The sequence below is a fragment of the Lolium perenne genome, chromosome 1, assembly GCF_019359855.2.
Source record: "Lolium perenne isolate Kyuss_39 chromosome 1, Kyuss_2.0, whole genome shotgun sequence".
In the NCBI taxonomy this organism is placed as follows: domain Eukaryota; kingdom Viridiplantae; phylum Streptophyta; class Magnoliopsida; order Poales; family Poaceae; genus Lolium; species Lolium perenne.
In genome coordinates this window covers 44,054,797-44,126,520 of record NC_067244.2, presented here as the reverse complement: position 1 = coordinate 44,126,520, position 71,724 = coordinate 44,054,797, and the positions used below count along the sequence as shown (strand labels likewise).

Sequence of the window (71,724 nt, the reverse complement as noted above, 5' to 3'; positions counted from 1 at the left end):
GCAAGAGATGGAGGAGGAATCCATGAGTATGAAGTGAAAGGCCTCGGTGAAGGAAAGATAAGAACATCACAGTAAAGCCAGCAGGGGGATCAGGCCGAGAAATCGCACCTGGAAGGATCACGTCTCCCACATCGGAAGATATCAATCCTAGGCTTCGGGATCTCTTCTCATCACGCTTGGTGACGGTTGATGCTACCCAGTCTCCGGGCTTGACCATTGAGCTCGACGGCGCTGGCGGCGCCGGAGCTGGGGGAGGAGCGCTCGGAGCGCTCCCCTTCGAAAGAGAAGACACTACAAGAAATCTGCCATAATATGACGTTTTTTTTATGACTGGAAATCAAAATGTCATAGTTTTATGACGTTCCTAGCTTTGACCGTCGTTGGCCACTGAGAGGGGGCAAAACCCTAGAAAATCCTGACGTTATTGGGGAAAAACGTCATTGGCAATTTAGGTCAAAACGTCATTAGCAAAATTAAGTGGTCTACGACGTTTTTCCACTGCCGATTGCGACAAATCAATAACGTCATTGGAATTCGGCTCAATACAATGGTATGTGTTTGGCTGCCATGTCATCCAAATTTTGGAGTGAATCTGTGCGCGTTGTGAAATTGGTGTTGGCGCCACAGGCTTTCGATTTTGGGCCGCGGGAGACCAAAATTTGGTCCGAAAGTTTTTCTAGGTCGCCCATATCCAAACCCACTTACTCCTCTCACAAACCCCTCCCTCGTCTCCTCCACACACCCTCGTGCGCCGCCTCCACCTCGTCTCCCCGGCGCCACATCGCCGGCCACCGCAGACCTCCTCTCACCGCCTCTCCCCTTCCGGCGGCGATAGCGGCGAGGCTCGCGCAGCTGCGGACCAAGGTGGCGCAGGCGGCGGACTTCGCGTCCAAGCACGGCGGTGCATACTACAAGGAGGCCATGGTCCCCAAACGCCCCTCACCCGACCCTGCCGCTCGCTTCCTTCCCCTCGCCGCCACCGCACTCCCACGGTGCTCCGTCCAGCCGGATTTCGCCACTCGTAAGTTTTCTCAGCCGCTTCCTCGCATTTATTTCCGGTGAATCCGTCTGATCTGTTGCTTGGCGATTTTGGGTCTGGGCTGCGTGGATCTGATAGTTTGGTTAGGCGCTCGAGCTTCTGTTGGGTGGATTGGAGCTTAAAGCAGCAGATCTGAGGCGCGCTTTTAGGGATCTGGCGGATGTGCCGCGTCTAGGTCTGGAGCAGATTTATTACTGGTTCATGTCGTGATTTGCCCACGCTTCACAATCTGGTAGCCTAATTTCTCTATATTACTTCCAGTTCCCCGGGTTAGTTCATCTGTGACAGTTATCGTCTTCAGCTAAGGTTTGAAACACTGTCATTAGGCACGGACCTATTCGTTTGGTCGCAGGGATCTAATTTTGAAGTTACTTTTCAGCTGCACCTTGTCGTTGCAAAATCCTAGCTTAGGTGCTTTGTGAATCTTCCTACTTTGTTACCCAGTAGTAGTGTCGTAGAGACTGGTTCGTTCGTATGAACTGCAGCTAGGTTGCACCCTGTACACGTACTTCATGCTTTGATTCAGAAAGCCAAGCAAGGCAGTTCTTAATTTGTACTGAGTATATATCTAGCTGCACCATTCGTTTTCTCAAGTGTGTACTACTGCACTATGCGAACCTAGCCTCACTCTGCATTTTTCTGAATTCCAGACAAGATGAGGGAGATCCTCCACATTCAGGGCGGGCAATGTAGCAACCAGATCGGCTCCAAGTTCTGGGAGGTGGTGTGCGACGAGCATGGCATCGACCCCACGGGGCGGTATGTGGGCACCTCTGACCTGCAGCTGGAGCGCGTCAATGTCTACTACAAGGAGGCTTCCTCGTTTTGTTCTAGCTAGGATTTATTGAATCCATTCATGCTATATTGTTGCTGCCTAGTCTTTCCTTCATTGCATATTTATTGCAGTAGAGTAACTTCCTTATGGCAATGGTTGTATATCACAGAGTAAAGTCAATGGCTGCTTTACACCATCTTGGAGTACTAATTTTTCTTCAACTAGACTTAATTTTCTTGCAGTAGAGTAACTTCCTGATAGCAATGGTTGCATATCACAGAGATACGCTGCTGCTAGCGCAGGCGAGGTGTGCTTCTTGGAACTGGCTAGGTGCGAGCTGGTGAGTTGCTGTCGATCCTGAAGCAATGATGCCTTCTCTAGATTAGGTAAGTCTTTGGTCTATCTCATTCTCCTCTTTGTTACTTGGTTGATGGGCCATGATGATGTGCATTATTTTGAGTCAAGTACCTATGTGATATGGAATATATGGTCTGAATAGCTTTGTATTAGGGTCTGATCAAGTCTCTATGATGTTACTTTATGGTTAATTATATACGTGTTGCTTTCTTTTCAGTTTATGATGTAAGTGATAAGTCATAGTCATAATTATCTCCGTAAAATGGAAAATATTATACTCCAGTTCTCTATTTTCGAATTTATTGGCTGCATGATGTTCCAGGGGTAGCATTTACATGACTAGCACTCTTTTATTTCACTTTAGGCCATGCTCTCATTTCTCTTGCAGTACAGTCTGATGCATATTTTTCTTTGGAAGCATGAATATTTTGTGAATCGTGAAACTCTTATTTTGTCCAGTCCCTGATTCTTGAATGGTTTTCATTATTGGCTTGACCAGTTAAGTATGTACTTGTGGACTAATTTTCCTTTGTATTGTTGTTGTCATGCAAAATAGTCCAGTCCCTGATTCTTGAATGGTTTTCATTATTGGCTTGACCAGTTAAATATGTACTTGTGGACTAATTTTCCTTTGCATTGTTGTTGTCATGCAAAATAGATGGATGAGCATACGGTGGAGTCTTGCTCTTGGGCCGGTGGTGGTTGGTAGCCGGACGCTGTGACGCGTTGCTAGAGAGAGCGGTGCACACAGGGACAAGTTGGTAGGTTGCCATAGTGTTGGTGGACAGGAGAGGTCCTGATCATGCAGGTGCAAGAAGAGGATGTGTAGGCATATATGCCTGGAGGTTGGGGCGTAATCGGCCGGAATTTGATAATGGATGTTCTTCTTTGTAGGGTGGGTTTACATTATGGGCTAGCTTTATGTGCATCATTGTGTCTTTCTTGTATTTGTGGTTTGATCCGTGGATTACTTGTCTCCTTTCAAAGAATTTCATGTCTTCGTTGTTTCTGATTGAATTATATGTTGTTTAATTTTGTCAAACTGTTTGAAAACAAAAACTGAAAAATGGGATGAAATAATTGATCGCAAAAAGACCAAGGCCCTAAAAAATGTAAAGGCTGTTAAGTGATCAAGGCCTGAAAGGTAAATTGGCTAACAAATATGAGGCCCAAAAGATAAATGGGCCGAACAATGGCTGCAAAATAAGCTCAAAATTTAAATGGATCAGAAAAGACCAAGGCCTAGAAGAAAAAGGCTGATATTAATGGGCTCGGCCCATGCAAACCAGCGAAATGGATCGGGCTGATTTTGGATTACGATGATTTAATTTCGTCATAATTTTGCCACGTCAGACTAGGCACGTAGGATCTAATTCATCACAATTTTGCCACGTTGGATTGCCACGTTGGACTCGGGGGCAGGTGCCCATGACGTTTTGGGAACGTCATGTCGTCAGTGACATTTTAAAACGTCACAAAGCTCTACGACGTTTTGAAGTGGAACATCTTAAGCAGTCACTGCTGACTCCCAGCTTTCGACGTTTTGAAAAGCGTCACCGTAACGTCACAAGTAGCCATTATTGACGTTTCAGTGACACCTTTATTTTGTCAACTTATGGCAGATTTCTTGTAGTGAGAGGAGGACTTGACGGCGGCACCTCCGCTGGTGGAACTGGCGGTGGCGGCAGGATTCTTCTTCTTCACCATTGTGAGATCTGATGAAGATTGGAAAAGCTGCGGTGGCGGCGCAGCAACGGCAAAGGAAGGAAGAAGGGGAAGAATGAGGAGATGCTGCGGGGACCGTGGAGGAGATTAGGGATTTTTCGCCCTTTGGAGATTTTGAGGAGAAGTTAAGAGCTGAGTAAGCAAGTGGCGCTTGAAGGAGGGGATGAACCGGCGGCCCACTATTTCAACATTGTGCGAAAATCGAGGAGGCACCTCGGTCATCACGCGTGCAATGATCAAGCCCTAAAAATTGCCTGCGCAGAGCTAGGGTGGGCCCGTCAGGTCAAGTCCTGTCAATCAGCCCACAGCAGTTACACGTCAACAGTGACGTCATATAAAAAAAACACTTTGAGGTATTCGAAGGAAAAATGAAAAGTTATCGGATGAAGGACTTGAGTCTACGCCCGGCTGCAGACATCCGTACCTAGACTCGGGGGCTACTCCCATCGGGAGCGCTGACGCGCACCCGATAAAACGAAGACTCGACAGAATGAGCAGTCGAAGGAAGAAGGCTTGAGTCTGCACTCGGTTACAAGCGCTTGCACCCAGACACTCGGGGGGCTACACTCCCATCGGGAGCGCGTGATGCACACCCGATAGAAGTTTTTTGCACTCCAGGATCATGCCCGGGGACTTGATTCTGTGTAGGGTAACGCTGTTTTGCCATCGGCAGTTAACCAACAAAAGTTGGGCACGTTACTCATTATCCTTTGCACAAAGGAAATATATCGGATGACCTATGAAGAACTGTGGAAAACATCGGCAGCGGAGAATATTCGAGTGGAACAACTTGAGTCTACGCACGGATTGCAAGCATCCGTACCTAGACTCGGGGGCTACTCCCATCGGGAGCGCTGACGCGCACCCGATAAAATGAAGACGAAGCAGATTCAAGGTGAATAAGGGCAATAAAGGAGAAGAACATCAGGAAAAGACATGTTTTAGTCTCTACCCGAACTATCTTCGGCTAGACACTCGGGGGCTACTGACGTGGGCACTACCCTTCGGGTAACCCACATTACCCTATCCTGTATTGACTAATTGGAGGCCCATGAAGACACTTGAAGGCGAGATGGGCCACTAGGACGGTGCACCAGAAGGTTCCTTGACGGGCAAGACAAGGAAACGATCGAACAAGGAAAGATCGGATCTAAAACTACTGTAAACCTAGTCGTGCTCGGTTAGACCTCTTGAGACCTGGCCTCCTATATAATGGCCAGGAGAGGGGCTGCCGAGGGACACAATCAATCTTAGCGACCTTAGCCAGCAAAAGCTTAAAACTAGGTCACCCTAGCAATTAGCCAACTCGGCGAGATCTCAGCCGAACTATTCGGCACTCCATTGTAATCCATTATCATCATAATCAAGAACAGACAGGCAGGACGTAAGGGTTTTACCTCATTGAGGGCCCCGAACCTGGGTAAATCGCTCTCCCCGCTTGTCTGTGAACCGATGTCTCGTGTCAGCTTGCAGGATTCCATCAACCCTAAGCCCCTATCGGAGGGCATTGGCGAGGAGTACCCTCGACAGCGTCGGCATGAAGTTGGTCAAAGCTTCTCGTCGATTGGACCTATATTCCTCTTTGGTCATTTTGAACAATTGTAGTACTCTCTTTGGTCCAAGCTTCAACAGATATGAACATACAATCACGCTTGATAGGATGGTTAGTGAAGTATCAACCTTCTAAGAAGATTTATCGTACTAGAAAAAGTACCATGTTAGAACTTTAGCACCCCACTTTCCAATTTGTACCTGTTTAGTCAAATTTCGTTTGAATTTCAGTTCTGTATGAAACGCGAAAATACACTCGTTCAATGTTTTTTAGGGTCCGTTCAAATTGAGAAAAGGCAAGCCATTTCACTCTCAATCCAACACAGTTCATCTCTTCACAGCTGCGTCCAAATTTTAGACAATTCATCTCTTCACACAGCCCGCCAATTTGCCAAACAGTGAAATTTGAAAAAATAATTTTTCCTACACAGCAACTTTCTCCACACAATAGTTTTCCCTACACAGCTAGCCAGCCAGCCAGCCACAACTCAAACAAACAGGCCGTCAATCCCACAGCATCTTCCGCCCGGCCTAATTACCATCCAACTCCATCCCTCTCAATCTGCCTAAAAAAAAAAAAGATCCCTCTCAATCTGCCCTCAACAAAAAAAAAGATCCTTCTCAATCCCTCTTGTTTGTCTCAGCTCTAGCACAGGAACAGACTGCCCCCGCCGTCAACGACCTCGAGCTCAACCCCAAACCCTAAAGAGCGTCGCCACAATGATCTCCCCTTCCCCCCGAACCAGGCCGCATCTCAAGCCCATTCCGGCACAGCAAACCATGCATTCTCCGTCTCGGTCCCGTTCCGCTTGCCTTGTTCGCCGCTTCCGGCGAGAATGGCCGCCGTGGCCGAAATCATTCCCGCCCCCGTCAGCCGTGATCGCCTGGCCGGCGAGCCGGCTAAGAACTCGTTTACCGATCCATTTTGGGCCAAGCCGAACTAGGCCAGTGCTGTTACTTAGCTGGGCCGCCATCGAGGGCCTAGCTTGGCAGGCGACCCGGCTAGTGGCATCCCTACACGCTTCCAATCCCCAACAACCTTCCCAGTGATCTCCGCCCCTCTGGATTACATACATCGATTAGCTTTCCCGTTGGGCATCGCCATCGGCTGCCACGTCGCATTCGCATTCGCATTCATTCCCTGCTGCGTCCGACGGAACTCGTGTCTCCAAGGTACGACATTCTCTCCTGTCCTACCATGAAGGAAGTATATGATGTTCCCGTAGTTTTTTTGTTTTGTTTTGTTTTTGCGATCAAATGTTTGAACTTCTTTTCCGATGATCTTATTATTATCATCAATGCGAGGCTCGTCAGTAGTGGTGCTGCTATACCAATGACCATGTGATGATAATGCCTTTAAAATCTTTCTAATTATATTAATTTCTGGTATGAGAAATGACTGAAATAGTTAGAGGATCAGAAGTAATGAAGAACAACAAAAGTTGGCTTCCAGGGCGTGTAAATAAATCAAAATAATTTGTTTGTGCTGATGGTGTAGACGGTTTGACCTTTTTTGTAGGCCATTTTTTTCCTTAAACTACTTGCTCCAGAAATTTACATAATACTAGCGATTTCACTGTAACCTTTCAATTAAGAGAACAAAAATGTTGGTAGATTAACAGGATACTACACTATTGATTTTACTAATCTACACACTCTTTTTTCTCCCACATAACGGATGTTCTTTGTCTTTTGCACCAGACCTAAGAAATGACTGAAGTGGAAGACATTATGTCTGATATCGAGATACACGAACTGGGCAATTCAATGAAGGATGAACTGACAAACTGCATTTCATCCGACACTATCTACGACAGTGGATCTGAATTCTGCTTGATACCAAGAATACACGAGCACATCCGTGCAATCGATAGATATTCATATGAACCAATTATATTGTCAATTGGTCCTTATCACAGTTCATCCCACGAGTTTTCTTCTATGGACAGGGAAAAATGGAACCGTGTGGACTACATCCTTAAATTAAACTGTGATAAGGGTTTGAAAGATTACTTGACCATCATAAATGGACTAGAGAAACGAGCAAGGATGTGCTATTCTGCAGATATTAAAATGGACAAGAGGAAGTTCTTGCAGACTCTTTTGCTTGATGGTTGTTTCGTACTTGTTTCTCTAGGGGAGTTCAATGAATTTATAATGGCTGGACCTCAAAGAGGTATGGCCAGTACATCAATTGGCAAAATACTTGAGGAAAATTTGACTTCTGAGCATCCAGAAGTAAGAGGAAAATATGGATCTGAACAAAGAAACATGGGGAAGCATGATGCTATGAAGAGTACTATAGTGGAACAAGACAATGTGAATTCCAAGCATTCTAAGGAAGAAAGTTCAGTGGTTGAGATTGAGTTATGCTCAGAAATTAGTGGCCATGAAGCACCACTTGGTGTATACCAGGACAACGCTCAGCAGATTGGACAGTGGTATGATATGTTCGTTACACATGACTTATTACTGCTGGAGAACCAAATTCCGTTTTTTGTAGTTGAGGCAATATATGAGGTAGTAATTTCGAATAAGGTGGCACCAACTACATGTAAATCAAGTATTGTTCGATATATAGAAATGTATGCATCATTCTATCCAACAGCAATACGCGAGTCCAGTCGCCCAAAAGATTTTGATCATTTGCTGCACTTGTTTCATATGTACTTCAGACCCAGTTCTAACCAGGACGAACACCATGACCATACAGTGCAGCACTCTATTCATCACTTCCTTCAGCTCGGACGAGATTACCTCAACCATTTAGGTTCATCGAAGTATCACCATTTCCCAAACCGATGGCGCCGAGCAACACAATATCATGAAGCTGGGATCGAGTTTAGGATCAGAATGTATTCTGAGCATACCCCACATTCCCTCTTGGATATAAAGCTCAGAGATGGTATCCTGGAAATCCCATTCCTGCTTGTAGATGAAGAAACCAATGTTCTTTTTAGGAACTTCATAGCACTGGAACAAACATGTCCGAGGGTCGGAAATGATGTCACTGCTTACATTATTTTCATGGCCAAGCTGATGAGCATGCCTGATGATGTAGCGCTGTTGGCTCGAAAGGGGGTCATCGCACACCATATGCGCACCGACAAGGATGTATCACAGCTCTTTACCAGGCTGACGAAAGGTGTTGTCTTTGATTTCTATGGGAACTATTACCTCAATCATCTGTGTTTAGCCTTGGAGGCATATTATCAAAACCGTCTGCACAGGTGGGTTGCGTGGCTGAGGCACAACCATTTGAGCAATCCATGGCTGGTCGTCGCTGCGGTGGCTGGTGTTATTGTGCTTTTCTGCACGATTGCACAGACTGTCCTTACTGTTGAGTCTTATGCTAATCCTTAGTAAGCATCTGGTGGGGATTCAGATTTGTTTTCCACTTCAGTCTCAAAGAAAATAAACTACTACACTCTACTCCATCTCTTTGTAGCATCTTCCATTTGTGTATGCACTTTGATAACGTCATCAAGAACTGGTCATATGGGCGTGTCATCTATGACGCAGGCATCGGCGTCGGTAATATGGTCTTTTGCAATTAGATCGTTGATCTGATTTTTTCCAGGGTATTTATGGTTATTTATTACATTTGTTGATATCATATATGATGCTATTTTACTTTTAATATACTGATCATAAATCTTCCTAGTCATATGGTCATGTAGTATTCCTCCGCAGTGTCTTTCACAAGACTCAGGCTCACGTGAATGGTGGATAGCTATTTTTATTCTGCTAAATTGTTGTGTGAATACTTTTGTTATTTTTATTCCCTAGATACCAAGGAATTTCTAATTTATTTTCACCTTGGGTTATGAGCGCCTGTTAGATCAGTGTGCTCTGACGGCTGGAAGGTATCACTCTATGTAAATATAAGATTAGCCTCTTCTGAATAATTTAGACTACATTACAGTGGAAGTTCATTATAATTTATGTCGCCATTTTTTTTCTTTTTGAGAAGAAAATGATGTGCATTTCACTTTTCTTCTTACAATAGACGGTGAATCTTTACAATATTATTTGCACTGCAAGTTTCCTACCTGCAGATTATTTGTTGCAAATTGTAGGATTACAGAATGGCAGTCTGGCAAACCTGCAGGCCTCATCCAGGTTTCTCCATTTTCTATTTTGAGGCGTTCAATTGATGCCTAACTAACCTCTGTGTGTTTACCTGTAAACCTTATCCATTTGAGATGCCGCGCTAACTGCTTTTGAGAGTCTCAAAATACCCTGGCGAGCAATTATACCAGTATTGCACACTATGAAATTTGAGTATCATATTTAGTTTACTGGAGTTCAAAACCTTAACATCATATTTTTCTTGTTAATTAGTTTATTTTGTTTGGCCGAAGCAACTTCAGCCTTGCAGGATCATTGCAATTTGTTCTGCTCATTTTTTCTGAAGATGTGCAAAAATAGTATTAGTTTTAGTTTCTTTCCAGCTTATCCAAGATATCACAGTTATGTGCATGCCTGAACTTCTGAAGGATATGCGAAAGATCACAACCATTTTACCATTTCACAGTCCTCTGCAAGTGGAACCTTGGAAAGGTTTTCATATAAACCTTTCTCCTATGGTTAATCATAGTGAAACTAGGTAACATGATCTGAGGGAAAACTGTGTTCTGAACGTGTATTTCCTATGCATATGTATTCTGAACGTGTCATTTTATAGATGCATCATTTTCATTTTGAATCACACACTACAAAATGTTTCTAACAATTACATGTTTTGAATGTGTTTGTTAAAGATTAGCAGGCTGGTGGTACCTTATGTTAGCACCGTTCTATTCTAGATACGCGTCTTTGGTCCATTGGATATATTGTGGTTTATCTTTTTCAGATAATGATATGTTGTGGTTGTTGAATTGCCAAATATCTTAGCAGAAATTTTGGGCGCCAGAAAAAATGTCGGTTCTTTGGGCGGTTGCCGGTTACTCGTCCAGGATCGAATTCATGCAGCCGTTGTTCTAAAGAAGATTCAAAACGACAAGCGGTGACCTTTCTGCACGGATGCGCCTGCTGGACGAAGCTGGGATGTTTCAATCCGGTGGCCTTGCAGGTTAACCCTTCGGTTTGATGTCCTGTTGCCTTGAGCACAGCTACCAGGCAAAGGTTTGAAGTCATCATTCGGCCATAGCTGCTCTACTGGGTCGATGTTCCTCTCAACCCTTTGGAAGATTTTGGAGGAGATTAATCGTAGGAGTAGAATTTTTCAGAACATGCGGCGATCGGCAGGCTTGCAACTTATCCGTCATCAGAGGCGGCTGGGCAACACTGGTCTTGGTGGCAGGATCTGACGATGTGCCTCGATTCTTTGGAGCGTCTCTAGCTGCCATGTGATTTGTTTCTTTTCCAGCCTGTTCCTCTCGTTCCAACTTTCAGTATTTTCTGTACTACTTAAAAAGCAGCAAGACGTTCCGTCGTCAATCGATCTGATGGTACGTCGTCAGCTTCGTCCCACTCCTCTCCGCTTCGCCCCGCACACCAAGTCAATCCCGAAATTGTCGCGGTATTATCTTCACGCACACCAAGTCAAAACCGACGACGAAGAGTGCAATGCCTAATACCGACCTAGGCGCTCTGGCGACTAGGGTTTCTGACCTAGGTGACTAGGGTTTGCTGTTTTCGCCGTCGCTTCTCGCCGGTGAAGTCCCCTCTCCCGTCCCCTCCCCCGCCTGCACTTGTCCCGGATCTCTTTCCTCGGCGCGTCCCCTGTGTCCGGTCCCTGGGGGACTGTTCTCGCGGGATTCTGGATGGCATCTCCCGCGTCGAGTTCTGCCAGCCAAACTGGGGAGGGATCGGGGACGAAGAAAGACGAACGTCTCGGCGATCTCCTCCAGCGGCTGGGTATTGATGATGATGAGATAGATGACTTGATCTTTGAGGATCAGTTGGATGCTCCGAAGGAGGGCATCAAGTGGATGGCTCTGGCTCGTGTCCATACAGTGAACTTCTTCAGTCCCCAGACATTTGAGCAACATATGCGTACGGCATGGAGCCCTGCTAAAGAGGTAAAGTTTAGAATCCTAGAGGACAATATGTTCACAATTCAGTGTTCTTGCTTAGGGGATTGGCTAAAAGTAACTAAAGGAGGTCCCTGGCTCTTTAGACAAAATGCAGTTACGATAGAGGAATATGATGGCCTGTCAGATCCTATGGAAATAAATATGAATTTATTAGCTGTTTGGGTTCAGATACACAAACTCCCAGATGGCTACAGAGGTGACTCTCTAGTTCGAAACCTAGCTGCGAAGAAATTTGATTCTGTCATTGAAGTAGATTCAGCTTGTCATGGTTTGGGTGATTTCATTAGGGTGAGAGTGAAGTTGGATCTACGTAAACCTATTGCTCGGTTTGTTTCAATATCCAGAGAGGGTCGAAGAGAATTCTTCAAAATTCAGTTTGAGAAAATTCCAAGATTTTGTGGTGCGTGTGGTATGGTTGGCCACTCCTACCTCGAATGCGGCACCGGTGAGCATGATGAAAGCAAACTGAAATGGGGGGATTTTCTCAAAGCTGAACGAGAAACATGGTATGGCAGATTTTCCTTTGGAGGAAATAGGGGAGGTCCTCGAGGTGCTAGAGGCCGTAATTTCCCTGGAAGAGGGATGCCTGAGCAAGGTGGTCGTGGCCGTGGAGATATACCACCACCAGGCCGGGGCTTTGGTGCAACATCTCATATTGCATGGAGACACAATGCCTTAGCAGTGACCAATGATGCACAGGTCCTTGGGTCGGCTAATAAGGGTGGGACAGATGTCTCTTCGTCAAAAGAATCCCTAACCAAAGAGGATGAAGATCTCAAAGATACTAGATCTAGCCCGTTGAAAAATAATCTGATGGATGTTGATAAGCAAAATATGAGCACTGACGCAGGAGCTAAACGAAGCCTGGAACTGTCGATAGAAGAAGAAACGGCAAAGGATATACCTGTAGAAATTGATGGAAACCTTACTGAAGCTGCTAGGGGTTTGTCGAACCAAGGAGGGAGTCAGGATACTGGTGCTGCTGAAACCGACCGAAATAAAAGGTCAAAGAAGGATGGAGCAATCTCCCCTTCACTAGGATCGGCGGGGTCCCTGGAGGGCCCTGTCCGGTCGCAATGAAGATCCTGGCCTGGAACTGCCGCGGTTTGGGGAATACTGCGGCGGTCTTAGCGCTTCTTGATGTCATCAGGCGCTTTAACCCCGATGTGGTGTTTCTGTCGGAGACCCACCTTGATAAACATCCGGCTGAATGTCTGCGAAGGAGGATGAAATTAGATGTTAATATTATTCAACCAAGTGATGGTAGACGTGGAGGGCTTGTGATGATGTGGAAGAAAGAAGTTAAGCTTTATCAGATATATGCATGTCCGAATTATATTGATGTGAGGATAGAGGAGGAGAATAACAAGATCTGGAGATTCACAGGTATGTATGGGGAGTTTAGATGGGCGGACAAATATAAGACCTGGGATAGGTTGAGATCTATACACCAACAAAACAACCTGCCTTGGCTTATCATGGGTGACCTAAATGAGATCCTCTATGTCCATGAGAAGGAAGGAGGAAATGTTAGACCAGAAAGGTTCCGGGAAGCTTTTCATAATGCCCTTGATGATTGCAATTTAGTGGACTTTGGTTATATTGGAGATCCTTTTACTTGGCATCGTGGTACTATGCGAGAAAGATTGGATAGGGGTCTGGTTAACACTGAATGGCTGGCTATGCAGGATCACGCAGCAATTCAACATCTTGAATACAACCATTCTGATCATAGGCCCCTGCTGCTTGACACTGAGTTCTATGCTCCCCAGACTAGTTCTGTTACTAAACAATTTCACTTTGAAGCTAAATGGTTAAAAGAAGAGAAGTTCAGACAAGTTGTGGAGGAACAGTGGATGGCTGCGGCTAATGAGCCTGGCGTGATCGACGTACTGGGGAGGCTGAAGGCCATGCATGCAGGTCTGCATGCATGGGATTACCGAGTTTTGAAGAAGCCTAAACAACAATTGAGAAAGGCTCAAAGGGAATTGGACATGATCATGCGGGGGCCAATTAATGATATGAACCAAGATAAAAAATTTGAACTCGGTAAACAGATAGAGAAGCTGCTTGAGCAGGAGGAGATACAGTGGAGTCAGCGTTCTCGCGCCAACTGGCTTCAAAATGGTGACAAAAACACCAAATACTTTCACAGTTTTGCTTCTAATCGGAAAAAACGTAACCATATCAAAAAAATCAAGGATCCTGCGGGGCAGTTTGTGGAAGGTACAGATAACTTAAATCCGATTATTCTTCAATATTTTACTAACTTGTTTGCTTCGGATAATAACGAGGTACAACAGGATTTCCTTGATAAGATTACTCCGAAGGTTTCTAATGAGATGAATGAAATGCTTACTGCCCAATTTTCTGCTGAAGATGTCCGGAAAGCAGTTTTTAGCATAGGAGATTTAAAAGCTCCAGGGCCGGATGGCTTGCATGCGCTGTTTTATAAAAAGTTTTGGCATCTGGTGGGCGAGGACATTACAGCGGCAGTGTTGCAGGCCATCAATGAAAAAAGTATTCCTGAAGGTTGGAATGAGACTATTGTAGTGCTTATTCCAAAAGTTGATAGCCCTGAAGAAGTATCTCAATTCAGACCTATATCTCTTTGCAATGTGGTATATAAAATTATCTCCAAAATGATGACGGCAAGGCTGAAAGTTATCCTTCCAGACATTATCTCCCCAACACAGAGTGCCTTTGTCCCGGGTAGAATCATTACTGATAATGTGTTGGTGGCCTATGAATGTGTACACAAAATCAAAAATAAGAGGAAAGGTAAATCAGGCCTGTGTGCGGTTAAATTGGATATGCATAAAGCTTATGATAGAGTAGAATGGGATTTCCTGAAGAAGATGATGATCAGATTGGGATTCCATGATGAGTGGGTTGATTTGGTAATGGCTTGTGTTACTTCGGTCTCTTACTCAATCAGATTTAACTCCCAGGTTACAGATAGTTTTACTCCGACTAGAGGTATTCGACAAGGGGATCCCCTTTCCCCATACCTGTTCCTATTATGTGCGGAAGGTTTGTCAAGTCTTTTGATGCACGCTGAGGAGATTGGTGGCATTGAAGGGATTAAGGTGTGCAGAAATGCACCATCAGTTTCACACCTGCTTTTTGCTGATGACTCCTTAATTCTCTTGAAGGCAGATTTGAATAATGCAATCTCGTTGCAGCAAACTCTTGATACCTATTGCGCAAACTCGGGACAATTGGTAAGTGTGGCGAAATCTAGTATCTTCTTCAGTCCAAATACTCATGTTGATGTGAAGGTTGAGATGTGCGATGTTCTCAATATTAACATTGAAGCTCTTTCTGATAAGTACTTGGGACTGCCGGCAATTGTTGGAGCTGATAGGAGTGATTGTTTTTTGCACTTTGTGGAGAGAGTTTTAGAAAGGATCAAAGGTTGGAAAGAAAAATTGCTATCTATTGGGGGGAAAGAGATTTTAATCAAAGCTATTCTCCAGGCCATTCCAGTTTATGCTATGTCAGTATTTCTATTACCAAAGAATATTTGCAAGAAAATCACTAATGTTATTTCCCAGTTCTGGTGGGGTGATGATGATCAAGGTCAGAAAATGCATTGGTATGCTTGGTGGAAGATGTGCTTCCCTAAGAAGGAGGGTGGTATGGGTTTTCGTGATTTACACTCTTTTAATTTGGCCGTGCTTGCTAAGCAGGTTTGGAGACTCATCGATGCACCTGATTCTTTATGTGCCCGGGTGTTAAAAGCAAAGTACTATCCTCATATTGATATTCTCAAGGCTGGCCCGAAAGCAGGATCATCCTTTACTTGGCAAAGTATTGTGGCTGGAATTCGGACTTTTAATAGAGGATGTATCTGGAGAGTAGGTAATGGTGATTCTATAAACATATGGCAAGACCCATGGATTCCGAACAGCCCAAATCGTAAGATTATTACCCCCCGTGGTGCCTGTCTCCTCACTAAGGTCTCGGAACTTATTGATCCCTTATCAGGGGGATGGGACCATGATTTAATTCACCAAAATCTCCATCCTATTGACGCCACCAGAATCCTACAAATTCCTCTTCATTATGATGCTTTTGAGGATTTTATTTCTTGGCATGGAACTCGGTCGGGGCTTTTCTCTGTTTGTTCAGCGTACCATGTTGAGTGGAGACATCAATTTAATGGGGTCGCCTGCAGGTCCCTTATCTCTGGTACTTCTCTTAATAACCCAACCTGGAAAATTCTTTGGAAATTAGATGTCCCAGCTAAAGTCAAGATTTATTGTTGGAGGATTATGCATGGAGTTCTACCTCTAAAAGCCATTCTGTTTGGGAGGCATATTGGTACGTCTGGAGTTTGTCCTATTTGCAATCAGAAGGAGGAAAATGTCTTGCATATGGTCTTTAAATGTCAAGGGGCTGTTAATATCTGGAGAGCTTTGGGCTTTGAGCACATGATATCTGATGCTATGGAGCCAGGTCGGTCGGGATCCCAAGTGCTTGAGGTACTTCTGAAAACACCAAGTAGTACTATAGCAGGCTATGATTCTATTAAAGTTCAAGAAACTATTGCTACGGCTGCCTGGTATATATGGTGGCTCCGCCGCCGACAAACGCATGGTGAACTGGTTCCCCCGGTTAATGTTTGCTCAAACTCGATCAGATCAATTGTTGCAAATGCCGCAAGAACAAAGACCCAAGGCAGTGTGCACAAGAAGATGTGGATTAAACCCCGAGCGGGTTTTTTGAAACTAAATGTGGATGCTTCTTTTTCTGCAGAGAGTCACAGTGGTGCAACGGGGGCTATCATCAGAGACGGCCGAGGTGATTTCATTGCAGCCTCGTCGACCTTCCTCCCCCATGTTGGCTCGGCCCAGATGGCTGAAGCCATAGCGATGCTCCAAGGTCTGCGTTTAGCGAATGACAAAGGGTGCAACAATATTGAAGCTGAATCTGATTCTCTGGAAGTTATCCAATTATGCTCGGGAGAGGAACGGATTTGGAATGAAGCTACGGCTGTCTATGCAGACATTTTGAATCAAGCTAGTATGATAGGAAATGTGGAGTTTACTCATTGCGGGAGAGATATTAATTCAGTGGCCCATGAAATAGCCGGGAGTCATTGCGGGAGAGATATTAATTCAGTGGCCCATGAAATAGCCAGGGAGTGTTCTGTGTCTCAGATATCTTGTAATTGGGTCGATGAACCCCCTAGCTTTCTTTTGCAAACTCTCCTAGATGATGTAACTATACTTTGATTCGCGACAGCAAGTTTCAGACACACTCTTTTCCTTCCAGGGTACCGAAGGGGGCTGAAAGGTTTTTAATGAGGCGGCTTGCTGTTTGCTTAATATATTGGTTTCAGTTTCAAAAAAAAAAAAAAAAAAAATCTTCACGCACACTAATCTCTCGCGTCGCAATCAACTATTCCGCTGCTCCGTCATCTTCTCCTTTCAGTTCTTGGAGATCATGGCGTCCGCACTCCGCCCCACATGGGTCATCTCCCACTCGCCGATCTTGTTCTGCCGTGTGCTGGGATTCTCTCTCTTGTCAGGATGCAAATCCCGCCGCCGCCTCCATTCCCCTCTTGCCTAGGGATGCGCCGCCGCCCCTCCTCGCGACGAGGAAGCCGCCGCCGCCCCTCCTCGCGACGAGGAAGCCGCCTCCGCCGTTCCTCCATGCGGTTGGAGATGCAGCCACTGTTCCTCCATGGGGCAAGGGACGATGCAGAAGCTCCCGTCCTTCCTTGGCACGGTCGGGGATGACGCAGACTCTGTTGCTTTCCTCCGCGCCATCGTGGACGCAAGCGCCTCCCTCGGATCGACGACCTGAACTTTGTGTTTGACGACAGTATCACCGAGCTTCTTCCGTACGAAGAAGTCAGTGAGGACTGCAAGTATGATTTATTCCTCCTGTAAGCTGTAACTCAGATTGGGAATTCCTATGATTGAATCCTTGCTATAATTTTGAATCTTGCAGGCAATATATATAGTAATGGTAAGTTTTAAATTTGCGAAGTCACATCTTTTTTATTACTCACAGTTGTATCTGGAGGTGTGGTACAGTTGTATCTACAATTATACAAATGCTGATATTATGTCTCTGTTTATTCCAGTTGTTGGAACATCCTTCCATTTGCCTGATTCTTAAGTAGAAGTGTTTGCCTCATCTATGATAAAACTATATGAGTTGTTCAATGATGTACTGGTTGTACAAGTTGCTGGCTTAGGTGGTCTGTACTGAACTGCACTAGCCTGTTCTCAGATGTCAAGTATTCATCGTTGCTATATGCTAATTCGCACGTCCAATCCATATGAAAATTATGCTAATATGATGTGTTAATCTTGCTGATGTATTGGTTTTTTTAATGCATGAACATGCTTTTGAACAGTTGTACTCGACGGCATCGATGGCAACCGGTCCCTTAGAAGCAAAAGCTTTGGTAATCCTTGCAGTATAAACTGCATTTTTCTTCAGTTTCGGCAGGCCATAACTCATCCCTTGCGAATCAGTTGTTTTTTATTGACTTTCTAAAAGCAAAATTGACTTCTAATATCCTGCATAATGCATCTGAGTGAGAAATGGACCTTGTCTTGATTTTCTTAATCTTTCATATCTGATGTCTGATGTACACCATACTGCAAAGTTGGGCGCATGTAATAATGATGCACCATTTCTGGCCTTTGTATTGCCTTGCAATTTCACAAAGATTGAAAGAATGGATGCATTGATGTTAAAATCACCAGACATGCATTTCTCTTAAACAGTCTGACTATTTATTGAAAATAACATAATTGTTGAATGTATTATGTTTGTAAGAACCTGGACCAATTAAAGGATTATGAGAACCTGAACTAATTAAAATGACTGTATGTGCATGGACCTGACGTGTCAGTATATATTTTTTTAGTTCTTTTACTAGCTAGCTACTACTTTGGAAGTTCAAGGTGTGAACTGGTTTGCTAACTAGATCTTATTGGTATTTTAGCACCGTGCTCCCATTTCTTAAATTGACAATCATGATGGTTAGCACATATCAAAGCATCTAATGGATTGGACGAGACCTTCTGCTTCTTCACTTCCTGTTAATAGTTTACCAGCAACGATATTGTAGTTTCTAAGCGACAGAGACATGAGGGAACTCAACACGTTTCGTATAGATGCCTAAGATATGTAACTGGGTAAGTAGAAGTTGTGCGAGACACAACTTAAATGATCCCATGGCCTGATAGATGTTCCGATATCCTTTCTAGGTTGAGATGGTCGGTTGGAATCTGTGTTAGGGATGAGTTATGGCGAGCACGTAGTGTTGTGGTCCGACCAGGCGAAGGAGGGGAGAAGAAACGAGAGGCAGGAGGAGGGCGAGAAGATGAGGACATACAGTGTGGCTAACTAATGTGTGCCGCGCGAGACCGAGGCGATGGCGCACGGTGGGTGGGTGGTCCACAACCAAATTCAGTTGGTACATGCCATTAAATTTGCTGCGGACATTCCAAATCGTAATCAATCGTACTCATCGACCCATGGATGCACTATGGAGCAGTCAGTGCGCATATCAAAGGTACAATGCATCTTTCTCACTACATGCCCATCTTTAGTTTAACATAATATATATTTATTCCAGTTTCAAGGTTATAGGGCGAGGTCTGCCTCCATATGACCTGCATGATTCATGCATATTGTGTAGATCCGTGGCAGCAGCGACAAGCATATGTTGGATTGCTGGACTCTGGCCTTACCTAGGCTTTCAAATACTCTTGCTTATCACAGGTAAGAGAAGGGATGCACTTGTAGGATAACGTTGCATAGAAAACAAAAAATTTCCTACGGCGAACACGCAATCCAAGCCAAGATGCAATCTAGAAGACGGTAGCAACGAGGGGGTATCGAGTCTCACCCTTGAAGAGATTTCAAAGCCTACAAGATGAGGCTCTTGTTGCTGCGGTAGACGATCACTTGCCGCTTGCAAAAGCGCGTAGAAGATCTTGATCACGATCGGTTTCGGCGCCACGAACGGGCAGCACCTCCGTACTCGGTCACACGTTCGGTTGTTGATGAAGACGACGTCCACCTCCCCGTTCCAGCGGGCAGCGGAAGTAGTAGCCCCTCTTGAATCCGACAGCACGACGGCGTGGTGTCGGTGGTGGTGGAGAAATCCGGCGGAGCTTCGCTTAAGCGTGCGGGATGTGGTGGATGAGAGAGACCGCTAGGGTTTGGGGAGAGAGGGGGGTTGGGCGCCGGCCCTCTAAGGGGTGCGGCCAAGGCTGAGGCTTGAAGTGGTCAGCCCCCTCTCTATGCCCCTCATTATATAGGTGGAAGCCCCAAGAGTTCTAGTCCAAGTCTTCGAATAAGACCCCAACACTAAAACCTCCCAAAAGTGGGAAACCTACTCAAGGGGGGAGTCCTACTCAAGGTGGGACTCCCACCTTTCCTTGAGGTGGGGCTGGCCGGCCACCCTAGGGGAGTCCACCTTGGACTCCTCCCCTTTAGGGTTGGCTGGTCATGCAAGTGGAGTCTCTTTGGGACTCCACTTTCCAAAGTGCCATTCTTAGGACTTTTCTAGAACCTTCTAGAACCTGCCATAAATGCACCGGATCATTTCCAAACTTTGAATATGACTTCCTATATATGAATCTTATTCTCCGGACCATTCCGGAACTCCTCGTGATGTCCGGGATCTCATCCGGGACTCCGAACAAATATTCGAACTCCATTCCATATTCAAGTTCTACCATTTCAACATCCAACTTTAAGTGTGTCACCCTACGGTTCGTGAACTATGCGGACATGGTTGAGTACTCACTCCGACCAATAACCAATAGCGGGATCTGGAGATCCATAATGGCTCCCACATATTCAACGATGACTTTAGTGATCGAATGAACCATTCACATACGATACCAATTCCCTTTGTCACGCGATATTTTACTTGTCCGAGGTTTGATCATTGGTATCACTCTATACCTTGTTCAACCTCGTCTCCTGACAAGTACTCTTTACTCGTACCGTGGTATGTGGTCTCTTATGAACTTATTCATATGCTTGCAAGACATTAGACGACATCCCACCGAGAGGGCCCAGAGTATATCTATCCGTCATCGGGATGGACAAATCCCACTGTTGATCCATATGTCTCAACTCATACTTTCCGGATACTTAATCCCACCTTTATAACCACCCATTTACGCAGTGGCGTTTGGTGTAATCAAAGTACCTTTCCGGTATAAGTGATTTACATGATCTCATGGTCATAAGGACTAGGTAACTATGTATCGAAAGCTTATAGCAAATAACTTAATGACGAGATCTTATGCTACGCTTAATTGGGTGTGTCCATTACATCATTCATATAATGATATAACCTTGTTATTAATAACATCCAATGTTCATGATTATGAAACTAATCATCCATTAATCAACAAGCTAGTTTAAGAGGCATACTAGGGACTTCTTGTTGTCTACATATCACACATGTACTAATGTTTCGGTTAATACAATTATAGCATGATATATAAACATTTATCATAAACATAAAGATATAAATAATAACCACTTTATTATTGCCTCTAGGGCATATCTCCTTCAGTCTCCCACTTGCACTAGAGTCAATAATCTAGTTTACATTTGTAAAGATATAACACCTTGGCCTTATGGTGCTTTATCATGTATTGCTCACGGGAGAGGTTTTTAGTCAACGGATCTGACACGCTCAGAAACGTATGTATTTTGTAATTCATTTGCGTCTCAACGCATCACTCATTTCCAAATGAGTTGGCATTAAATATGTTTGATCTTATGGTGGAACCTTAATTCCGCGGTCTGAAATAAGTCACTAATATTGTCATATACAATATAGCTTCAAAGTTCTGACTCTGTCGGAACTACACCAAGTTCTCAAAGAACCTCTTGACTTAACATCCTTTGTCATTGTCAAAATAATGACATACTCTGCCTTCTTTTGTAGAATCCGTCACAATATTTAGAACTCTTCTAAATCTAGCATAGACAACTTCTAGCTCATTGTGCTACCTTTTAAACAACACTTAGTCTAATTTGAGATTGAAATTATATTTTATATGTGACAAAACCAATATCGGTGTAACACCTTACAGCGATTTGTTTTGTCATTTCTTCATACAAATATATATATATAGGGATTTCTAGTTTCGTGCCCCTGGTTCGTTAGTTGTACTCAGTTTTCCCCAGTCCCTTAGTTTTTCCTCAGTTTTCCCCTCCTCTAGTTTGAAACACGCACAAGTGCTGGAACGGCCGGTAGCCGTCAGGTCAGAGGCCTTGACCGTTAGTCTGACCGGGTGGGGCCGCACGAGGCAGCTCCTCCCTGACCGTCTCGTGCTTTGACGGGTAGGGTCAGGAGACACGTCGGAGCAGCCATCCATCTATCGCTGACGTGTGGGCCGTTTTATTTCATGATTTTATACGCGGTGCTGCCAATGACAAATGGGGCCGCTCTATAGGGCTGCCGCAGCCAATGACCAGTGGGGTCGTATATTTTTCAGTAAAAGACATATATTGCCGCTCTGTGGGGCTGCCGCAGCCAATGACCAGTGGGGTCGTCTATTTATTTAGGGAAACTCATATATTGCCGATCTGTGGGGCCTCCGCAGCCAATGACCAGTGGGGTCGTCTATTTTTCAGGAAAAGACATATATTGCCGCTCTGTGGGGCTGCCGCAGCCAATGACCAGTGGGGTCGTCTATTTATTTAGAGAAACTCATATATTGCCGCTCTGTGGGGCCTCCGCAGCCAATGACCAGTGGGGTAGTCTATTTTTCAGGAAAAGACATATATTGCCGCTCTGTGGGGCTGCCGCAGCCAATGACCAGTGGGGTCGTCTATTTATTTAGGGAAACTCATATATTGCCGCTCTGTGGGGCCTCCGCAGCCAATGACCAGTGGGGTCGTCTATTTATTTAGAGAGAAAAAATCATATCTTGCCGTTCTGATATATGTCTTTAGAGAATATCATAGAGAGAAGCAACAAGTTCGCTAATTAATTATTCTTAAGCTAGACCGGAGAACCGCTGGCAGCTCGTTCCCCACCGTCGGACGGAGCAGCCATCGCCGGCGGCGCGCCGGCGCCTCGTCGCGCCCGCCGGCTCTGTCCCCGGCGGCGTCGGACGAGCTGCGGCGTTGCACGTCAACCACGGCTCCAGCACTTGTTTCGTCCGCACGCATTGTACCCACCGCGGGAAAGTCCGCCGCAAGCGGATCCGCCGCCCACGACGACCGGGATTTGTTCCGCGCACCAATTGGTAGACCTCCGCTTCTGCCTCCCCCGCCCCTAATCGATTCGGTTCCCGTAATTTATTGGAGTTTGCAGTACGAAATAGTCCTCAATGTCTCGTCGTAGCGGGTACACCGGCGAGGGTGGGGATTCGATCATGTCGTGGCCACGTTCTACTTCTCCTACCTCGTCGGAAGTGCTGGTATATAGCTTCAGCTCTCTGTACTACCGTTGAATTTGAAGTTCCGCCATGGCCTGTTGGGGTGATTTCGGTTGTTCTTTTTCCATTATTGTTACGATTAGCCGGGCAAGCCGATGATCCATGGTACATTGCATACCAAGATGAATCAACCCGGTGGTGTAGCCGGAGGATGGATTTGGAGGAGAAGGTGGCCAATTTAGGTGATGAATTGGCCCGTAAAAACCTGATGATATTCGAGCTGAAGCGTATTGTGGATGAAGAAAAGAAGAATTCAGAGCTTATTCGCAAGGAGAAGTTGAGAGTTGAGACAGATCTTGCCGTATTTGATCAAGTGGTAGAAAATCTAGAACATGAACTAAAAGTGATGGGAGAGGAGAAAAGTAGATTCATCTGTGCGGTTTATTAGGTGTCATCCCTGTCCTAGCGATTATGTGGTTACGGTAGACGATTTAGTATAGAATTGTTATTCGGTAGATGGCTCTAACCACTTTGTATTTTGTTGTGGCTCTAAGCACCTTTGTATTTCGGTGTACAATTTCCTACTTGTGCTAAGTAATGTGCACGATAATTTTAGCAAGGGATCCCAAAAGTGAAAGCATGTACCAGCCTCCGGATCAAATACATATCAATATCTTCCCAATCAAGTTGGGATAGAATTCAAATCATACATACGGATGTACATGGACACATCAAGAACGTGAAGAAGCTTTTTTTGAGACGGAGGTAGTAGTTCGAATTTATAATAATTTATCCCAATTTGCGGCGTCGAACACGGTCGCGCAGCGATGGGCAAGAAAGGCCGGGACGACAGGCGGTGAGGGGTGGTCATCTGCGCCATCAAACGTTGAAGCGATGTTATCGGCGATGGCTTCAATGTTCGTGGCATCGATGACCATTGTCGGAACTGCCGCTGTCTTGGTGTTCTTCATCAGCGACGGATCTGCGGAGGGCTGGATCGGCGGCTTTGCAGCGCGGTTGTAGACGATGGCTTCAATCGTCTTGGCATCGGTCGCACTCTCGGCACGGAAGTGAGACATCAACGAGCTCCGACATTGAAGGCTGGGTCTGCGCCGTCGAAGCGATGTTGTAGGCGATGGCTTCAATGTTCGTGGCATCGATGACCAGCAGCCGGCACGGCCGCCGTCTTGGTGTTCTTCATCATTCAACGGATCTGAGAATAGAATCGAAAGTGAGACGAGAGAGAGACATTTCAACTATTTCTGACGGTTAGATCCTCACCGGCACTCTTAGATCCACGGCGCACGCACGGTTAGATGCACGCCGCCGCACGCACGGTTAGATCCGCTCCGCCGCACGCCGACGCACGCACGGTTAGATCCGCGCCGCCGCACGCCGCCGCACGCACGGTTAGATCCGCGCCGCCGCACGCACGGTTAGATCCGCGCCGCCGCACGCACGGTTAGATCTGCGCCGCCGCACGCCGCCGCACGCACGGTTAGATCCGCGCCGCCGCGACCGCCGTAGTAAGAGAGGAAATACGAGAGAGGAGGATGCGACTGGAATATGCGACTGCCAGGGTTGGTAGGTATGTGCTCTGCTCTTGTCTCCGTATGCGTCCATCGTGGTAGAGAGAGAGATACAGGCCGTCCGATCATAAATGATCGAACGGTGCAAGCGTTCGTTGAGCTTTCAACTAACCAAGATCCGTGTGACATACATCTCGACCAATCGAGAGATCAGCCGGTGAGTACAAGTTAGGAAAACTGAGTAGAACTAAGAGGGGGAAAAGTGAGGAAATGTTTATCGGAAGGGCAAAACTGAGTATGGTGAGTAAAACAAGTGGGCCGGAGGGGAAACTGAGTAATACTAAGTAAAACAGGGGCACCCAAATAATAAACGGACTAAGGAAATTGAAGCTTTTGGCATAAAAATTGTAAAATTGTGTTATTTGAACAATATATTACATTTTGGCCGACTAGATATTGTTTGCAACTCAAAGATACACAAGTGTGACGAATTTGGACTCATTTGGACAAAGTTTGTAAGCATAGTGGGTATTTGGGAGGTGTATTGAGCAGAAAGCCCTGCATCTTCATATCTAGTAGCTCATGGACTAGGAAGTGGTTTTGAAGCTTTTGGCATATCTAGTATCTCTATATTTCCTTTTCCATTATTATTTCTCTAGGTTGTAGGTAACATAACAAGGCTCCATGGGAAGGTTCCACCATGTTTTGAATTATTTTGAATTGAACCCTAAAACCCTAAAACCCTAAAACCCTAAAACCCTAAAATGATAAATGTGGCTTAAATGTGGCATACAAATTGTTCATACAAATTCAAATTGTTCAACACAAAGGGATCCCCAATACAAAGGGAACCACAATACAAATTGTTCATACAAATTCAAATTGTTCAACACAAAGGCATCCCCAATACAAATTGTTCAACACAAAGGCATCCCCAATACAAATTGTTCAACACAAAGGGATCCCCAATACAAAGGGAACCACAATACAAATTGTTCATACAAATTCAAATTAGTTGTTCGAGAATAAAATCTTTCTCTTGCTCCTGGTGTGACTCGTGGGGCCACCACCTTACTCCGGGTAACCCTACCGGGGATATTACCGGTGTCTACCTTCCTTTTGCCCTCTTTCTTGTTCTTCTTCTTCTGCAAAGCTTGTGCTTTTTCTTCTGCCATGTACTCTTCGAAGTTAGCATCTATCATGGCCTTACTACTTTCGAGGCATTCTCGACTATCACATTCCCTCTCCTCTAGACTCATCGGTTGAAGCCATTCTACATCCATCCTGTTCCCTCTTGCTCTCGATCCATCGGTTCAATCTCCTCATGTTCAATTGCTGCTTCAATCTCCTCTGCATTTGCGCTTCAATCTCCTCATGTTGAACTGCTGCTTCAATCTCCTCTGCATTTGCTGCTTCAATCACCTCATGTTGAATTGTTGCTTCAATCTCAAGTTGAATTGCTGCTTCATTCTCCTCTGCATTTTCTGCTCCCGCCTGATCTTCCATTCCAAAAGCTGGGTCAACTCCATTTTTACAAATCCTAGCAATGTGTCCAGGGATTCCACAACGTTTGCACTTACGTTTTCGAATCGGTGCACCACCCTCGGCACTAGCTACGATCCTATTCTTCCTCGTCCTACTGCCGGTCTAGTCAATACTTGGAGAGTACGGTTTGAAGCCTGGATCGACTTTCATCCATTGGTCTTTTCCCAACAAGGTAGGAACATTCATAGCATATGCAGCCCTAAATTTGGCAACAGAGAAATACTACGACACATCTTGATCAACTTCACCATCTTCACCCCCTATAACACTCATGAAAAACAATGCGTGTATGCGGGGTATCCCACGGATCTGCCATCCCCTACAATGGCATGTCCTATCAACCAAACTCCTTTGGATACCTCCACCACTTTGCTTTGACCGTCGGTGTAGGTTACCTCAGCCGCCAGGCCTTTTCTGACGCATAGCATCCTCAATTGTTTTGTCCTCTCATGCAAAGACTTAATCAAAGATGGGAGCATGAGATGGCCAAAATAATTTGTGGATGCAATTCTTTCAACGCAGATCGATCTTTATCATGATCATCTGCCTAATCTTATCAAATATTTGCCACGGATAAGCCCTTTCAATGACTTGACCTTTGAATTGAAACTCTCCGCAAGGTTACTTGTTACGTAGTCTACCTTGCAAATTTCATTGAATTGGCTTCTTGACCACACCCTACCATGATGTTCATCCAAGTACTCCTTCACCCCAGGTTTTTGTTTATACAACACATCCAAATGAAACGAGATGCTTCCTAGAGCTGCATGTGTATGAAGCTGGCCATAGGTTGTCGGTAAAAACTTTACCCTTGAATTTCTTTGTAAAATTACGTGCCAAGTGTCGCATACATTCCCTATGCTCCACTCCGGGAATCTTGCTTCTACCGCAGTCTCCAAACCTTTGCAAGCGTACGTGTGGATAACAAGTCCTGGTGGATGACCTATAAGATCGCGCAAATTCTGCGAAACCAAGTCCAACTTTCTGTGACTCAACCTCCAAAACCCCATAAGCAACAGGGAACATCCAATTATGTCCATCAAGCTGCAGTAGCAGCAACTAGCTGTCCTTTAAACCTGCCATGAAGAGCTGATGCATCCACGGCCAAATAAGGCACGCAACCGTCCAAAAAGCCTTTCCGGCAAGCTTTGAAACAAACAAAAGCCCTTCTGAAACATTCCTTGTGCATTACCTTCCCGCTTTTCAATTTGTAGGGAACCGTATGCTTGTCTATCGCTACAACACTTGCTGGACTAGCCATCTCCACTTCAGCTTTGAAAGTGTAAAGCAAGCAAAGCTTTCATTCCATGGACCATTGATCTTGTCAAGAGCCATTTCCTTTGCATAGAACATCCTCATGTAAGGTACTTCCATTTTATACTTCTCAACCACCTTTTTCACGAGTCTTTGTTGGACCAAGTGAAGGATCTTCTCTCAGCCAATCTAGGATTATATCTGCCAACCACCTAGTCTTCGCTAGCTTTGTTTTCAGCACTGGCTCTCCCCTAGAGGTGGACACCTATGGATCTCCTTATTCTTCTTTACCTGAAACATAATGATAAGGGATGTCGGTAATAGATAACAAATTTTACACCGTGATCTAAATACACAACTGGTTGGCGTAGTACACAGACAAGCTGCTTCGCGCATTGTGGATGCATGCAGCCTAAACCTACACCTTGGGTATGGGCATTTAATTGTGAACCTACCTGGCTCACTTTTAACAACCTCAAAATTATTCTTAGTGAGAATGTGATATGTAGTAATTGCATTACGGCAGTCCATCATCGTTTGAAACACGGTGCCTTCTACAAGTAGGATTCTCCTGTTCCACTCAATTGTAGGCAAGTCTTCACCTTCGTAATCGGCTAAAACGAGGCTGTCATCATTCTCATTCTTCTCTTCATCATCAGTGTCATCAAATCTGGCACCAAAAGCAATATCTTCCATGTATTGATCATCCATTGCCTTCTTACTGCATCGATCTAAAAATTCAGGAAAAATCAACTAATCCTCATCATATTGAGGAGGCTGATCCTCAATGTCTGCATCGTCCTCCACAATGACCGTACGAACGATCTGGCTACCACTAGCACCGGGGACGAGATGGTGCTCTTTGTGGACCTACAAGGAGCGCCGCGGCTGCTGATAGAAGAGGCGGCAGCGATGAGAGACATGATGCCCGACCACTGATGATGCCCGGCACCAGAGAGAGATGATGCCCGGCCCCTATCCACATGGATACGAATTTTACCGAACCGGCAAGAAGCATTCAAAGCAAAAAGAATTCCCAGATCGTCGTCGGAAATTAGTGGAACAAATCTTCCCTCCGTGTTGAAATATTCGAAATGAACTGCGTCGTAAGAGCTCCAGCTGTACTGAGCGCAGATGTTAGCTTTCAAATCCCTCAACGAGATGGTGGTTGCAACCACCGCAGGGAAGAAAAACCCATTCTTATAGCGTTTAGAATCACGCGTATAGCTAGAATCCAGCCTAGCCACCAGCCGAAAAGCCAGCGCTGGATCAATCCTATTCGAAAAGCAACGCAGTTAGTTGAGCAACAACGATTGGCGCTCAAAAACTGCCTACTGTTAATTCACATAGGCAGACGATGCTTACCCAGATGGAATCCATGCGTTAGATCCCTCCGATTCCCAATCTTCTCCGCGGTTGACGCGAACATTTGGCACACCAGATGGACATACAAACTCCACGAAAGGGGTAGATCCAGATCTGGTGGAGGCGGAGCCCTCTCCGCCTCCCGGTGGTGGTGGTGGGGACGGGGGCGGCTCGGCGGCGGACGACGCCATAAGGTAGGAGGGCAGGACGGCGTGGCGGCGGAGGGGCGGTGTGTGAGCTCCTCCAGTATCGGGCGGAGTGGAAAGCTTTGGGTGAGCTCCTCCAGTCAACAGTCAACACAGTTCGAAAGAAACGGTCAATTCAACACCAACGCGGCTCCCTAGCCGTCACCGGTAACGGTGAAGGCCTCTGACCAGACGGCAACCCTCCCGTCTGAGCGTCTGCGACGGGTTTCAAACTAGAGGGAGGGGAAACTGAGGAAAAACTAAGGGGCTGGGGAAAACTGAGTACAACTAACGAACCAGGGGCACGAAAATAGAAATCCCATATATATATCCTTAGTTCTTCTAAAGTACTCAAGGATATTCTTACTGTCGTCCAATTATCATCATATGAATCATTCTGGTATATGCTCATAACAATTTATAGCACATGATATCTGATTGTGTACATATTATTCGTGATCTATAATCACTCATGTGTTTTTACTCATTGAGTGTCAGATACACTCAAGTCTTGTTAAACCTTCACATGACAAGAACATTTTCTTAATATTTCTATATTGAACTACTTCAATATCCATCATATGTACTTTGACTTAAACTTATTTATGTGTTTCAATCTATCTTCATAGATCTTGACACTAAATTTGTTTCAGTCCATATCCTTTCATTGAAGTTAATTCTCAATGAAACCTTTTTAATCAAGTATATAATTACATCATTTATAACCAACTATATGTCACCTACATAAAGTATTATAAATGTGTCTTAGCGCTCCCACTTAATTTCTTGCAAATGCAAGCCTCTTCATCGTCTCTGATGAAAACTCTTTGACTATTTCATCTGGTGAAGATTCCAACTCCGTGATACTTACTTCATTCAATTGAAGCTTGTATACCTATCTAGTATTCCACGGACCAGCAAAACTCTTGGTTGTATCTTGTATACATACTTCTGTTAAGTAGTGTATTTTGCCATCCTACTAGCATATCTCATAAAAGAAATATGTAGTGATTACTAGAATAATCCACATAGACTATAAGCATTGCTACGAAAGATCTAATCTTATCGTATTCAACTCTTTGAACTTTGTCGTAAACAATTTTTCGACAAGTCAAGCTTTCTTCAAGGATATTTCATCCAAGTCTATCAATTTCATAGATCCATTTACTTTCATAAAGTATTCATCTATCTTGGATTTCATGGCGCATGGCCATTTTAACGGAGTCAGGGCCCATCATAACTTCTTTGTTTGTAGTTAGTTTATTATTGTTCAAAATCAATCCTTTGCCCACAAATCTTTTATTTGATCACAAAGTAAACTATACCTACAAGGTTCAATATGTACTTCGATCTCCATGGCTAAAACACTTTGTAGTCATGGGAGCCATGATCGTCGTAGCCGCTTCTGAAACCAATTCCAATGCTGCGCTACTCTGATCATTGTGCTCAGGTTCATAAACCTTATCAAATTATATTGTCCTCCCACTCAAAAACTTCACTAGAAACAATTTCTTGGAAATAAGAAACATTGACAAACACTTTTGTCTTTGTCTTGTGGGAAGAATTCCCAATTAAATCTCTGGGATAACCAACAAAGACATTCATCCGATTTTGGTTGAAAAATCTTAGACCAAAATTTAAAGAAATGACTATTAGGGTTTATACCCATGCCATAACTTGTATGGTGTCATTTCATCGGATCATGATGATGCTCTATTCAGTGTAAAAGCGGTAGTCACTAAGCATAATCCACAAAAATATAATGACATCAATATTTTATCTCATCATTGACCCAACAAGTATTGGATACATCTCTTGGATACTTCTTCATCACTATGATACTCCAAGAAACGTGAGTTGTAGAACAATTTCATAACTCTCTTAGATGTTCGCTAAAACTCGTAATTCAAATATTTCCACCATGATCCAATCATAGATATTTGTCTTTTCTATTACGATGATTTCCACTTCATGCTGAAATTTATTTGAATCCATTCAAATGTTTCAAACTTTTCCTTATTGAATATATCCACATACATACTCAATTCATTGTTTGAAAGTTTTCATGAAGTAGAAGAATCTCCCGCACACAACTATGCTTAGTGAACCACATACATCATTATGTATTTTTTCACTAAGTTTGTTGCCCGTTCAACTCTTGGCCTATGAACGGTATTTTAATCATTCTCTTTAGAAAAGATTTGCAAGCGCCAAACGATTCAAAAATCAAATGACTCCAAAAATCCATTTGCATGGAGTTCCTTCATGCGTTCCTTTCTAACATGACCTAAATGGCGGTTCCACAAATAAGTGGAATTCAAATCATTTGCCTTATGGCATTTTAGCGTCAGTTTTATGTATGTGTGTTTCACCATTAAGATTTATAATAACTTATCCATCGTACATGGAGTAATGTCATAATTTGAACAACTCATTGTTTTCATTTGACCAGAGCAAAATAACAATTATTAAGTTCTTTATTATAAATTCTAAGGGCTAGATAGAATGCCAACGACGAACATAATAACACTTTATTTTGTTCCAGACGTGCTTTTCTATCATATTCCTTGTCAGTCACTTAGGCCATTGTATTCTTGTATTGCGTTGTTTTGTATGACACTTCATACCAACCAATATGGTACTAATACCCAAGAATTTCATTGTGTGACTTAACTAGGAATACAACCATAACATGTATATCATTTATATACACCTGAGCTAGACTTTCTAGTCTTTTCTTTTCTTTTTGCCAAAATATCTTTTGCAGTTTCTCTTTTAGCTTTCCTCATTATTCAGAAAAACACTTTAACATCAATAACTTCTAGGTTTGTTGGTCAAATACCAATAACCTTGAGGTTCTTACTTTGAAGTTGATCATCATATGACAAGTGTTCTAGATTTCACTTATTAGTAACTTTGTAATATGATGAACAATTTCACTCATATTTTTATCCATCAATTCATGACAACTTTTTGAGACCATGTCTGTACATGCTAGGCTCATAAAGTTTAACCTTAGTATTCGCATGTGCAAATCTGGTTTGCACCCATTGTAAGCACACGTAGAATCTATAACACCCGATCATCACGTGATGCTTCGATACGACGAGTCTTAGCAACGGTGCATACTAAGGATGATAACTTCATGGATATGCGAATATATTTAGTGCCCCAATAGTTGGAGGATTGTGACGCCTGGCGTCTTCAACCTTCATACATTCTCATAAAACTTATGAGTTTATGTAGTCTCACCAAATTTATATTCTATCATCTTGCAATAAGGTCTTAGATATCACATATATCTCGTACCTTGATTATTTCTGAAAACTAAATTTTCAGCTCCTTACTTTTCAAACAGATTTGAACTTCAAGTTTCACGGAGACAAGATAACTTTAGGTACTAAATTGAAACCATAGCTCTCTGAATTAACAAAGTGAGGTTTACTAAAAATTTGCAATAGGACTTAATCATTTCTTGATTCATTAACAATACGGTACCAATCCGTAAAGTTTCTAGTCAGATTTTAACAGTATTTCTATCTCAATAACAAGACTAGCGCATAGTAGAAAAACGGATGCCAATACTACAAAATTAATTCAAAATACTACTCAGACTATGTTTATGATAATTAGTTCATGTTTTAATCTAATTACTAATGAACTCCCACTTAATACAACATCCCTCATAGTTGTTAAGTGGTACACGATCCAAATCCACTACACCAAAACCGATCATCACATGAGATGATGTAGCTTCAATGGTGAACATCAACATGTTGATCATATCATCCATATGACTCGTGTTCAACCTTTCGGTTTCCGTTGTCCCGAGGCCATGTCTGTACATGCTAGGCTCGTCAAGCAAACCCAAGTATTCCGCGTGTGCAACATGGCTTACACCCGTTGTATGTGAATCGTTGAATCTATCACATCCGATCATCACGAGATGCTTTGAAACGACGAACTGTTACAACGGTGCATACGAGGGGAGAACACTTTATTATCTTGATATTAATGTGAGGGATCATCTTATAATGCTACCGTCGCGATCTAAGCAAAATAAGATGCATAAAGGATTAACATCACATGCAGTTCATATGTGATATGATATGGCCCTTTTGTCTTTGCGCCTTTGATCTTCATCTCCAAAGCACGGACATGATCTCCATCATCAACGGGCATGATCTCCATCATTGTCGGCGTAGCGTCAAGGTTCATGGCGCCGTCTTCATGGTTGTTCACCTCATGTAGCAACTATTACAACTACTTTGAAATACTACTCAACATGAAAATTAAAGACAACCATAAGGCTCCTGCCGGTTGCCACAATACAATAATGATCATCTCATACATATTCATCATCATATCATGGCCATATCACATCACCAAACCCTGCAAAAACAAGTTAGACGTCTCTAATTTGGTTTGCATATTTTACGTGGTTTAGGGTTTTCGTGTAAGATCTAATCTACCTACGAACATGAACCACAACGGTGATACTAGTGTTGTCAATAGAAGAGTAAGTTGAATCTTCACTATAGTAGGAGAGACAGACACCCGCAAAGCCTCTTATGCAATACAAGTTGCATGTCGAACGAGGAACAAGTCTCATGAACGCGGTCATGTAAAGTTAGTCCGAGCCGCTTCATCCCACTATGCCACAAAGATGCAAAGTACTCAAACTAAAGATAACAAGAGCATCAACGCCCACAAACCATTGTGTTCTACTCGTGCAACCATCTATGCATAGACACGGCTCTGATACCACTGTAGGATAACGTTGCATAGAAAACAAAAATTTTCCTACGGCGAACACGCAATCCAAGCCAAGATGCAATCTAGAAGACGGTAGCAACGAGGGGGTATCGAGTCTCACCCTTGAAGAGATTCCAAAGCCTACAAGATGAGGCTCTTGTTGCTGCGGTAGACGATCACTTGCCGCTTGCAAAAGCGCGTAGAAGATCTTGATCACGATCGGTTTCGGCGCCACGAACGGGCAGCACCTCCGTACTCGGTCACACGTTCGGTTGTTGATGAAGACGACGTCCACCTCCCCGTTCCAGCGGGCAGCGGAAGTAGTAGCTCCTCTTGAATCCGACAGCACGACGGCGTGGTGTCGGTGGTGGTGGAGAAATCCGGCGGAGCTTCGCTTAAGCGTGCGGGATGTGGTGGATGAGAGAGACCGCTAGGGTTTGGGGAGAGAGGGGGGTTGGGCGCCGGCCCTCTAAGGGGTGCGGCCAAGGCTGAGGCTTGAAGTGGTCAGCCCCCTCTCTATGCCCCTCATTATATAGGTGGAAGCCCCAAGAGTTCTAGTCCAAGTCTTCGAATAAGACCCCAACACTAAAACCTCCCAAAAGTGGGAAACCTACTCAAGGGGGGAGTCCTACTCAAGGTGGGACTCCCACCTTTCCTTGAGGTGGGGCTGGCCGGCCACCCTAGGGGAGTCCACCTTGGACTCCTCCCCTTTAGGGTTGGCTGGTCATGCAAGTGGAGTCTCTTTGGGACTCCACTTTCCAAAGTGCCATTCTTCCGGACTTTTCTAGAACCTTCTAGAACCTGCCATAAATGCACCGGATCATTTCCAAACTTTGAATATGACTTCCTATATATGAATCTTATTCTCCGGACCATTCCGGAACTCCTCGTGATGTCCGGGATCTCATCCGGGACTCCGAACAAATATTCGAACTCCATTCCATATTCAAGTTCTACCATTTCAACATCCAACTTTAAGTGTGTCACCCTACGGTTCGTGAACTATGCGGACATGGTTGAGTACTCACTCCGACCAATAACCAATAGCGGGATCTGGAGATCCATAATGGCTCCCACATATTCAACGATGACTTTAGTGATCGAATGAACCATTCACATACGATACCAATTCCCTTTGTCACGCGATATTTTACTTGTCCGAGGTTTGATCATCGGTATCACTCTATACCTTGTTCAACCTCGTCTCCTGACAAGTACTCTTTACTAAATACCGTGGTATGTGGTCTCTTATGAACTTATTCATATGCTTGCAAGACATTAGACGACATCCCACCGAGAGGGCCCAGAGTATATCTATCCGTCATCGGGATGGACAAATCCCACTGTTGATCCATATGTCTCAACTCATACTTTCCGGATACTTAATCCCACCTTTATAACCACCCATTTACGCAGTGGCGTTTGGTGTAATCAAAGTACCTTTCCGGTATAAGTGATTTACATGATCTCATGGTCATAAGGACTAGGTAACTATGTATCGAAAGCTTATAGCAAATAACTTAATGACGAGATCTTATGCTACGCTTAATTGGGTGTGTCCATTACATCATTCATATAATGATATAACCTTGTTATTAATAACATCCAATGTTCATGATTATGAAACTAATCATCCATTAATCAACAAGCTAGTTTAAGAGGCATACTAGGGACTTCTTGTTGTCTACATATCACACATGTACTAATGTTTCGGTTAATACAATTATAGCATGATATATAAACATTTATCATAAACATAAAGATATAAATAATAACCACTTTATTATTGCCTCTAGGGCATATCTCCTTCAGCACTTTCCTCTTTCCAATCAGATCTGTTTTGTGATAAGGTATTAGTATCAGTCAATTGTTTATTGTTCTTTCAGAGGTAATAAAGCATAAATGAAATTTACCATCGATATAAATAATTTGGATATCCTAGGTTTATAATATATTTGTGCCCAGTCTAATACCAATATTTCATTTATAACCGTTCTAACAATATTTTCTGTTTAATAACTGTTTACCAATAATTTCTTCTGCACATGTATGCGAGTCTAGACAATCAGTAGATTCTCAATTATTGAACATTTACCACTTGCTAATTTTTAAGGGAAACAACTTTACTAACAATTATTGTTGAATAGGGTGTATATGTCTTTGCTAAATCATCCTTTGAAATCTAAAATCAATTCAATATTACTATATGTTGCGCACAACCCCTTTTTTTGTTTGTGATCCAAGGCATGGGGCTTGAGCGATTAACTAACTTATGTGAATTTACTGTAGCTTATTTCATGGATACATTGTCTTAACCTTAAATCCTTTTATTATAGCAGAATGGTATACCAATAAATATACGTAATTACACACTCTTGCCACAACCTCCTTAAGCGTATTATCAATCAGTGTGCCAAACTTGATAACACATTTTGTTTTAATTGTACGTTTTATTTTCAGAGTTTTATCTTCAGTCAAAAGGTTCTAGCTTCTAAATGGAAAAAATCTACCTTGTCAACACAAGTCTGTTTACAATATGTAATGTGCCATATCTGTAATAAACTATAAATTATGGGTATCTCTTTGTAGATTGAGTAACTACAAGGTCACAACATTAGATAGGATCTCTTGAATGTTAGAGTGGTCTACAATGGTAAAGATACATAAGGCCCCTACATGGTCACAACTTTAGATTGGATCTCTTGAATGTAACAGAATGATAATGATAGCTGCTTTGTGTAAAATAAGTAGTACGCAACATACATATAAATACTTTTATGGACTTTTAAATATTAATAATCTTGATGTCGTTGTAAAATCAAAAGACAACACAAAGGCTACAATTATCATGGCAAACAAATATTAGAGTAACAAGAATTTTAAGTGTTTGGCTAAACCAAACTGGAAAGAAGCTTCTTTCCCTTATGGTTGTGCCAAATAATTACTTTTCCGTTATTTAAGATGGCATGTGCTTTAGGAAGTCAACTTTTGAGGTCTATATTTTTGGTCTCCTTGGTAAATATTTATAGATATGTAATTGAATGAACTCATATGATATATTTCCACGACCAGATATTTGGAAATTCCGCTCAAGGAGCACATGAGGTAGTATTGCTCCGTGGGGATAGCAAAGGAACACATGTTGCACTTGATGGCTGAGGGGTTTCGTGTTGCAATGGATGCATTTGATATCTAGGGTTTTATAATGAAAAATAGAGTGTGGTTCATCATTGAGCTTTGGAAATATCATACTATGATCAGTTCTAAATTTTGACACTTATGATGTCCACTTGACTCCTGAGGCTTGTTTATTAGTGGAAGATGCTCAGTTATCGCACATTTATTGATTGGAAATGTTGCTCTTAATTTTCAGAGCGAATTCCAGTGATGATTCGCTATGGGGGAAATATTCAAAGTGTTATGTACAATTGTAGCTACATGAACTGAATGTGATGAAAAATTCATCGTTTGCCTTTGTTTTAACTCCCAAAATTTATGTATATTGCTTTGTATGTTGTAGGGACACTCGACTGTTAAGCGGGGTAGATGAGGAAGATAACACATTCTCTTCTGGTTGCGTGTGGGTAAAAAAGGAGGGATGAGATGAAAAATTAATCCATTCATGAAATAAGACGATGATCAGTATACTACTTATGTATGGCAACGTATGAGCATTCAACTATTTAGATTTAAAAAAGATCATAAAAGGAGGAGGCATGATGTAGTTCATTCTTGTCTCAAGGTTTCTACGATTAGAACTCTTTGCTGTCATGCAATGCTTAGATGGAAATGAGAGGCAATTAAAGGCCCCTGTGGAGATTATGAACCTTGAAAATTTATTTTCAAAAGTTATGAGGTATTCACGACATGAGGCTGAATATGAAACGCAGCACGATTAAGCTTATCAGTGCTAAAAAACGTGGGTTTTCAAGTGCATTATGTTTACATGTTAATGTGAAACAAAATTTGAAGACTCGTGCAACGCACGGGCACTCAACTAGTGAGTAACAAAAGATTACCACGTATACTCATTGACCACAAAGCACGGTAGTATGCGCACTCACGAAATCATCGAGATACAACCAAAAAAGATATGGCCAAGATTATTGGCAGAAAACCATCCCCAGAAAACAGAAAATACAACAAATCCCCTAGGGTTCGCTTCAACTTTCGTAGCTGCTGCAGGACATGGCGCGGAGCCAAGATTCCAAATAAGAAAGACCAAATCCTGATCATCAAATTACAAAAGAAAAGTAAATTACTCCACCATGTGTGAGAACTGAGAAAGCATCATCGCCTATGTGGTTTTCAGCCGATGAAGAGGCCCGATGCCAGCGGAGCCTCAGTTGTGCTGGTGCGTCGATCAAGGATGTCCCCGTACTCGCATCCCAAAACTACCGCTTGCCACCAACGGTGGAGCATCTCTATCCGAAGTTCCGAACCCCTGTAATTTAGAGGACAAAACGGCGGACAAAATTAGATGGAAATAAATTTAGTCCTCTAAACGCTGACCGCCAGATTGGAACCCAAAATCTTAAAGGACTAAAATATTTTAACACCATTTTTGAAACATCTCAAACACACAAAGTTCAAAGATTCATAAATATTATCCGAAAAACATCCATTCGATCATGTTTGATCCAAAAGCACAACATATCATGTTTATGTTGTCGAGGCTACCACCATCTCGGCCACCTCAAACACCATCGGGCGTTGTTCATCGATCGCGTCGCGGGCGGTGACTCGGGGACGAGATCCGGTGCCATTCCGGCCGGAGGAGGGGAGAACGGTGGCACCGGCAATGACTGATGGGAGATTTGGGTGGGAGGGATGGCCGCTTGGCGGGAGCTTAACTTTTTGTCACCAAGGTGGGCGGGGAAGAAATATGAGAGACGTCTCGAGTTTTAGGGGTCACTCTCTAATTTTAGTCCTTTAATCTTTTTAGGCTCCGGCTCGAGGCGCTTAAGACAGTTAGGGCGGCCCTATCTTTTCACCTCTAAAGCTGCTTTGGGCTTCGGTTAAAGATGCTCTCGTCACGAAAAAACTCCAGACCACCGCCCATGAACTGTAACAATAAATGGCGGTGCATATATGTGTTGTTCTGATTTTACTACCTCTCATCCGAATTAATGAACGTGGACACTGTTGGGCTGTTGTTTACCTCCTACGTGAGCCCGCGTTGATTAATTATGAACGAAGCGAGTATTTGATAAAGTTGTTGTACATTTGTGAAAAAATAGCTAGGAAAGTTATAAAAAGGTCGGAGATTTGTCTAAATTTAAATGTAAATATATCTAGTGTGTAGATGCATCTAAATTTAGATGAACTTGTGACATACTCCTTTATAGTGTTGTATTAGAATTTGATGAATAATAAAACAAACAATTATTCCTTTATTACGAATTTTCTTAACTTCAAACTTCAGTTTAAATGATCCACTGCTTCACATTTCCTGCCTCGAGCGCTCATTTCCTCAGAAAATAGATTAACCACACAACCCGCACGGCTTTAACGCACAGGAGGCGGCTACCACCAACCACGGCGACGGCGGCAGCGGCCACGGAGGAGGGCGGCGGATCAGCGGCGCCTGCGATGGCGTCCGTGGCGGCGGTGGAGGGCGCGGCGGCGGCTCTCCGGTCGGTGCTGTCGCGCGCGCAGCAGGCGGCGGCGCGGTCGGGGCGCGCGCCGGAGTCCGTGCGCGTGGTGGCGGTGAGCAAGACGAAGCCCGTGGGCGTCATCCGCGGCGTGTACGACGCCGGCCACCGCTGCTTCGGCGAGAACTACGTGCAGGAGCTCATCGACAAGGCCCCCCAGGTTATCGCCCCCACGAAAGATGCTTGAAACTTTTCTCCCCTTTCTGGCTGTGTGAAGAAACTGCTGACCGAAACATGACTGAAAGCAAGTTGCTAATGAAACTCATCCAGTACCTACAAAACCTATATGTATATAATTAGCATTTGAGCTGTGGAGGTCAGTTCATTCTTGATTTGATCCCGCGCAACACAACCGAATTTTGTGCATTTCACCGGATGTGCTTCGTAACAGTTCAAAACACTTAGTTGTCTAAGCAAGTGTTCTTCTCTTTGCAGCTCCCCGAGGATATTGAGTGGCATTTCATTGGGAACCTGCAAAGCAACAAAGCCAAAGCCCTCCTAGGTCAGTGCACATATTTCTTGTTTGGCTATTCTGCTGGATATAAAAAGTGCTCTCAACTCTCAAATATCTAAACCACCGGTTGCTTAAGTTTTTATGTTGAGCTAACTTTTCTTTTCTTCTTAACCTGCAGCTGGTGTACCAAATCTTGGCATGGTTGAGAGCGTAGATGATGAGAAGGTATATGATCAACTTCATATTTTTCCTTGTGGTTTACTCTGCAATTGCTCCCGGTTTCACGAAATAGTAACCTTTAAGGCAATCAGTCTTCAGTAGCTGCATTATTTTGGCTGCCTTCTCATATCGTACCTCTTGCTTGGTGAAGATAAAATTATATCAATAGTCTCATCAAACTTGCTATTTCTCATAGGTCAACCTTCGTACAACCAAAAACAACCATGTATGTACTTTATAATATTTCACATAATGATATTTTATTGTGTCACTTAGGAGTTACGCCTTACGAAACAAAATTTGCATTGTTACTGTGTTTGTCTTGTTGCCAGATCGAATTCTCGACTTGCATAAGTAACAAGGCTGAAGGTATTTTTCTTCTTTCAGATTGCTAATCGTCTTGATCGAGTGGTAGCTGATTTGGGGAGAAAACCTCTTAAGGTCTTGGTCCAAGTCAACACAAGTGGAGAAGAATGTGGGTATTCTAGTTCTCTTTTTCAATACAATTGCATGGTATGAATTTCTTAGTGTGTAGAGTGCATGTGGTCCTTACCTTTCAACATCTGTACTCAACACATTGTTTGTAGCTACTGTTAAGTGTTTGTAAGTGATCAATTTTTGTTGTGTGATATCATATTATTCTTGTATTAGCATTGCCACAGTGAATATCTGTAGTTCTCAAGCTCTATTGCCATTTTGCAGCCAAATTTGGAGTGGATCCTTCAGGGTGTGCGGGATTAGCAAAACATGTCAAGTTAAGCTGCCCAAATCTTGTATTTTCTGGTTTGATGACAATTGGCATGCTTGATTATTCCTCAACTCCGGAGAATTTTAAGGTTATAATCTGAGACACAAACTTAGTTGGGAATAATCTGCTTCATAGTGCTAAGGTATGATGTTTGTTGATCACTTAGGCACTCGCTAGCTGCCGGAAGGAGGTATGCGATGAGCTTGGAATACCAGAAGAGCAGTGTGAGCTGTCTATGGGCATGTCTGCGGATTTTGAGCAAGCGGTAAGGAACAGAGTGCAAGAAGAGAACTAGAAGACAGGAAAGCTGAATTACTAGTGCCTAATAATGTGGTACTTTTTTTCTGTTTTTGTGCAGATTGAAATGGGCAGCACAAATGTCAGAGTTGGATCAACTATATTTGGTGCAAGAGAATACCCAAAAAAGAACTAGGATAACTATATAGTTTTGTTGTGTCACTGCCCGCATAGAATATGTACGATTCTCATCTACAGATGAAAATTGGTGATAAATATGTATCCACTTCCTCCAGCATTTCCGCTTTGATGTTTTTCACCATGTGGCATTAATAAAAACATTGTTCATACACCCACCTAAAGGCCATAGTCAATCTTGTAGCAGTTCTATGCCTTGCAAATGGCAATGTCCAACCTTCCGTTTACTGTTAATTGTCCTTGCTTCAGCAAAGCAAACCATCATTTAAGAACACTTATTTAATATCTAGGGAATCACCATGTTACTCCTTAGGCCTTGTTCGGCACACCTGTTTTTTCAGTGGATTGGGGTGTTTTGTTTCTCCGGAACAGCTCTAGATCCTCACAAATACCCGCTGAGCTGTTTCGGTACGCCAGGTTTCAACCGGTTTGGACGTGTCTAGCCCCAAGTATTCCCAAAAAAATTGCTAATACATGTGTGAATTAAAACGCTAGGGACGCCTCGCATTTTTTTCTCGCGAGCTTGCTGAGTGGCATGTGAGATGTGACGAGCTCAGCTTGACCGGCCGGGGTGGCGTGTGACGTGCGCCCACGTGCATCATCCTACCCGTGCAAAGCTAGCTGCATCCTGCATACACTGATCAGTAGCCTAGCACCCTAGCTTAGCAAGGATTTGCCAGGGCTTCGAACCTACCCGGTTAATCCCTGTGTTTTCACCCAAAATACGTGTGGTAACACACTTCAATCCCTGCCTGCCCAACGAGCCCACCGAGTTAATAACCAGAGTAGTACCATTGTTCTGCAGATTTTCCTGTAATAATCCAAACTTCTTTAAGAACTCCCATGCTACACTGGTTTGGCTCTAGTAACTTCTATGGTTCCTGTTTTCGAGAAAAAAAATGCATTTCATACTTCTAGTGAGTTTTTTGTTTTTAAGAATGTGTGATCTACATCAAGGTTCCAAAAGAATTTCACAAACTGAGATACAGTGATCCCAGCTTGGGAGAGAAGCTTTTCCACGCAGCTGAAGGAAACCACCGATCTGATTATCACATTCCATCCCTTTCATCAGATACCAAGCTCCATGTCTCCAAGATTCTGAGATTGTTACACGCAGGGGCTCCTCAGCACTTAGTTAATATCGCCTTTAACGACATGAAGCAAGATAGCAATCTTTGCATAAATAGTAAAGTTCTCTTCGCTAAAATTCCGTCTTCGATTACAAATAGTTTGATACAGGATGGAAGATTACACAACTCGAATTTATGGACTAAAACTATATCACCATCTGACTACTTAGCAGTAGAGAAGAGGCTCATCAAACCCCTAGGGTCAACTAATATGATTGGTCAATCTTCTGATATTTTCAGAATCCTGGAAACTTGGTTGTGTGGCTTCCTCTGTCGTGAAGTGGGACTTTAAACCTTTTCATGAGATGCAACTGACTTGACGAAGCGAAGCAGATGAAGAGCGTACAGTGAACTAGTGAAGGGTCTCTAGTTGTTCTCCAGCTTTGCAAACCTACAAGCTTACAACAGATAATGCACAAAATTTCATGATCACATCCTTATGCCCTCACAACGTGATCATTTCTCTCAGTCACTCGTATCTGGATCCTCACTGGCCATTGGCCAAGATCTCCCTACCACTAAAAACTAAAAACATATACATATGTGGAGGCTTATCTGTGGTTTGGTGGGGTAAATGGAGTAAGCAAATCTGAATTTCAGTTATTGCAAAGTTAAATAAGTATCCGAAACCAGTACAGTGAAACCTCATGATTCCAGTCACAGGAAGAATGATGGAAAAGATGTCAAGAGGAAAAGAATGATCTGAGTGGCACAATTGATGTCGAGAAACTATTGATGACATGGATACCACATGAAGAGTAGGCATCAGCTGATGATTGCAAAAGTAAAGTATGCGTAAGTCCTCCCACTAAATGAAATATAAGAGCCTCTCAAATCTTAATTGCCGGCACACTCTCTTTTGGTTTTCTTTTGGCTCTTGGTTGGCAGCACACTTTTTTTTTTCTTTCTTTCTTTTTCTTTTTTCTTTCTCTTTTTCCTCTAGATGCCAGCATTTTTTATTTTTCTTTTCTGTTTAATATATATTTAGAGTTGCCGACATATGGCAGGCTCCATTTACAAATGACTGCTGGGAGTAATTCGATGCATGATGAGTGCCATAAATGATATATCCTCATGAATATATCAAAGAGGAACAATATGTAAAATCTACGGAATAGTCTAATGGATAGACCAATGGATTGATCCAAGGAGTCAATGGAATGATAGAAAAGAAATGATTGGCTTTCAAGAGCTTTAAACTATTGGATGACTCTGTTTCCAAGGGACTGGACACCATAAAATGAACTCTCCCATTGAGTTTTATCGGAAAATAACAAGTGTGCAAACCCTATATAATAGGCTGACACTGATGCACAAATGAATGAAGTGACTTATACAAAGAGAATGGATACACCGGCGACAGAATGGTACAAGTGGCTTATGCGAGATTGCAATGCATGAATTGTGATGACGAGTGTCAGAGGGTAGCAATTGAAGGATAGAAAAAGAGTGACTGGCTTTCAAGAGCTTCTGACTAGATGGATACATAATTAACAACGCTCACTAAATATTCAGATTGCACAAATGATGGTTCAGTTTTTGTTGCGTATGGCTCTGGTGGGACAAAATAACAATCTAAACATATGGGAGCTAGAATGTGACCAAATAAATTATGTGCACGATCTCAGGTAAACTAGCATTTGAATAAAGCGAGAAAAAATTATACCGTTGCTCATGCCAGCATTCTTGTCTTCAGTTATTCCTTAACCTGCACTGGTATTACAACAATTTAAATTCTATATGAAGGCGTCTGGAAATTTTAATTTGTACATGATACCCATCCCTGACTCAACTAGCAATCAATACACTATATCCTAGAATCTCCTGATTTCAAATACACAAGGGGAAAGAGCCATTTACCTTAGTGCAGATTGATATTGGGACAGCAGATTTGTTGCTGCAAATAGTTGACCTAACTTGATGAGTGGAGAATCATCTGCCTATTGCCTCTAATATCTTTCAAGTAGAAAAATTGCTTGATTATTCCAGGATTCACCAAAACGCATATCACCCCTTGCCAGTTCAGCTCTTAGAATTTCAGGTTCAAGATAAATGGCAGATTCATACAGTTTCCTTGCCTGCAAATATGCCAAATATATTAATAGCTTGCCGAAGTGCACCATTATTGAGCAAAGGCATAGAGAATAAAATCATGAGAGACATCTTTGCAGAAAACTTACCTTGCACATCATCGGGTAACTTGAGATCAGTTGCAGAATGGTCCAAAAGCTTCGTTCTTTTTGCAGGTTGACTCGTCCATAACCTGGATTGCTTCATATGCAGTGAATAATCCACCATTGCATGTATGAAGTTCTAGATAAGCATGAACCAACCTGATAGTATATCATGTTAGGATCAATTAACAGAGCAGCAAATGAGTTTAACATGAACTTTTTTTGGCAGCAGTTCCAAGGCTCCAAGTCTATATTTCATCTACCTTGGTTTAGTCAGTACGTATTCGCCTTTGCGAATGGCTTCCATTAACTTCTCTTACTTATGTTTGACCTCGTCATTTCCATGACAACTCACATCTAACTCTTTCGGTGAACTGTGGATGTCTCCTTGGGCAGCTGACTGCATAGGCTGCACACAACCATGACCTTTAAGTTGTCGAAGTCGGGAAGCCTGTGTAGCCCTGCCAGGAGGCATTGAAGTTAGCCAAGTTTGCAGGCGTGCAGTGCAATAGTATCTAAACAAAAGACTGGGCAAATGTGAGTTCTGATTGAGATCATGCAGATAGAGAACAAGAATTGTACTACTCTGTTGAAGAAAAACTCAAAAAGAAATTTGTAAATTTACCTTAGGCAATCATAATGGAGATCTTCTGAAGTCTTTGGATACATTCTCTTGGAGTGTGAACCTTCTGACAATGTTCCCTGGACCGACGAAAGGGGAATGCCCAAGTTAACAAAGGTTTCGATAAAAACAAGTTAACTAGGGTGATTCCTATATATGCTATCAAAATCGGAAGAAGAAAATGGAGCTTATAGATCAAAATGGATCATAAAGTAGTGGTTTCTACAACAGTACTATTGAAAGTTTTGTTCAGTTCAATAACTTACTAAGCTGTCAGCCGGTAAAGAGCGTAGCTTCCACATCTGTTGCAATACGAAGTATACCCAAGACTGCATGGAATTTTCTGGAAAGGAAAATCAATACTTCTAAGATTTGAAAAGATAAATGCAACATTATATATGAAAACTGAGGAACCAGAGTGTTATATTATCTGAAAATTATGTTCAGTTCTGGAACTTACGAAGAAGTAACGTCTGCACCTATTTGAACGCTAGAGAACCAAATCTTCACTAGTGACAAAAGAAGTGTAATTACACAGTATCAACAAGACGACCAGAAAAATCATAAGAACACCTGCACAAAAAGCCAAATAGATGGTGTATACATATCAGAGATTTCATCCAGGAAGTGAAACAGAGAAACTCTCTGATGCCATTAACTGCGGATTACACGGTTTCCTCAAACATTTCTTTGCTGGAGTGAAGTTCCATTTTGGTTGTACATTACTTACCAGGTTTATGTACATGAAGAAGATACCACACAGGAGACCCTCTTCTGTGCGAACTGGGTACATCCATGGAGATAGTCCTACAAGGCTAGAAGAATGTACAACTCCCAAGAAGCCCTGCAGGGTAGATTGAAATGCAGACTGTTCAGATTATTAAGTAATGAGGTAAATCAAAGAAAAGAAGGTGACTTCTGCGTGTGTGGTATCAGGAAAAAAGCAAGGGTGATTGAGAGAATTGAGGATGGGAACAAAACAAGGAAGCGCTTGTTACCTTGGATTAGCCTAGTCTGATTAGTGGGATGGTGCCCACTAACCGTCTGCATCGCTGTTTTAGCTTCTCGTTGTGGCAATATCTGACATCCAACTCTTGCAGTGAGCTGGGGAGGCCATTCTTGGGCAGCGACCGGATGGCTGGACATCTCTCGATCTCCAATCTCTTGAGGCTGGTGAGCTTGTGTAGCCCTGCTGGGAGACACCGCAGATTGATGCAGTACTCGACAACTAACTCTTGCAGGGAACTCGGGAGGCCATTCCTGCGCAGCGACCGCATGGCTGGGCAGACATAGATCTGTAATCGCTCGAGGCTGGTGAGCTTGCGTAGCCCTGACGGGAGGCACCGCAGCTTTTCGCACCACCAAAATTGGAGCTCCTTGAGGGAGGTGAGGAGGGAAAGGGCCTCCTCTTGCTGCTCTGTGAAGCGCTCCACCTGTTCGTTGAATTCAAGAGATAATCTGGTGAGGGAGGGAGCGAGGAGACGGCAGATCGGCTGAGCAAGGGCTCCTGCGATGTCGTCCGTCTCGAATTCCTGCAATTTGGAGGATGGCTGCTCTTCTCCACCCTGCAGCCCTCGCGCGGGGTCCCAACCAGCAAAGAAATTGGGGATATGGCGGACTTCTAATATGGTGAGCTGGCCCTGGGTGAGGAGATGCAACAGGCCCTCGTGCCTTAAATGCTGGCCCCAATATGTAACTCTTAATTCCTGGAGAGAGGTGAGGTTGGAGAGGGGCACCAGCGTGTCCATGCCCTCCATACGATCTTCAAGAACGAGGCGTTGCAGGGAGGATGGGAAAGGGCAGAGATCCGAATCCTTGTAGGCGGAGAGGAATTTGGGGCAACTTTTTATTTCGATTTTCTGGATGGAGCGCATGGCATGGAGACCTCCTCCTCCTGCCCCGTGGGTATGGGCAGTCAGGATAAGCTCTGGACAACCAAGGATAATAAAATACTTCAGAGAAACGGGGAGTTGGGCCGGTAAGAGCAGCAGCCCATCATTTTCCTCTTCTTGTTCCGCAGCTACTACCTCTTCCTCCACCTGCAGCACTTCATCTTTTTGTTGATTTGTTCCATGTGTATCCTGCAATTTAACACCTGAAGAAGCTGGCACTGATAGCGATGCTGCCTCTACGTTCAACAGTGTTATCTTGTCACACAAACATATTTCCAGATGAGACAGGTCAGGGAGATGAGAGAGTAGACGTGTTAGTTCCTGCCCGCTAGCAGTCCAACTCATTATCTCAAGACGGGTGACCGGAAGCTGCCATTTCACATCACTTTTTACTAACGGCAGAAACACAATACCAGACTTACTTATTTTGAGGGTCTTTAACGAGGTTAGCATTTGAAGGTGTTTATTAGACAGAGGTGGGCAGTTTTCAAAACTCAATTCTTGTAGATGGGTTAACTTATCGAACGCCAAAACCGTCTCGTCTAGGCTAGGCAGAGCATCATTACCTTCCATTTCCAAAGGGACGGATGATTTGTTTGAGTAACTTAACAGCTCCAGACCTCTTCCTACATGTTGCAGTGTAACATTGCACAAAGTGTGACTATAAGGAGTAGGAGGCAGTGACAAGAGTTCTGGGCAATTCTCTATTTCAATCTCTTTTAGCCTAGGAAACCAAGTCACATTCAAATCTCCATCCGGAGGGTAGCAAGTAGTATAAGATGAAAACGGGAGCGTAGTTAGTTTAGGGCAATCCTTCACAATGAGTATTTCTATAATTGAGAAGTACCAAGGGCAAAATTCATTTGCTACCCACCTTCTAAATCTTGGCAACCCAATGAGTTCTAGCCTTTTCAAGTTAGGGAAGCTCGGACCTCTAATGCAACCAAAATACTCTTCTCCGGTCTCGTGAACCATATATAGCTCTCCAAGCGGTGGAAGGGATTCCCAATCAGTGTTGTCAAGGCGGAGAGCCTCCAGACCTCTCGTGGACAGGTTTGTACCTAGCCATGTAGGGCACGTGGAGCCTCCATGCCCATCAATGGATAGCTCATGAATACTGGTGTGTGGCCGAAGGCTTTCAAGTTGTTGATCTTCTGCGCCAGGATTTATATCAGATCGGTCTTCCTTCCAGTTCAGTGTTAATTTGTGCAAGCGGTATTTGTATGATAGTTTTGCCTCATGTGCCTCATTTACTGCTGCATTATCAAGATTATATATGGCAAGTGATCCTCCTAGATCTTCTAATTTCCCCAGCTCCCTTAATTCAAAACCACTACTTTCTTTTTTGACTTCAAATCTCTGTAGCTGTTGTAAGCTATACAACTTTCCCACATTACAAATATTTGAGTGGACTTCCTCATTATGAGATAAAAAATGCCGCAACTTTACAAGGTTAGTCATATCTCCAAGCAGACTATGAGAATTGTGCCACTTCCTTATGTCTAGGACCCTTAATTGATAGAATCTTGAGATATTCCTTGGTAAATGTTCATTACTACCGTATCTTGACTCAAGCCGCAAGTACCGAAGATGGACAAGGTTTGGCACACTGAGCAACAGAGACTCCACAGGGTAGTACATTGTTGACAAAAAGACAACTCGCAGAGAATTTGCATTTTTAAATAAATCACTGAATATGGGAACAAAGCTTGGATCATAATTTCCAAACAACATCAAAGTGCGTAGGTTCTCAAATTTGATTATGTTCCTTATTTTATCCAGTCCTTTCCTAAAATTTTCTTGCACAACTCCATCAGTGCTATCACCTGGATCAATGCAACTAATGGACATGTGATAGACAGATGGTGCAATTCCTAGATCTCTTAGACTAGATGAAGCTATATGTAGACATTCTTGTGATGAAACATTCAATGCCAAATCATGTAGCAGGTCATGCATAACATAGTGTGTACCTAAATCGTCTGTTTCTTTTTTGAAAAATCCATAATTAACTAAGTCATTCAAGTTGTGACACCCTACATCTTCAATTCTTTTGGTTGTATGACCTGGATGCAAGATGTCAAGTCCTATCCAGAAGTGAATTAGCTCCTCAGATTCAAACTTGTAATCCTCTGGAAATAATGCACAAAAGGAAAAACATTGTTGCAGGTGAAAAGGGAGGTAGTCATAGCTAAGCTTCAATGCGGGCATAATATCGTTATCACCGGTTTGTAATTCCCATTCTCTACTTTCAAGAACCCTCGTCCAAATAACTACAGTAGGGTTTTTTCTCAGTAAGCTACCCACAGTTTTTGCTGCAAGAGGAGAACCCTTCAACTTTTCAACAATCTTTTCCCCAATTTCAAGCAAGTTTTTATCAATATATTGTCGATTAGTTTCACCAAAGACGTATGCTACAAAAAGGCTCCAATATTCTTTCGGCTCCAAACCTTCTAGTTGTAAGAGTTCATCTCCTTTCTTAACCATTTCAGCGACTTCAAGGAATCGAGTTGTGATTAGAATTATGTCTCCGTTTCCTTGCACTTTTTTAAAGGGAACTAGCAATCTATTCCACTCATCTTCATTACCATATTTCCAAATATCATCCAAAACAAGTAAAAATCTTCTGTTTTTTAGTCTTTTTTCAATCAATTTCTGAAGTTGGTCCAGGTTTTGAACCTCATTATCCGGTCTGTCATTTTTTTCATCTTCAGCTTTAGGAATGGAGCTCACAATCTCTCGTGTTAACTTATACACACTAAAGTCAAGAGATACACACACCCAAACTCGAATTTGGAAATGTTCTTCAACTCTTTTGCTATTATATATGTACTGAGTGAGAGTAGTCTTTCCTATGCCCCCAGGACCAACTATAGGAATGACGGTGAGATCTCTATGAATGTTTTCAACATTTGTAATGTCCACGACAATGGTGTTCTTCTGTTGGTCCCTCCCATACACAATATGCTCTAATGGTCCTGAGGTGGTCGTGGGTCTATTTCCAGAAGCAGAATTAACAATGCCATGGTCAGATCCCTGTAACTCTATGAGTAGAATATCGGAGACGCTCTCACGCAGCGGCTTTAGTTTGTCTGCGATACATTTCATCCTTTTAGAGACGCCCACCCTATCAAATTTTAACTTTGGTACTCTGCTAGGGGCAAGCTTACTATCATCAGTGACAGACAGAGGAGAAGAGCAGAGGAGTCGTTTACCGAAGGCACGGGTGGCGGTACGAGCACGGGAGGCGAGCCGGCGCCCGCACTTGCAGGAGTATTCCTGGTCAGACTCCTTGTCGGACTCCTCATCGGAGTCCTCGTCAGAACCACGAGCAGCAGGCAAGCACGAGGCGCAACAGAACTGCTTGGCGGCGGCACTGGCGACGTGGGCGGTGTTACGGGCACCGGAGGTGAGGCGGCGCGCGCACTTGCATGACTCGTCGTCACACGAGAGCTGCCTAGCGGCGGCACCGGCGACGTGGCGAACGACTCGGACGAGGTTGCGGCCGCACCCGAGGTCTTCGACGGCTTCGGAGGAGCCGTCGATCTCGTCCTGGATGCGGAAGTAGTCGAGCTCGCCCAGCGCGTTCTCCGCTTCGTACCCCAGGTCCCGCAGCTTCTGCAGCAGGACCGCCAGCGCGGGGTTGTCGATCTCCACTCGCAGAGCACGGTTGAGTATGCCCTGCGCGCAGAGCAGCTCCGTCTTGAGGGCATCGATGTTGGGCTCAAGCTCCGTGCTGGCCGCCCACAGCTCCACCAGGCCGTCGGACAGCGGGCTCAGCGCCTTGCTCACCACCCATTGCGCCCCGGCGACGGCGCCGCCCTTAATCAGGGCCGCCTCCATCAGCAGCGGCTGGCAAACAGCTTTTCTTTTTTTGTTTTTCTTTCGGGGAAAACAGGCAAAAGATGCGGATTGTGATTGCTGCTCGGAGATGAGCGTGCAGATCAAAGGAGCGAATTGCTTGGAGCAAACTACGTTTTTTTGGAAGATGGCTAACTACATTTTTTTGGGATTTTCTGGAAAATGGTTGCGAATGCAATGGCTTGTCGGAGATGAGCGGAAGAGGATGCAGAGTTGCTTGGAGGCGTTGGTGTCGGTGTGTTTTGGAAAAGAAGTGGATGATCAGAAACGAGAGAGATGGTCCATCTATAAAGATCCGACGAGGCCGACACCCACCGCGACGACCCACCGCGACGACCGCTGCAGTGCAAAGGCCTTTCCAGCTGCGCGCCACTGACCTATCACTTCGTTCAGGGCATCTCCAGCGGCGCGACGCAAACGGACGCTGAGCGACCGTTTGTGTCCGCCGTGACCGGAAATGCATCTGGGCCTGTTCCAGTGGAGCGACGCAAAGTGACCGGGGCGTCCGCAGAGACGTAAACATGGCCCAAATATGCGCTAGGTTTGCGTCTCCGCGGACGCTCGACGGTCGCTCCGAGTGTCCGCTCTCCTCGCGCGGGCCCGCCTGGCAGCGGCACAACTGCTTCGTCTTCCGCGGCATTACTTCCTGGCGGCGCGCTGCAGCCTTTGCAGGGCCGCGTTAATGGCGTGCCTCGGCTTCCGCGAGCGTGCGCAGCGTCGATGCGTCTTCTCCGCGCATGCGGCACCGAGGCGTCGCTTCGGCAGTCTGCGGCCGCGTTAATGGCGATGCCTCGCGTGGCTCGCGGCCGTCGCCTACCTCTGCGCACGTAGCAATGGCGATGCCACGCGTGGCGCGGCCGTCGCCCTGCCTCCGCGCTATATATACAGGGGCGCGAGCATCTCATCTCCTCCCCACAAACCCTAGCCGCCGCTGCCGTAGCGCCCCTTCCTCTCAAGCAGATCCACCATGAGCAGCGCCAGACGCGGCCAGGCTGCCGCGCCTCCACCTCCACCTTCACCTCCCACTCCACCTCCTCCGGCGTCGAGCTCCTCCGCGCTGAAGACAGCACGGGCGACCTCCTCGACCCGGTCAGGGACGCCGCGGCCCTGGCACTCGCGGCGCAGGAAGCAGAGGAGGAGCTGGCGGGCCACGCGGTGTTGGACGCCGAGCTGGAACAGCGCAGGCTCGCGGCTGCCGCTGCAGCCGAGGACTCCGACTCGGAGATATCTTGGTCATCCGATGACCCTGATGCGCCGACGCCGGAGGAGAAGGCGGTGGAGCAGCGGGCCCTCGTCGAGTCTTTCGAGACGCTCAAGGACGAGGCCGCCAACGCGAGGCTGGAGCAGTGTCTGCAAGAGGACGCGGCGGCGCACCGAGCCATAGCGGCCTCGCGGGAGGCGGCGGTGAAGCAGGCGACGGAACGACGCAACGACGGTGCCGACCCGTCAGGAAGCAAGTAGTCTAGGCTTATAGATCTGCTTTGTACAGTTTTTATGCATTTTTATGTACTACTTTCAATGTTTGTACTATGTTGCAATTCAAAAAATGGGCCGCCCCGGTGGGAGCACACCCAGACGCAAACGGACGAGCGGACAAAATATATCCGCGGGGAGACGCAACAGACGCTCACGACCACTTTTGGGCGTCCAAAATGCGTCGTGCCGCTGGAGATGCCCTCATGTAGCAGCCTGCAGCCCATCAATGGCTCCAGTCTCTGTGCCTGACGTGCTCTGTTTGTCATAGAACCCTTCACATGGACAGAATTATTGACGGGTGAAGCAATAACCTGGCAGCTCAGATTTAATCTTATCAAGGAAGGTTTTACCGAACACGAAAGTTTACAAAACAACAAACAATGAACAAATGAATAAATTTTAGAAGTAAAAATATACTTGCGCAAAAAAGAAAACGGAACAAGTGATCATTTTACAGGTTCAGACGACACATCTAGCGGCATTTTACGTTCAATAAATTTGGGTAATACATTCTTTTTTATATTTCTGGCCACCCGAGGAAAACAACAGAAATTTTAATAACATGTTCTTATTTCCCCCGGGGAAAAAAGTGTTCCCATTACTATGACAGTCTGACTTCTCCTATTTTGTTTTCCAAAGCATTTCTTGTTTTGTTATTAATTGGCTTGTTAGTTCCTGTAGTTTTAATGTTTTTCTTTAAAATGTTGACTCATTGATTTTAAAAAAAAAACACGAGGAGAGGATCCCAAGGGTCTACATACCTTCACTTATTCAGCGTCCAAGTATATATTATAGGGATTTCTATTCTCGTGCCCTCTGGTTATTAGTTGTACTCAGTTTTCTCCAGCTTCTTAGTTTTCCTCAGTTTTCACCAAGTCCTTGTCTGAAATCCGCAGAAAGAGCTCGGACGGAAGGAATCCGTTAAGTTGACCGTTTCGTGCTGACGAGTGGGGTCGTGTCGTTTGTGGGTCGCGTCGTATGGGGCCGCGTCGTGTGGGGCTGTTAGGAAGGGACCGTGTGGGACATGACGAGAATGTGTTTGTGTGGCCGTAGCGTGTGAAGCCATGTGGGTCCGGGACGTGGAAACGAGTGGTTTCTGTCTCTTTCGCCCAGATTAGCAGTTTTCAATGTACCTTTATCCTCTCTCTCGCTCGACCTCATTCATATTTGATAGCCCAAATTGGTAGCAAATCTAGAGCAGTTTCTCATTCTATTTTTTAACGCCATTCATTTCTTTATGCCTTCGTTTTTACCCAATCAGGTAGAAAATCTAGGGCACAAATCCAGAGAAAATATAGGATAAACTGCATACAACAGCCAACATAGCATAGATATATTCACGACAGATCCAACAGTAGTACCGATAGATACAACATAAGCTACATTTTACATGAATTTAAGCTGCTCTACAGATAGAGCAGTCACATACAGAGAGTGCAGTAGGCACGTTCAACGCCTCCAGGTAGCGTCTGTGACTCGCTTGGAGGTTACGCAGGTGAATTCCAAGTGCTTTGTGTTTGGCCATGAACGCATGCACATTCACGGTCGTTCCAACTATAGCGTCGCATCTGCCAATGGATTCAGCATGGTTCACCAGGCAGTTGAAGTCGGTGGCGCGGAGCTTCCTGTTGCAGAAGGGGCACTTGTAAATGCCTCGAGCAAAGGGGCCATCGTAATGGTCGGACTGCAGCCTCCTGAGGACGTGACGAGTCTTGGTGTGGAAGGAATCGTCGTCGTTGTCGATGTCGCTGCTCTGCACCTGTCACGTAGCACCAAAGATCGTGCAAAAAACACGGAGTCAATTGCAACGATGATGGAATAGAGAGTGAACAAAGATCATGCATGATAATATGGGCTCGAAAAAAAGAGGTAGCCTCAGTTACATTGGACACACTTATATCCAGGATTTGAGTCAGTAAACCAAAGATCATGCACAATAAATTTGTACACACCAATTGTTTACTGACCAAACCCTGAATCAATTTGTGCCCAAATATTCATCATCATCAGCACAAACTCTTAAACAAAATCAAATCACAAACACTTATAACGCAAGATCTAACACAAAAGGATTGAACTAGGAACAGACGAACCCTAATAACGCAAGATCTAACACAAATGGATTGAACTACGAACAGACGAACCCTAATAACGCTAGATCTAACACAAAAGGATTGAAAATAGAATAAGAACAAGGGAGCAAAGGGTTACCTCCGGCTCGTCATCGACGATGCTGGTGTCGTAGGGGTTCTCCGGCGCGACGTACGGCACTGGTTCGTACGGATTCCAAGCGACGGGGGCCTGGACGGTGGCGGCGGCCGATGCGCCGGCTGCTACGTTGAAAGTAGCGACAGGGGCCTGGACGGGGGCAGCGGCCGATGCGCCGGCGGCTGATGCGCCGACAATGGGCATCTCATTCTTCTCCATCGCCGGCGGTTTCCTTCGGGGTTTTTTCTTCGGTTGTGGAGAAGCTGATGGGACAGGAGAGGCGGTTGCAGTGAGAACGTGCGTCGAGGGAGAGAAAAATGGCTCTATAAAGACGAAGATGGCGTGTACCGCAACACGCGTCCGCTATGCACGGCTGCAGCATGCACCGCGACACGAGTCTAACCCTGGGACGTTTGGTGTACTCAGTTATAACCTCGGACCTTATACATAAATTTTATCTGTACTCAGTTTTCCCCTCGAGTACTTAGACTGGCAAGTGCAATATACTCAGTTTTACCCTCAAGTAGCTGGTCAACAGAGAGTCAACAAATGAGATTAACATATCTAATTGAGTCATTTCATGCGCAAAAAAATCCAAAAAAATAAAAACATAGTGGCACCTACTCATGGAGTCTTCCTACGCAACATGCCACCTAGAAAACCTTAACAAACATATATAAATCAAGTTTTACCACAAATTTCCACTTCTCAGAATCACTAGTGTAGCTATGAAGATGCATGGTTTTCCACTCAAACCCCTTTGCAAAACATCTTCCCAAAAAACATAGTTTGTCTAAATGATGCCATAATTGTCACTCATGTATATTTGAATTGCAAATAATTTGATGTAGCCCAATATGAATTATATTGTACAAAACACGCATTTTTTATTTTGTAATTCTTTTGTTTGAATCCCTTAGTCTATTTACTATTTATGTGCCCTTGGATTCTTAGTACTATTCAGTTTTGCCCTCAAGTTCTGTCACAAATGCTCTCAGAAGCCCAAACTTATCCTGATTGGTTGAGCCGTTGTCACACAGATCGACTCCACGAATCGTTGATCAACTGATCTAACGGGAAGTATACCCCTCTCCTTCTCTTCGTGGCCACCTCTCTCTCTCTCTCTCTCTCTCTCTCTCTCTCTCTCTCTCTCTCTCTTCGTGGCCACCCCTCTCTCTCTCTCTCTCTCTCTGTCAGTGGAGAGTTCCACCCCTCTATTTATGTGTAATAACGAGTTTGCCACGTAATATAGTTTGCGGATTTCGGTGAATGCATTATTTGTCACCCCTCCAACAATTATCAACTATCTTTAGCTTTCCTTTTCTTTTAGGAAATATAGTTTGGGATATAGTTTTGGTAATTTGAAACGGCCCAAAAGTGGTATAATTTTGGTATAAACATGAGGCATACATATTTGCGGATTTCGGTGAATGCATTATTGTCACCCCTCTAACAATTATCAACTATCTTTAGCTTTTCTTTTCTTGTAGGGAATATAGTTTGGGATATAGTTTTGGTAATTTGAAACGGCCCAAAAGTGGTATAATTTTGGTATAAACATGAGGCATACATATTTGCGGATTTCGGTGAATGCATTATTGTCACCCCTCTAACAAATATCAACTATCTTTAGCTTTCCTTTTCTTTTAGGGAATATAGTTTGGGATATACTTTTGGTAATTTGAAACGTCCCAAAAGTGGTATAATTTTGGTATAAATATGATGCATACATATTTGCGGATTTCGGTGAATGCATTATTGTCACCCCTCTAACAGTTATCAACTATCTTTAGCTTTCCTTTTCTTTTAGGGGATATAGTTTTGGCATATTTGGGGAATTTCGGTGAATGGATTATTTGTCAGCCCTCTAACAAATATCAACTTTCTTTAGCATTCCAATATAGTTGGTAATTTTGGTGAATGCACACACTAACTATGAAAACAACTACAAGTACATGTAACTGAATAATGGATTTGTAACAAGGTATCCCTTGTAACAACTTCTAGCGCCTGGTGAGTAATGATAAGAATCCGATCGCAATTATACAACAGAAAAAATAACCAGCCATCAGATTAGCTTGCTTCTTCAACTCGATCAACTTCCTTAACTGCTTGTTCATTTTCTTCAGTTCTCTCTTCACTTCCACCAGTCCTGCATTGGGAGCATTAGGCATAATCGGAATAGCTCCTCTTTCCGCCGCATTCTCTACAGCAAGTCCCCCCTCCCAAATTGAGCTCCCCAATAGCCCCAATTGATTCTTGCAATTGAAGCCTCTGAACGTACACATCGATCCACTCGAAATGCCTGCATTTCTTCAGGATCTGAAAACAACAACGTGAACCCTAAATCCCAAATTCGAGGGAATAACAAGAAAATCGAGAGAAAACAGAGAAATTGGAGCGAGATCTAACCTTATGCCCCTCTCTATATGGCAAGCTCTCGCATGCAAGGAACTCACGTCCACGGTTGCCGTTGTCATCCGTCTTACAGATCGACCGCTTCAGAGGCTCCTGGCGTGGGCAGTCAGGGCATCTTGTCAAAGGCACGGGTCCATATTGCGGCCATGAAGAACGGGAGGTCGAAGAGAAACTAGACATCACCCGCCTGCCGGAGAAGGGCTGCCGCTGGCGGAGAAGAAGAACAATGGGGCGCGGGAAAAGAAAGGGGAAGCAATGGCACGGGCACGGGCGCGGGGCTGGCTCGGGCTCCCATTTTGCAACGGTCACCTGGGTAAACTGTGGGTCCAGCGCGCTAACGTGGACAAGTTGTGGGTCCCACGATGATCTGGATAAGTGGAGACGTGTCCACTGCGGGGCACCACAGAGGCCCCACTTGCCAGCACCAACCAACGTCAACTAAACGGGAATCCTCCGTCCGAGCTCCTTCTGCGGGTTTCAGACAAGGGATTGGGGAAAACTGAGGAAAAACTAAGGAGTTGGGGAAAACTGAGTACAACTAAGAACCCGAGGGCACGAAAATAGAAATCCCTATATTATAAGCATGGAACTTTTATCCATGGGTCAAATTATACCTACAAATACCAAACAGATAATTTTGTACTTTGAGTCGCATTAAAAAACGTTTTAAATGGTGTAATTTTATAATAAATAATTTATATTTTGTTGATCATATTTATGAGTAAACTTTTTTGTTAACTATGTACCCGTACGAAGGAAGTACCATATGAGAAAAAAATGATTTAGTAAAACAAATAACTTTTCCCTACATCACTTTTTTCGAAACTTCTTTCTTACATGTGCGGTTTCAGTAACAACTAAGCTTCCTCACTTTGTTCATTTTTACGTTTTAGTGGGGAATATCATGCTTCTGTGAAACACACTCATACATCACCTTCTTGCAATTTCCGCCGGAGTGTCATAGCTCTTCATCACTCCCGGCTGTTGTGGCAATACTAAAAGAGTAGATAGGGAAAAAAAACGTGATGTGCTCTCGAGCATACCCATCACAGTGTCAAAACATAAAAATAATGTAGACGGTGAGAAACACATACATGTGTTTCTTGCAACTTCTTTCTTACATGTGCGGTTTCAGTAACAACTAAGCTTCCTCAGTTTGATCATTTATACTTTTTAGTGGTGTATATCATGCATCTGTGAAACACGTACATACATCACCTTCTCGCAATTTCCTCCGGACTGTCATGGCTCTTCATCACTCCCCGCTGTTGTGGCAATACTAAAAGAGTATATAGGAAAAAGAACGTGATGTGCTCTCGAGCACACCGATCACAGTGTCAAAACATGAAAATAATGTAGACGGTGAGAAGAAGCTTGCATGTCCACTTAAATGCATATGTGCTGTTTTTGGTGATTCTGCATGTTGTCATAATTTTTTTTATGTGGGGTTCTTTCATGTTGAGACGGACTAACCAGCACCGTTGCTATAAGCATTCTTTTTTTTACTTTGAATCTCACATGTGTTTGTTATGTTTACTGGCCAAATCAAGCCTACCTATTCATAAAAAAAACTCAAAGTCGTACCTGAAACCCTATTTGAAACTTACAAAGGTTACATGAACTTGTACCACGAATATGCCTGATAGAAATCTAAATTGAGGTCCTCACAAAACAGCAATGCCAGCAAAGCAAGAAAATTTATGTTGCAGAAGGAATTCCTTATTAACGCAACACTACCATGTGCTACTTTACCAATGTAAATGCATTGGTGGCACCCTCAACCCACCAAAGTTCAAACTCTATGTTTGATATTTTGGTGTCACGTAAAGATGAACTATTCTTTAATAGAAGGTGAATGTTGTGACATCATCAATCTTAAGACCCGTCGGACCAGTTCTTGAACTCGGCCTCTTAAAGGTGCTCATAGAGGTATGGGGTGTGTGTGTGCGTGCGATTATAAGTGCGAGTGTATGTACGTATTTGTGAACGCATTCTGTGTTCTGCAAAAGGAAATACATTTAAGCATGGCCAAGGTGAAGCTGGTTTCAACTTCCAATTGTAACATTTGAAGACGAGACCATTAGTACTCGGTCTACATGCTTCAAGCCTTCAAAACACTGCTTAGCTTAATTTTTAAGTTTAGTTTTCATTTGAAAGTATAAAAACCGAAATCTGCATCTATGGGGACCTTAAACCTAGGCGAATGTGGGTTGCACAGCCAGTGTCGTGACCAGTGAGCTTAGCTGACTTCATTTAAACACTACTAGGAAACACTTATTGATAGAAATAGCTTCTTTGGCGCATTTAAAAAGGCACGCTCTACAAAAATATTTCTGTGGTGCATTAAAAAAATGCTCCACAAAATTGTTGCAATTCTGTGACGCATAAAAAATTATGCGCCACAAAATTAGGTCTTTTTGTGGCGCCTATTGATATATGCGCTACAGAAATACACATTTATGTGGCGTATATTGATATGCAACACAGAAATACACATTTCTGATATGCGTCATAGAAATACACATTTTGTGGCACATATTACTATATGCGCCATATTTTTTATTTTTAAATTACATTTTTTTTGAAATTTACAATTTTTAGAATCTTTTCCAATTTTTGAACTTCTAGGACTTTTTTATTTTTTAAAAATTTCTAAAAATTTATTATTTTTTCGGATATTTTGAATATTTTTTGCCTAGATTCTTTTGATATTTTTGATTATTTTGAATTTTGAAATTTTAGTTTTGTTTTTTGAAATTTTAGATTCTTTTCTAATTTTTTAAAATTAAGGATTTTTTGATATTTTTAAAAGTTTAGTTATTTTTGAAATTTCAAAAAATTAGAATTTCTCGCTTAATTGTTTTGAATTTATTAAATTATTTCATTTAAAATACATTTCCCTAATTTTTTTTAACTTTTTGTTGTATTTTTGAAAATTTTGGCTTAAGAGGGTTGATATGATACTAATATAAGTATGAGCTTTAGTATCATAAGGGTAGCTCAATTCAATAGAACTTAGAAGTTAAGCGTGTTAGATGTTCAAAAATTCAAATATTTGGTTTTTCGAATTATTTCATTTTTTGATTTTTCCTGATTATGTTTTTGTATATTTTTATTATTTTTATTTTTTTGAAATTTTAAATTGTTTGAGACTTCTGCGGTGCATATCGCGTGGATGCGGCACAGTAATGTGAAAATTATGTGGCGCATGTAGTTATGCTCCACATAAATAAAATTTAGTGATACGACTTCTATGGCGCATGGCGTGTCACAAAAATGCAGTTTCTGTTATCACCAGAATTTGACCGAGTCAGAGGTGGACCGCGATCAAGATGGGCTTGAAGGATATACATGGAAGAAATTCATGAATCGGCCTTTATATGCAAAGTTTGGGCTAGTTTGCCCTTGTATCTGTAATATAGTAGGATACGTGTCGGTTAGTTAGAGTTTGGCTCGTGCACGGTTGGGATTATTCCCACGTTAGAAAGTCTACGGACTATAAATATCTATCTAGGGTTTATGAAATAAACAATAATCACGTTCACCACAAACCAATCTAGGCGCATCGCCAACTCCCTTGTCTCGAGGGTTTCTTCCGGGTAAGCATCATGCTGCCTAGATCGCATCTTGCGATCTAGGCAGTACAAGTTTATTCGTTGTTCATGCGTTGCTCGTACTGAAGCCTTTTTGATGGCGAGCAACGTAGTTATCTTAGATGTGTTAGGGTTAGCATTGTTCTTCGTATCATATGCTATCGTCGTGCAACCCTTAGACATCTAGCCGCCCTTACGCCTATCTTAGGCGTAGGGGCGGCACCCCGCTTGATTATTATTTAGTAGATCCGATCCGTTATGGTTGCTCCTTGTCCTTCAAGGATTAGTTTAATATCTGCATAGTTAGGCCTTACAAAGGGTTGAAGGATCCAGCGGCGCGCAGGGTGTAGTTTGCTAGCCCTAGACAGGATGTTCCGGGGATCAACTTCGCGTTGGTTTTTAGGCCTTGTCTAGGATCGGCTTACGATCACCGTGCGCGGCCGCGAGGCTCAATCACGAGTAGGATGTTCCGATTATGCGGTGAAAACCCTAAATCGTCGTAGATCGTTTTAGCTTTATCTTGATCAAGCAGGACCACCATATATTCGTACACCTCGTGCGAATCATGGGTGGATCGGCTCTTTGAGCCGATTCACAGGATAACCTGAGAGCCGATCGAGGCTCGTATTTAATGTTTACGTGTATGCCATGCAGGAAATTAAGCGAGGCATCTCCATCACCTTCCTGACCAGGTATAGGTCAGGTGGCACGCCCTTGCACCTGCATCGGACGTGCGTGCCGGAGTCTTTGCGGGCCGTCGCTCGGAGGGACCAGGGCCAGCCGCAGCCCTAAGTTGTTCCCGGCTCTCCTGTGTTGCCCGTCGCTGCTCGCCGGTGGGTTTCTGACCGCAACACATTCTGGCACGCCCGGTGGGACAATCTTCGACATCAACCGCATCGCCATTTACATCTGAGATGGCGGACGGCACCCCAGTCACGTACGAGGATCTGACCGAGGAGCTCAAGAAGAAGTATGACGAGGTCAAAGCGATCCTCGAAGCCGACCTCATCGGCTCTTTTCACAGAACCCGCTCACATGCCATCAGGTGGAAAGGGTTCTCACCTGAAGGCGCGCTCGATGGAGTGGACCTGTCCGCCCCGTCAGAAGAACGCACCAGGTCCCTGCGTCAGGAGATTAACTTCATGGTAGCTCATTCGCTACACCGCCACTCTGAGAACCTGGTGAACACTTTGGAGCGTGTTGCTCTTCGGGTGATCCAGGAAATCATGAGGCACCAGTACTCTCCGTCAGGACCAGCTCTCGGGACATACCAAGGAGAGATGCCACTCCAGTCCCGTCCACCGCTGCCATTCGCGTTGGCAGCACCAGAAGTGCCGAATTCACCGGCATACGTCATCTACAAGATCGGTGGTGACCCTAGTGACTACCAGTTCTTGCATGAGGCGCCTAAGGAGATCCCTCATGGGTACACGTGCACATACGTGCCGAGGCTGCGATCGGGCGCTCACAAACCAGGCCGCAACAGCGGGGACTTCGGAACAACAGAGGAACTTCGGGAACGGATCTTGAGAAGCGTACGTGGCTAGCTAAGTATGCCACTCCGACAAACCTCCAGAGCTCAGCTCCTGCAGTTGGCTCAGAGCTGGAAAAGCAAGCATGGCTGGCTAAGTATGCCACTCCGACAAATCTTCAGAGTTCGACTCCTGCAGCCAGCACCGCGGATCAGATCAGTACCATCCTGAGAGACCAGTTCGGCATGGTGCCGAAAAGGAGGACAATCGGCTATTCCAAGCCGTACCCCAACGAGTACGAGTTGATCCCGCTACCACCCAAGTATCGGCTCCCTGATTTCTCCAAATTTAATGGATCAGATGGTTCCAGCTCCATCGAGCATGTGAGCCGATATTTGGCACAGCTAGGAACGGTCTCAGCTTCGGATCCACTACGCGTGAGGTTCTTCGCACAGTCCCTCACAGGATCGGCTTTCGGGTGGTACACTTCGTTGCCACCAGACTCGGTCCGGACTTGGAAGCAGTTGGAAGAACAGTTCCACATGCAGTATCACTCAGAGGCTTCCGAGGCCGGCATTGCCGATCTAGCTCAAGTACGTCAGAAGCGTGGAGAAACTGTGGCAGAATACGTCCAGCGCTTCAGAAATCTTAGGAACCGATGTTATTCGGCTCGTGTGACTGAAAAGAAAGCAGTCGAGTTGGCAGTGGTGGGCCTTGCATCACCAATCAAGGATATGACCTCCCAAGCAGACTACCCTTCACTGGCGCACATAGTTCAGAAACTGTCGTTATATGAACAGCGCCACCCGGACTTGTACCAGGACAAATTCAAGCGTGCGGTAGTCCTGGTTGAGGCAGATGAAGACGAAGGCTCTGCGGGAGATCAAGAGGTAGCAGTGGCTGAATGGACTCGGGAGGCAACCCCCGTGTCCTGCAAATGGGTTAAGCCACCAGGTCCGCCCAGAGGGTTTGATTTTGACGTGACTAAAACTGAGCAAATCTTCGATCTCTTACTCAAGGAGAAGCAGTTGAAGTTACCCGAAGGCCTCAAAATCCCCACGGTACAGGAGCTGAACGGAAAGCCATACTGCAAATGGCATAACTCGTTCTCCCATACCACCAACGACTGCAGGGTGTGGCGTCAGCAGATCCAAATGGCGATAGAACAAGGACGTCTAATTTTCAACCAGTACGCCATGAAAGTCGACACTCACCCCTTCCCCGCCGTTAACATGGTGGAGTGCACTTACCCTGGAGGGTGCCAGGCAAGTTTCTCTTTCAACATCAACATGGTAGGACTTGGACACCACTCTGGTAAGGACGGAGACGAGGGCAGCTACTCTCGTAGCAAGGACACAGAGGAAGCCGTTCCACGCGATCGGCTCTGGCACGATGGCAAGCGCTACATCACAGAGGGAGAAGTGAGGAACGTAAGATATCAGCGACCTCTCTCTGATCACCTCCTCAACAAGTATGTGAGTCAATATGACCAACGCCGACGACCCAACGACGATGATGAAAGAGATCGTCTGGCTAGGGACGCCAGGAGACGTCGTCGGCATGATCGCGATGAGGAGAGATATGAGCGCCACGCCAAGGAAAAGTCAAGGGAGCAAGACGACGAGGATAGGCACTGGGACTGCCCCTTCTTCAGACACTGCTGGGATTCAGGAATGAGCCGATTGCCTACAATCGGCAACTGCCCAGAATGTAGACAGAAGAGGAAGGATGCAGCTAACGTGCCCGTGTTCAAACGTCTAGGGCCTCTCCCACCTCGGAACAAGCACGCTGAGTCCCCTCGGGTGGAAGATCTCGAGGATTTGGAAGACGATGATGAAGAAGAAGAAGACAGGTACCACCGGCCAAGGTGGTGCCCTGATGGACTCAGCCGTTCCCAAAAGCGTAGGGTTCAGCGACTGCGTGGCTTGGAGGAAGCCGAAAGGTTGTACCTACACACGCTAAGGAAGGCGCGGCCTGATTTGGCCGCGAAAATTCAGCGAACCCTGGATGAAGAGGGTCGACCACAAAAAAATGGAGTGGCGCCCCAAGCAAAGGAAAGCCGATGATGAAACATCGGCTGGCACAAACATGGTGTTCATCCTTCCGACGGAGTTTAGTGCTCCAGGATTGGACGAGGCACCCGTGGCACAACTTGACTGCGGCCCACGGCCAGTAATCTTTGAGAAGCCACGAGAAAGAAGCTACAGACATCTGAAGGCCCTGTACTTGCGAGGTTATAACAATGGGCAGCCTGTCAACAAGATGCTGGTGGACACCGGAGCGGCAGTCAACATTATGCCATACTCCATGCTACGTCGGTTGGGAAGCTCTAGCTCGGATCTGATCAAGACCAACGTGACACTGAGCGATTTCAACGGCCAAGCATCTAACACACAAGGTGTTCTGAACGTGGATCTGACCGTAGGAAGGAAAACCATCCCTACGACGTTCTTTATTGTCGATAGCAAGAGCACCTATGCTGTCCTGCTAGGAAGAGATTGGATCCACGCCAACTGTTGCATCCCATCCACGATGCACCAATGCGTAATACAGTGGGATGGAGATGAGGTAGAGGTCATCCATGCAGATGACTCAGCCGAGATTTCAACGGCTGGCATGAACGCTTGGGAAACAGCAGGCCAAGAGCCACTCTCAGGCATCAATCTGGACGACTGCGAGCGCATCGACGTGACGAAGGATGGGGTTAGGTTGGTCTTATCCACCGGCCTGACCGTGTAGCAGGAACAAACCTATGGACAAACGTGGCGAGGCCGATCCTTGGGATCGGCCCCAAAGATCCATGGAGGAACATTGAAAAACCTTCATTGAGCGATTCGATCAACGTGGAGGCCGATTCCCGCAATCGGCCAAAATTATCTTCACCACGCATTCTGCCTGTGTTCAACGTCGATCTAATAGGCAGCGGTTTTACGTCGGCTGATGAGCTGAAAAAAATCAACATTGGTCCTACCAGAGCCGACGTGCAAATACGGTGCCTTGGCTAACTACAGAGCCGATATCTGCAGTCACCTGACAGATTTGGCTCGGGGGGCACCTAGTCAGACGAACATGTGCAGATGAACATGTGTGCAGTGAAATATTGGGGGCCGATAGAAAAATCGGCCAGTAAAAAAAAATTCTCTCATGATATTTAGCCGATGCGCAGACATCGACTTTAGAGCTAAGAAACAAAGCCGATGCACAGCCATCGACTCTAGTACGATTACATAAGATCTACCGGCTGCGTGTTCAAGACACGGATTTCGACCAGGTCGGTTTTCGGTTCAGCTGTGATGCCTTCTGCTTCCTCGAGGGAGTAAACAATGAGCCAATTTTGGTACCTGAACCTTCTCTTCGAGGACTTCCAACTCTTTGCGCCAGTTCAGCAGTACTGGCAGAAACGTCAGTTTTGGCACAAGGCAGCCCTTTGCTCATTAAGCCGTTGGTACTTCATCTACAATATCGGCTTTCAAAGGAAGAAGGGTGATCGGCTCTGGTGCATCTACCGTCGGCCTGGCTAAGTTGGCCACTTTCCCAGCTACGCTCGTAGGCATGATTAGGACCTCTGCATGGTGGCTGTCTCAATTTGCCTGAGTTCAGGGCCCTTGGACTGAACTGTGTATCCTCGCCACTGTTCTCACCTTAACTGAGGCTCGGGGGGCAGCTGATTTGGTAGACACTCTGTTTTTGGGAGCCGATTGGAGTTGCATCGGCTGACCCTGCATCATAACCTTCTCCGAAAGCGGTGAGTTGTTGCAGAAGAAGACTACTAGAGCTGCGGAGAGGAGCCTGAAAGGGAAGTCGTCGTCATCTACAGGGTTTGGACCGTCCTGTTGCTACAAGAAAATGAAGGAGACTGGATTCTCAAAACAGCCGATGAACAGCCATCAGCTGTAGGATTGCGAAATATTATGGTCAGATATCAAATCACAGTCTGAATTTGAGAAGTGCTTGACTGACGGTCTAATCGGTATCTGAGTCTGGCTTCATGGGCATCTGAGAAAAAAAAAATCCGATACGTTGCTATCGGTCTTGGTGCGGCGAACAGAAGGCTTGAAATTGGATTAATTGAGAGTCAAATTGGAAGAACAATTCTTATTGATTCAAAGGAGCGGCTTTACAGGAAAGAGCCGATGGCTCTCAAAAGGGGGATCTGATGCCTAGTGCACTGCTACTACTAGTCCTACACTAATTTGCCCCTGTTCTAGGGGTCGTCGCTGTCCTCATCGTCGCCATTGTAGCTGCCGTTGGCGCTGCTTCCAGGGAGTTCCTCGTCGCTGCTGCCCTAGCCCTCGGCCGGAGCTTCTTCTTCCTCGTCATCATCATCATCCTCGCTGTCCGCCCAAGCGCGGAAGCGCTTTGCCGGCGGATATCCGGCGGAGGAGGAGGATTCATCCTCCTCCTTTTCCTCTTCCTCCTCGTCATCATCATAGTCCTCGCTGTCCGCCCAAGCGCGGAATCGCTTTGCCGGCGGATACCCAGCGGAGGAGGAGGAATCATCCTCCTCCTTTTCCTCTTCTTCCTCTACTTCTTCTTCTTCCTCCTTCCCGTCGGAGGAGGTGGGTTTCACCCAGGGGTGGAGGTCGTCTTCGCTTTCGCTCTTCAGCTCCCCTTCGATGAGGAACTTGAGGTCGTCTTCCCCATCGGTCAGAGGTAGGTCACCATCTGACCCGACGAGTGCTTCGGGTGGGCCGTCTGGCACATGATCAAAGTTCCACTCCTGCTCGCTCTAGGAGGAAGACTGGAGGGAGAGGCCGGAGGAGACGGAGGAAGAGGAAGACATTGCTACAGGGAAAGAGGGCTTTTCGGTGCCGATAGCTAGAACAGAGGAAGGGGATGAAAAGGCTAATCAATCGGCACAGTTAAATAAAGGGGAAGCCTAGTGGAGAGTTAATGCCATTGCAGTTTCCGAGGAAGTGATGCTAAAGCTATCAAATTTTGCAGAGAAGTTGAGAAGGCAAGGCATCATGATGAAGAATACTGCGACGGTTCTGTTCTGCCACGACATGACCCGACGAAGAAAAAGCAGAGTGATTTTGGAATTATCAATTCCAAAACCAGGGGGGCATGTGTTATCACCAGAATTTGACCGAGTCAGAGGTGGGCCGCGATCAAGATGGGCTTGAAGGATATACATGGAAGAAATTCATGAATCGGCCTTTATATGCAAAGTTTGGGCTAGTTTGCCCTTGTATCTGTAATATAGTAGGATACGTGTCGGTTAGTTAGAGTTTGGCTCGTGCACGGTTGGGATTATTCCCACGTTAGAAAGTCTACGGACTATAAATATGTATCTAGGGTTTATGAAATAAACAACAATCACGTTCACCACAAACCAATCTAGGCGCATCGCCAACTCCCTTGTCTCGAGGGTTTCTTCCGGTAAGATTATCATGCTGCCTAGATCGCATCTTGCGATCTAGGCAGTACAAGTTTATTCGTTGTTCATGCGTTGCTCGTACTGAAGCCTTTTTGATGGCGAGCAACGTAGTTATCTTAGATGTGTTAGGGTTAGCATTGTTCTTCGTATCATATGCTATCGCTGTGCAACCCTTAGACATCTAGCCGCCCTTACGCCTATCTTAGGCGTAGGGGCGGCACCCCGCTTGATTATTATTTAGTAGATCCGATCCGTTATGGTTGCTCCTTGTCCTTCAAGGATTAGTTTAATATCTGCATAGTTAGGCCTTACAAAGGGTTGAAGGATCCAGCGGCGCGCAGGGTGTAGTTTGCTAGCCCTAGACAGGATGTTCCGGGGATCAACTTCGCGTTGGTTTTTAGGCCTTGTCTAGGATCGGCTTACGATCACCATGCGCGGCCGCGAGGCTCAATCACGAGTAGGATGTTCCGATTATGCGGTGAAAACCCTAAATCGTCGTAGATCGTTTTAGCTTTATCTTGATCAAGCAGGACCACCATATATTCGTACACCTCGTGCGAATCATGGGTGGATCGGCTCTTTGAGCCGATTCACAGGACAACCTGAGAGCCGATCGAGGCTCGTATTTAATGTTTACGTGTATGCCATGCAGGAAACTAAGCGAGGCATCTCCATCACCTTCCTGACCAGGTATAGGTCAGGTGGCACGCCCTTGCACCAGCATCGGACGTGCGTGCCGGAGTCTTTGCGGGCCGTCGCTCGGAGGGACCAGGGCCAGCCGCAGCCCTAAGTTGTTCCTGGCTCTCCTGTGTTGCCCGTCGCTGCTCGCCGGTGGGTTTCTGACCGCAACAGTTTCGTACTAGTGAAAAAGAGATATTCAACAAAATAAAACTTATCATCCAACTGATTCGTCTATGGGACGAGGCTCTGCATCATGCATCACCGTGGCCTCACATAGTCACTATCGGGATGGCCACCACCCGATTTTATCTCCAGTCGCCCTCCAGATGCACTCCACGGAGAATAGCTGTCGTCATCCTCCCCATGTAGACCACCTCCAGGAATCATGGTGAAGCTAGCACCACATTGGTAGGGAAACCTTGTCGAAGGTGTGCTTCACACTATCGGAAGAACAGATGATGATGTCGCGTGTGCGGGAACTCGTACACCAGGGGTCCTCACCCCCGTATTTGTTTGGTAGCGGGCACAAGGAACTGCAAATCTGGATCGAGCGCAACACACCTAGACACGGTGGTTTTTTACCCAGGTTCAGGTCGCATGAAGCAGACTCCTACTTTCTGCTTGTATGATTTGTATTGATGTTTGGCCTTCCTTACACCGGGAGCTAAGACTCCTTCTTCCTTCCCCTCTGTTCCACACCCAAAGTGTCCAAACCCTAGCTATAGAACATTGATCCTCCTTTTATACAACAACGGGTTACCACATGGGCTAGTTTCATGCTTGCCACCTACACTAAACAGGACGCGGCCGGGAGAGGTGTGGAAACTAGCAACATGGTTGTGCAACATGCGCACCTCCTGGCTCGCGTCGATGCGATGTCCTTGAGCCATCTTGTCATCTAGCTTCTGTGCGCACGTGTTACGGTGCACTGCGCCTAACGAGCATTGAATTCTCTTGCGTCCGTCCTAGGGAGATTGTGATAGGTGTCTGCAATGTTGTTCCTCGGGTGGACACATCTTGCACTCCGGGAATGCACATAGTGGACCAGCCGAGGTGTAGAGCCAGGATTTCGTCGTTGGAGGGGGCGAGCAACGCAGACGTTCACGGGGTTCCAACAAGGGTTCCTGAGCCATCCACCGAGAGAGACTCGCGGCTTCCAGGGCTGTGCCTCAAGACATCTTCGAGAATCTCGGCCACCGAAGCTTCTGTTGCCCAACCATGCTAGAACCATCGTCTACAAGCTCTATTCTTTGAAGATGTAGATCTTGTAGGTCTCAACACTCTCTTGCATCCTCCGTGATGAATGAGCTAGGAGCACCTTGGGAGGTATTTATCCTTGGCGCAACGCTTCTAGCGTTGTTGTCTTCGTTTGGCAAGGTTGATGGGATTCGTAGCATAGAAAACAAAAAAATTCCTACCGCGAGAATGAATAACAAGCCAAGATCTAATCTAGTAGATGGTAGCAACGAGATGAAGATCATGGGACTAACCCTCGAAGATTCCAAAGCCTACGAGATTAGATCTCATTGTTGATGTAGTCGATCACTTGCCAATTTCAAAAGCGCGTAGAAGATCTTGACGGTGCCACAGTCGGGCAGCACCTCCGTACTCGGTCACATGTTCGGTGTTGATGACGACGTCCTTCTCCCCGTTCTAGCGGGCAACGGATGTAGTAGATCCTCCTCGGAATCCAGCAGCACGACGGCGTGGTGGTTGTGGAGGAGAATTTTTTGCAGGGCTTCGCCAAGCCGGCGCAGATTGAGGAGGGAGGAGAGGGCCGGCTAGGGTTTGGGCGCAGGGTGGTGCTGCGACTTGGGGAGCTAGGGCTGCGACTTGAGGTGCCCTTGGGGTGCCCCTTGGTCCCTTTAAATAGGTGTACAAGCCCCTTGGGTCGTCCATAAACCTGCCCCCAAGTTTGACTTAGTTCCGATAGGTTTCCGGTTCCAAAAACCTAGTCCTACTCGGACTCTTTTGCCAATTCCGAAATTTCATTAAGGAAAGACTCATTTTCCCTTAAGGCAACGTGGTTGCACCTATTATGGAACCCTCTGGACTTCCTTAGACATCCCGGGTCATCCCAGACACTTCCGGAACCTACCATAATATTCCGGACTATTCTGGTCCTTCCAAAACCTTCTACAAGCTCCGGTCAAAACACCGGACTTTTTCCGAACGCCGAAAAATGACTTCCCATATATGAATCTTATTCTCCGGACCATTCCGAAACTCCTCTTGATGTCCTGGATCCCATCCGAGACTCCGAACAACATTCGAACTTCATTCCATATCTACTTAAAACGACATCAAACCTTAAGTGTGTCACCCTACGGTTCGTGAACTATGCAGACATGGTCGAGACTCCTCTCCGACCAATAACCAATAGCGGGATCGGGAGATCCATAATGGCTCCCACACATTCAACGATAACTTAGTGATCGATTGAACCATTTACATATGATACCGATTCCCTTTGTCACGCGATACTTTACTTGTCCGAGGTTCGATCATCGGTATCTCCATACCTTGTTCAACCTCGTCACCGACAAGTACTCTTTACTCGTACCGTGGCATGTCATCTCTTGTGACCTAGTCACATGCTTGCAAGCTAATCAGACGACATTCCACCGAGAGGGTCCAGAGTATATCTATCCGTCATCGGGATGGACAAATCCCACTCTTGATCCTTATGCCTCAACTCACACTTTTCGAATACTTAATACCATCTTTATAACCACCCATTTATGCAGTGGCAATTGATGTAATCAAAGTACCCTTCCGGTATAAGTGGTTACATGATCTCATGGTCGAAGGACTAGGTAACTATGTATCGGAAGCTTATAGCAAATTGAACTTAATGACGTGATCTTATGCTACTCTTATTTGGGTGTGTGTCCATTATATCATTCATCTAATGACATAACCTTGTTATTAATAACATCCAATGTTCATGATCAGGAAACCATGCATGATCATCTATTAATCAACAAGCTAGTTAAATGAGAGGCTTACTAGGGACTCTGGTTGTTTACACAACACACATGTATCAATGTTTCCGGTTAATACAATTATAGTATGGACTCTAAACATATATCATGAACACTAAGATATAACAATAACCAATTTATTGTTGCCTCTCGGGCATATCTCCAACAAAGGTATCATGCAGCCATGCCTTATCGTCTTGAAAACGGCTTCACCCACGCGTCTAGTGTCTGCTTCAGATCTATTCATTCCCCGCTCATCTTCCTCCATTGTGCTTTCCTCCTCTTCATCTCAACCCCGATGGCGCAACCAAACTAGTCCTCCATAAGCCAGCGGGAGGAGAAGGGCGTCGCCACCTCGTCTGCCCGCGAAAAGGACTGGGAGCGGGGGCATGTCTCGGAGCCTTTCTTCCCTCTGTGCGAAGATCATACACTGTTTCACCGCCTCTCCGATGTCGTTACCTCATAAGTCAACGAGAACGGAGTGACAGAGATCCTGGCGCATGACGCGCCCGGGCGCATGGCGCAACTTGTGCGTGTATACTCGAGATTCATACGGTCGGGACCGGTGTCACTATTGTTCGCGTTTTTGGTGGTGATTCTGGCAGAGTATGGCCTGCTGCTGGTGCATCTCCACCCAAGCAGCCTCCTCACGTTTGTGGTGTCCCAGTACCTCTGCGAGGCGTTCATAGGGATTCACCCCAATGTGGGGACTTATCCGCCATTACTTATACCCCCTCTTGGAGAACCAACAGTTCATTGGCGGCAGGATCACTTTCTGCCTCCGCGACCACATGGCCCAACACTACATCACGGCG

At 44.8% G+C, this 71,724-nt stretch overlaps 4 protein-coding genes across 12 annotated transcripts; 3 read left to right on the top strand and 1 right to left on the bottom strand.

Moving 5' to 3' along the window:
• Positions 1-567: 567 nt before the first annotated feature.
• Positions 568-3,018, top strand: LOC127330638 (uncharacterized). The gene is made up of 4 exons (XM_051356782.2): positions 568-1,021; positions 1,690-1,798; positions 2,095-2,200; positions 2,830-3,018. The coding sequence occupies exons 1-3, from the start codon at positions 568-570 to the stop codon at positions 2,156-2,158; spliced, it is 627 nt and encodes a 208-aa protein (XP_051212742.1). The 3' UTR covers positions 2,159-2,200; positions 2,830-3,018.
• A 4,139-nt stretch (positions 3,019-7,157) lies between these two features.
• On the top strand, positions 7,158-8,810 carry LOC139832068 (UPF0481 protein At3g47200-like). Its single transcript, XM_071821498.1, has one exon. The coding sequence runs from the start codon at positions 7,158-7,160 to the stop codon at positions 8,808-8,810; it is 1,653 nt and encodes a 550-aa protein (XP_071677599.1).
• A 30,169-nt stretch (positions 8,811-38,979) lies between these two features.
• Positions 38,980-41,208, top strand: LOC127348215 (uncharacterized). Its single transcript, XM_051374306.1, has 7 exons — positions 38,980-39,322; positions 39,598-39,664; positions 39,795-39,841; positions 40,223-40,310; positions 40,538-40,671; positions 40,750-40,848; positions 40,942-41,208. The coding sequence occupies exons 1-7, from the start codon at positions 39,101-39,103 to the stop codon at positions 41,014-41,016; spliced, it is 732 nt and encodes a 243-aa protein (XP_051230266.1). The 5' UTR covers positions 38,980-39,100; the 3' UTR covers positions 41,017-41,208.
• A 601-nt stretch (positions 41,209-41,809) lies between these two features.
• Positions 41,810-50,971, bottom strand: LOC127348172 (uncharacterized). 9 transcript variants are annotated; one of them, XM_051374290.2, is made up of 10 exons: positions 45,943-50,971; positions 45,675-45,788; positions 45,405-45,517; positions 45,211-45,287; positions 44,948-45,024; positions 44,586-44,783; positions 44,329-44,481; positions 44,009-44,226; positions 43,815-43,861; positions 41,810-42,116 (listed from the first exon to the last, which is right to left on the bottom strand). In XM_051374290.2, the coding sequence occupies exon 1, from the start codon at positions 50,677-50,679 to the stop codon at positions 45,949-45,951; it is 4,731 nt and encodes a 1,576-aa protein (XP_051230250.1). In that variant the 5' UTR covers positions 50,680-50,971; the 3' UTR covers positions 41,810-42,116; positions 43,815-43,861; positions 44,009-44,226; positions 44,329-44,481; positions 44,586-44,783; positions 44,948-45,024; positions 45,211-45,287; positions 45,405-45,517; positions 45,675-45,788; positions 45,943-45,948. The 9 variants fall into 9 exon arrangements, with proteins under 9 accessions (XP_051230250.1, XP_051230246.1, XP_051230257.1 ...); XM_051374286.2 differs by lacking the exon at positions 41,810-42,116 and adding an exon at positions 42,171-42,546; XM_051374297.2 differs by lacking the exon at positions 41,810-42,116 and adding an exon at positions 42,171-42,546 and having other exon boundaries at positions 43,815-43,856.
• Positions 50,972-71,724: the final 20,753 nt, after the last annotated feature.

Coding starts and splice junctions, on each gene's coding strand:
- LOC127330638 (XM_051356782.2), top strand. CDS start 568: ATGTCATCCAAATTTTGGAGTGAATCTGTGCGCGTTGTGAAATTGGTG. Junction 1,022..1,689: donor CCAGCCGGATTTCGCCACTC/GTAAGTTTTCTC, acceptor TCTGAATTCCAG/ACAAGATGAGGGAGATCCTC. Junction 1,799..2,094: donor GGCATCGACCCCACGGGGCG/GTATGTGGGCAC, acceptor TGCATATCACAG/AGATACGCTGCTGCTAGCGC.
- LOC139832068 (XM_071821498.1), top strand. CDS start 7,158: ATGACTGAAGTGGAAGACATTATGTCTGATATCGAGATACACGAACTG.
- LOC127348215 (XM_051374306.1), top strand. CDS start 39,101: ATGGCGTCCGTGGCGGCGGTGGAGGGCGCGGCGGCGGCTCTCCGGTCG. Junction 39,842..40,222: donor AGAGCGTAGATGATGAGAAG/GTATATGATCAA, acceptor TTCTTCTTTCAG/ATTGCTAATCGTCTTGATCG. Junction 40,849..40,941: donor CTGCGGATTTTGAGCAAGCG/GTAAGGAACAGA, acceptor GTTTTTGTGCAG/ATTGAAATGGGCAGCACAAA.
- LOC127348172 (XM_051374290.2), bottom strand. CDS start 50,679: ATGGAGGCGGCCCTGATTAAGGGCGGCGCCGTCGCCGGGGCGCAATGG.